Consider the following 72,089-nt stretch of genomic DNA (forward strand, 5'->3'; position numbering starts at 1 on the left):
GCTGGACAAGGTCTGCCTGTGTGTGAAAATATAGGGGTCCTCCTCTGGCTTTTCTGCTCTCTGGCAAGAAACAAGGGATGAAAGAAAAAGGCCATGGAATTGTTATATTTACTCGGTTCAGCTCTTCTAGTTCTTGCCATAATACCCATCGCCAAAATGATTATCCTAACACTGCTTTTGATGAGGGAGCAGGAGGCTGGCTGAAGACAAAGCAAAAGCTGGTGCCTTGCACCCCCCTCTCCACCCACTCCCCTCCGTAATATGTGTAGCATTCCTCAGGCGCCCCTGACTGCCATGAACAATAAACAAATAGTTAACTTGCAGAGATCACAATTCTGCAAGACAGGAATCTCCCTTGCTCTACAAATGTCCTAGAGATCTACAAAGAAAGAAGTTACCTTATCAATAGCACAAATTTCCAGAGGCAAATAACTCTCAGTTCCTCAAGCCCTAATGTCTCCCTCCCCATCATAAAGGAAACTGGAGGAGGCTGAGGTAGAAGGGAAGGTAAATGATAGCAGGATCATAACACCCCACCAAGAATCTCCCAACTATCTTGATGTTAATGGCTGGCCTAAAGAGGACATTGATCAAGCCACAAGGGCAAGGCCTCCTCCAGGCACATTGTAGGCCCTCTTTAACATATGAAAACTCCTTGAAACCTCCCTTCCCCTCACCTTCCCCCAACCACAAGGTATATAACCTGCCATCCCTCACAATCTGAGGCCATCCCTCACAATCTGAGGCAGCAGCTCTTCCTGTCCATGGGTCCTGTCCCTGTGCTTTAATAAATCACTATTTTGCACCAAAGATGTCTCAAGAATTCTTTCTTGGTCATCGGCTCTGGGCCTCAGCCCACCGAACCTCACCAAGGTTCTAGAACTTCATCACTTTCATTTTATATTCTATTTCACAACTTAGGAACTGTTTTTGTGTTTATCAGTATGGCACACATAACGGGAGGCTGGTAATTATTATCCCCATTCCACAGGTAAAAAAATTATGGTCAGAGAATAAGAGAATTGTGCAAGGTACAGGGTGAGTAAATAATTGAACTGAGCTTATTGGTAGATCATACGTCTTCCCAAGAGATGTTCGGCTCTGTGTGCTCACTCACATTATTAGAGGTGCCTTGGCATCTCCCTGGCACCCAGTGACCACTGGAGAAATAATGGGGTGACAGGGAGAAAAGTATAACTCCTGTGCAAACTTTCAAAGGCCCAAGAACCAATTTGGATTGAATAGTAAGGATAGGTCCTAGATTGATTTTTAGAAATAAAGAGATATCAAATGTAGCCAAAGGGAAATCACACTTACCTAGACGAGGACACTGTGTACTTTTCAGATGCACTTCTCACAGTTCAAAATTTAGATTTAATTGTGTGTGATCACTTAATTAAGTCTGTCCCTCACTAGGTTGAAACTTCCATTAAAGCCATGATTTTATTTGTTCTTCTGGTCACCATTTCATCCCACGTCTAGCACAGTGTCTGGCACTCAATAAGTATTAATTGAATGGTTGAATGAATGGGCTAATTAGAGGACCAAGACCCCAAAGAAGGATTAAAAAAAAAAAAAAAAAACTTCATGACTTTCAATGTGAAATAAGGAATCTCATTTTAAACACAAATGGGGCTGTCCGAGCCATACGCCCCACTTTTTTGATTCTTTGTTTGGGGATAGAATTGTATCAGTGTAGACTTAATTTCAGCTACTGGTAACTTATCATGGGAGATCCAGAAGGTCACGTCCAATGAGGGTAAAAGAGAAGGAAAGAATGAGAGTCAAGGGTTGTCTGGCTTAACAAAAATATAAAATTATTAGCATAGCAGGGTAACCACAATTAAGGAGAATGTTGCTTCTCAAAATAGCCATTATAATTATAATTTCTTCTAAAAGAGGTAACTCTAATTCCAACCCGACCATGGCATGCACTGAGTCTGATACTCGTTGGGGTTTCCTTTGATTTCCAACTGAATCCACTTAAAGATAGATAGCAAGCTTTGTTGGAAGAATCTGTAGTCTCCAGAATTTATAGAGATAGGTAAAATTGAGCAAGAGGGGTAGGGTTAAGCCTTATTTCTGACCTCCTCACTTAGAGTAAATATAACGAGATGGAGTGAAGTGGGTTTGGTTCTAAGGTCAGCTTCTGTCTCATTGTCCTCCTTGTTTCAGCCATCTTAACTAAAGTCTCAGAAAGGTCATTGGGAACTCAAGTTGACATAGGCAGCATCTCAAAATAGTATATGGCTTATAATGAGGATGCTAATTGTCATGCACCCAAAACCCACTGATTTCCTGTAAAACTAGGACATTCCTGAAGTCCTTAGATTTGTTGCTATTGAACACCAAATTTCTAATTTACTGCTCTTAAATCAGGTACAGTTTTTCCTTCAGTAAGAAACAAATTATTCATACCTAAGTTTACAATTTTGGTTTTAACTTTGCCTGACAGAGGTTGGGATGGGGGATCAATTTTCTCATCTTCTGTTAACTGGTAATGAAATAATTGTTTCATTAATATTTGTTTCCAGGTTTCTGGGTCTGTTAATATTAATAAGGAGAAGTAGTAGCATGTTAGTTAAACATTCCATTACATCTTAAAAACCAGGTCTTCTTCCTTCTCAATGGTCTATTTTCCTTACTGTGGCTCCCTGCCCTGCTGCTATTCTCCATACTCTACCCTCATTTCTCCCATCATATGGCTCATTGTCTCATGGCCTCAAAATGCTCAGCATAGGTTGACTCCACAGTAGGTGTTCCAAAGAAATTTGTTGAATAATTCAATTAAGAGTTATACTCTCAGAAGCCATTCAGAGTTATACTCCCACTGGGGAGATTTGCTGACATGAAAAAGTGTGCCACGAATTAAGACACCAGACACAACTTCACTCAAGAATTTAATAGAAGAAAAAAAAATACCCTTACTAGATTATTCCTAATACCACATTTATATCAAGAATGCCCAATTCGGGGAGGAGTCAAGATGGTGGAGAAGTAGCAGGCTGAGACTACTTCAGCTAGCAGGAGATCAGCTAGATAGCTTATCTAAAGATTGCAAACACCTGCAAATCCATCGGCAGATCGAAGAGAAGAACAGCAATTCTGGAAACAGAAACACAACCACTTTCTGAAAGGTAGGACTGGCAGAGAAGTGAATCCAAAGCGACGGGAAGATAGACCCTGGGGGGAGGGGCCGGCTCCCGGCAAGCGGCGGAGCAACGGAGCACAAAATCAGGACTTTTAAAAGTCTGTTTCGCTGAGGGACATCGCTCCAGAGGCTAAACCAGGGCTAAGCCCACGCGGGGTCAGCATGGCCTTAGGTCCGCAGGGTCACAGAAGGATCAGGGGTGTCTGAGTTTTGCAGAGCTTGTGGGTATTGGAACGGGAAAGCCGGCTACAGAGACAGAGCTGACAGTAAGATCACAGCTTGGGCTTACCTTGAAACGGTCGCAGGCTCGGTGAGCTCAGAGCACAGCCAGAGGTCAGGCAGACAGGAGTAACTGGGCGCTGTTCTCTGAGGACACACTGAGGAGTGGGGCCCCAGCCTCTCGGCTCCTCCGGGGCCAGAGACCATGAGGCCGCCATTTGTATTCCTGTCCTCCAGAACTGTATGGAAAGCACTCAGGGAACAAAAGCCCCTGAAAGCAAACCCGAGCGGAATACTCAGCCTTGCCCCTGGTAAGGGCGGGGCAATTCCACCTCAGTCAAAGACACTTGAGAATCACTACACAAGGCCCCTCCCCCAGAAGATCAACAAGAAATCCAGCCAAGACCAAGTTCACCTACCAAGGAGTGCGGTTTCAATACTAAGGAGAGCAGCAGAACTCCAGAGGAGGAGTAAGCAAAGCACAGAACTCATGGCTTTCTCCCTGTGATTTTTTTAGTCTTGCAGTTAATTTAATTTTTTTCTTTTTCATTTTTTTTTCTTCTTCTGCTAAAATTTTTTTTAACTTTTACCCTTTTCTTTTTTAATGTTTTTTTACTAGTTTATCTAATATATATATTTTTTTCTTTTTTATATTTTTCTTTATTCATTTTCTTTTTTTAAATTCTTTTCTTTTCTTTTTTTTTCTTTCTTTCTTTCTGAACCTCTTTTTATCCCCTTTCTCCCGCCTCACGATTTGGCATCTCTTCTGAATTGGTCAAAGCATATTTTCTTGGGGTTGTTGCCACCCTTTTAGTATTTTGCTTGCTCCTTCATATACTCTTATCTGGACAAAATGAAATGGAAAAATTCACCACAAAAAAAAAAAAAAAAAGAAAAAGAGGCAGTACCGAACGCTAGGGACCTAATCAATACAGACATTGGTAATATGTCAGATCTAGAGTTCAGAATGACGATTCTCAAGGTTCTAGCCAGGCTCAAAAAAGGCATGGAAGATATTAGAGAAACCCTCCGGGAGATATAAAATCCCTTTCTGGAGAAATAAAAGAACTAAAATCTAACCAAGTTGAAATTTAAAAAAGCTATTAATGAGGTGCAAGCAAAAATGGAGTCTCTCACTGCTAGGATAAATGAGGCAGAAGAAAGAATTAGGGATATAGAAGACCAAATGACAGAGAATAAAGAAGCTGAGCAAAAGAGGGACAAACAGCTACTGGACCACAAGGGGAGAATTTGAGAGATAAGTGACACCATAAGACGAAACAACATTAGAATAATTGGGATTCCAGAAGAAGAAGAAAGAGAGAGGGGAGCAGAAGGTATACTGGAAAGAATGTTTGGGGAGAATTTCCCCAATATGGCAAAGGGAATGAGCATCAAAATTCAGGAGGTTCAGAGAACGCCCCTCAAAATCAATAAGAATAGGCCAACACCCCATCACCTAATAGTAAAATTTACAAGTCTTAGTGAGAAAGAGAAAATCCTGAAAGCAGCCAGGGAAAAGAAGTCTATAACATACAATGGTAAAAATATTAGATTGGCAGCTGACTTTTCCACAGAGACCTGGCAGGCCAGAAAGAGCTGGCATGATATTTTCAGAGCACTCAATGAGGAAAACATGCAGCCAAGAATACTATATCCAGCTAGGCTATCATTGAAAATAGAAGGAGAGATTAAAAGCTTCTAGGAAAAACAATAACTGAAAGAATTTGCAAACACTAAACAAGCTCTACTGGAAATATTGAAAGGGGTCCTCTAAGCAAAGAGAGAGCCTACAAGTGGTAGATCAGAAAGGAACAGAGACAATATACAGTAATAGTCACCTTACAGGCAATACAATGGCACTAAATTCATATCTCTCAATAGTTACCCTGAATGTTAATGGGCTAAATGCCCCTGTCAAAAGACACAGGGTATCAGAATGGATAAAAAAACAAAACCCATCTATATGTTGCCTCCAAGAAACTCATTTTAAGCCTGAAGACACCTCCAGATTTAAAGCTAGAACTCAATCACAAGAGGACGTTTGGAAAGAACCCAAATACATGGAGACTAAACAGCATCCTTCTAAAGAATGAATGGGTCAACCAGGAAATTAAAGAAGAATTGAAAAAAATCATGGAAACAAATGATAATGAAAATACAACGGTTCAAAATCTGTGGGACACAACAAAGGCAGTCCTGAGAGGAAAATATATAGCAGTACAAGCCTTTCTCAAGAAACAAGAAAGGTCTCAGGTACACAACCTAACCCTACACCTAAAGGAGCTGGAGAAAGAACAAGAAAGAAACCCTAAGCCCAGCAGGAGAAGAGAAATCATAAAGATCAGAGCAGAAATCAATGAAATAGAAACCCCCAAAAAAAAAAAAAAACAATAGAGCAAATGAATGAAACTAGGGGCTGGTTCTTTGAAAGAATTAATAAAATTGATAAACCCCTTGCCAGACTTATAAAAAGGAAAAGAGAAAGGTCCCATATAAATGAAATCACTAATGAAAGAGGAGAGATCACAACTAACACCAAAGAAATACAAACTATTATAAGAACATACTATGAGCAACTCTATGCCAACAAATTGGACAATCTGGAAGAAATGGATGCATTCCTATAAACATATAAACTACCACAATTGAACCAGGAAGAAATAGAAAGCCTGTACAGACCCATAACCACTAAGGAGATTGAAACAGTCATTAAAAATTTTCAAACAAACAAAAGCCCAGGGCCAGACGGCTTCCCGGGAGAATTCTATCAAACATTTAAAGAAGAACTAATTCCTATTCTCCTGAAACTGTTCCAAAAAATAGAAATGGAAGGAAAACCTCCAAACTCATTTTATGAGACCAGCATTACCTTGATCCCCAAACCAGACAAGGATCCCATCAAAAAAGAGAGCTATAGACCAATATACTTGATGAACATATATGCAAAAATTCTCACCAAAATACTAGCCAATAGGATTCAACAGTGCATTAAAAGGATTATTCACCACGACCAAGTGGGATTTATTCCAGGGCTGCAAGGTTGGTTCAACATCTCCAAATCAGTCAGTGCGATACAACATATCAATAAAAGAAAGAACAAGAACCATATGATACTCTCAATAGATGCTGAAAAAGCATTTGACAAAGTACAGCATCCCTTCCTGATCAAAACTCTTCAAAGTGTAGGGACAGAGGTCACATACCTCAATATCATCAAAGCCATCTATGAAAAACCCACCGCAAATATCATTCTCAATGGAGAAAAACTAAAAGCTTTTTTGCTACGGTCAGGAACACGGCAGGGATGTCCATTATCACCACTGCTATTCAACATAATACCAAAAGTCCTAGCCTCAGCAATCAGACAACAAAAGGAAATTAAAGGCATCCAAATCAGCAGAGAAGAAGTCAAATTATCACTCTTCGCAGATGATATGATACTATATGTGGAAAACCCAAAAGACTCCACTCCCAAACTGCTAGATCTAGTACAGGAATTCAGTAAAGTGTCAGGATATAAAATCAATGCACAGAAATCAGTTGCATTTCTCTACACCAACAACAAGACAGAAGAAAGAGGAATTAAGGAGTCAATCCCATTTACAATTGCACCCCAAACCATAAGATACCTAGGAATAAACCTAACCAAAGAGGCACAGAATCTATACTCAGAAAACTATAAAGTACTCATGAAAGAAAATGAGGAAGACACAAAGAAATGGAAAAATGTTCCATGCTCCTGGATTGGAAGAATAAATATTGTGAAAATGTCTATGCTATCTAAAGCAATCTATACATTTAATGTAATTCCTATCAAAGTACCATCCATCTTTTTCAAAGAAATGGAAAAAATAATTCTAAAATTTATATGGAACCAGAAAAGACCTCGAATAGCCAAAGCGATATTGAAAAAGAAATCCAAAGTAGTTGGCATCACAATTCCGGACTTCAAGCTCTATTACAAAGCTGTCATCATTAAGACAGCATGGTACTGGCACAAAAACAGTCACATAGATCAATGGAACAAAATAGAGAGGCCAGAAATAGACCCTCAACTCTATGGTCAACTAATCTTTGACAAAGCAGGAAAGAATGTCCAATGGATAAAAGACAGCCTCTTCAATGAAGGGTGTTGGGAAAATTGGACAGCCACATGCAGAAAAATGAAATTGGACCATTTCCTTACACCACACACGAAAATAGACTCAAAATGGATGAAGGACCTTAATGAGAGAAAGGAATCCATCAAAATCCTTGAGGAGAACACAGGCAGCAACCTCTTCGACCTCAGCCACAGCAACATCTTCCTAGGAACATCGCCAGAGGTAAGGGAAGCAAGGGAAAAAATGAACTATTTGGATTTCATCAAGATCAAAAGCTTTTGCACACCAAAGGAAACAGTTAACAAAACCCAAAGACAACTGACAGAATGGGAGAAGATATTTGCAAACGACATATCAGAAAAGGACTAGTGTCCAAAATCTATAAAGAACTTAGCTAACTCAACACCCAAAGAACAAATTATCCAATCAAGAAATGGGCAGAGGACATGAACAGACATTTCTGCAAAGAAGACATCAGATGGCCAACAGACACATGAAAAAGTGCTCCATATCACTCGGCATCAGGGAAATACAAATCAAAACCACAATGAGATATCACCTCACACCAGTCAGAATGGCTAAAATCAACAAGTCAGGAAATGACAGATGCTGGCGAGGATGTGGAGAAAGGGGAACCCTCCTACACTGTTGGTGGGAATGCAAGCTGGTGCAACCTCTCTGGAAAACAGCATGGAGTTTCCTCAAAATGTTGAAAATAGAACTGCCCTATGACCCAGCAATTGCACTACTGGGTATTTACCCTAAAGATACAAATGTAGTGAACCAAAGGGGCATGTGCACCCGAATGTTTATAGCAGCAATGTCCACAATAGCCAAACTATGGAAAGAACCTAGATGTCCATCAACAGATGAATGGATAAAGAAGATATGTTATATATACACAATGGAATACTATGCAGCCATCAAAAGAAATGAAATCTTGCCATATGTGACAACGTGGATGGAACTAGAGCGTATTATGCTTAGCGAAATAAGTCGAGCAGAGAAAGACAACTATCCTATGATCTCCCTGATATGAGGAAGTGGTGATGCAACATGGGGGCTTACGTGGGTAGGAGAAGAATAAATGAAACAAGATGGGATTGGGAGGGAGACAAACCATAAGTGACTCTTAATCTCACAAAACAAACTGAGGTTTGCTGGGGGGAGGGGGGTTGGGAGAAGGGGGTTGGGATTATAGACATTGGGGAGGGTATGTGCTTTGGTGAGTGCTGTGAAGTGTGTAAACCTGGCAATTCACAGACCTGTACCCCTGGGGATAAAAATATATGTTTATAAAAAATTAAAAATTAAAAAAAGAGAGAAAAAAAAAGAATGCCCAATTCTCTTTATTCAGTCTCCTTCAAAGACAGGTTCTAAGACTTCATCAACGTTTATAAAACATTTTAAGATCTCTCTGAAATCATTAAGGGACAAAAGGTTAGTTATAATTCTAGCCCAGCTGGGAGTCAAGTTCATCAAATATCACTGGGAAGAATTCTCTGGCTAATTGGACTTTGCGTATTGTCAGACAACTGCCAGAATTTTTTCACACCTATAACTCCTTAACTACATTGTAATTTTTGGGATTTGGCTTTACCTTTCTTCCTAAACGTGCTCAGAAAACATCCTTGTATCAGCCCTTCGTGCTTAAAGCACCCCCTCCATGAAATATGATAGGTAAGACGTGAATGAAGATTTAGAGGGAGAGTTTTGAATTTGAGTCCTATAAGAGGTTTTTCTTTTTCATGTAATTTGTCTTGATAGAGCTGGAACTAGAACCCAGATCTGCTGTCTACTAAGTGATAGGAGGACATTTCCTGATTGGTGTCATTTTTCCCCTGTATATGCAGAACAGTCAAGAGGCAATATGAAGTTATGTGAGATTTCATGGTGCAAATGAACTCAGCCTGTTAATCAAAACAAGAATTAAAAAAAAAAAAACAACTCTTATTTTGCATGCTCAAGGCTATAGCTGATCTCTAGCCCTGTGGATACTAAAGCAAATTTTCTGATATCACCTGATGGTCACCCCTTGCCTCATTAAATGACTGTAGATCAATGAGCGTGCAGAATCAGGAGACAGTTCTATCCTAGGGAAGGCAAATTGCAGTCCAACTTCAAAGCAAAACACCTGACCTCATACAAAAGTGCTCTGGTTTATTACTTTGCACAACTCTGTGTTTCAATTTATTACACTGATGACTTACCTTGTACTACTCTATGTTCAATTATGTATTTCCTGCTCTCATTACAGACCTTCAAACGACTGCAAAAATATATTCATTTAATGCTTTTTCTGTTCTTTTAAAATTTTTATCACTCGGAAAGGAGGAAGAAAATGGTTTGAACATTAGCACTGAATATAAACTCAGATTGATTTTATGTGCTTAAATTACTCTGATAATTAGAGCAAAGAAACTCTTTCACCTGAAATCACTGAATAGTAGCTAGAAAAATATATCTGGGGTCCTAAGATATTTTGCATGTACTAACATACCCAATATGTAACTTCACACAAAAATAGCAGTATAATGTGAAAACGGTGGCAGAGGGCAAAAGAGCAAGTGGACCAGGGTGGGATTTTGGAAAAGATGGGGACAAGAATTTGAAACACCTACAGTTTACTTGAGTCTTTCACTTATTAAGTTCCTGATTTGGTGAAATCTTCTTTATGAGAATAGGTTATCTATGTAGTTTTTTCCCCAGTCTTAAATGATAAGGCTATTTTTTATATTAAAAGCTAGTATTAATCCAAACAAAAATAACTAATAAGATATATATGATGAAAGATGTTCTCTCTTCCTCCACAGAGAAAGAAGGACAATGAGGATGTTCTAGACATTGCCTTATATTAAAATAGTTTCCATCAGTGGGTTATGACTTAAGGAACAAAGGATGTGGTACTTGTACCACTATTACAACTCTTTTCTGATGTTTGAAATTTATGTATTAAGGACATCAATGAACTAAGGCTTAAATGCTAATACTTCTGAGAGAGGTAACCTTGTTAATTACATTTATCCTAAGAAGTAAATAAATGATTTCAATGTCTATCCTGAAAAATAATAAAAAGGAGAGAACAAAGGGACAGTGGGTTGTTGGGTAGGAGACAGTATGTGTCCTACAGGGGAAAAAGAAGGTGATGTTTACCAAATGGGAGACTAGAGACTTGAAGAAGAAAAAGTTCTTCACGGTTAGAATTTGAACCAAGCCAGATAGTAAGTAGAAGAATCAAAGGACCTTATCTTATTTTTATTGTCAAAAAATGTGATAGACCCATTTAATATTCATATTCCTAACTTAGCTTTGAAGTACCTAAGCACAAATGGTGTGAAGAACAAGTTAATTTGGAATAGTTAAATCTCGCAGTTGCTGGAACAGTGTCAGGTGAGAAGATAAAAAAGAATCAAATAACAGTACAACTGGTCCGAAGTAGATCAAAAACCCTGTCTAGTTAGCTATGTTCCTTCCTTTTCCTGTAAACAAGCAAGTGGAGAGCATCTGTGAATTTGGGGTTCTCTGTAATCTAGGGTGGGGAGCCATTGACTGAATCTATAGGAATACTAAACATTGTAGTCCATTCCTCCTTCCTGAAACTCTGCTGTTCCTCTGCCAACGATCACTGTCTGCTGTTCCCAAGGCTGGACAACCACTTCCCTTAGACATCTGTTCTTGGGCTACACACTGGTAGTTCTAGTCTCTCCACGCTTCAAGTATAACCATTTGTCTTTTGGAGTGTTGTTACATGTTCTCCAAAAACCTGATAATAAAATAATTTTTATCCTTCTTAATCCAAAAGCATGCCATTCAGCATTTTTGAGTTGAAAATAAATGGTATTGTCACAATGAGAACATCACAATATTATGATGTACCACTAGCTACATCCATTCAAACAACAGTTGGAATATAAGAAATATTACTTGTTCAACTTACACAATAGCCGGAAATATATTGGTTCTCCTGATTCCTTCTTTTTTACCAATGTGAATCAGTTTAGAAGTAGTAGATCTCATGGATGTTATGGTGTCTTATTATATCCTAAAATTCATTTGCTGCCATTCTCTTCCTTCACTACATTTACCCAGTAAACATTATGAATTCCTAAAACACTGCTAGATACTGTGCTAAGTGCTAGGAATACGGACATTAAAAAGGGAGCATCTCTGCTCATGTCTTCTGTAAGTGTAAGGCTTCTGAAGATTATAATCACCCCCTAACCCTCCCTTGCTCTTCTCTTCCTACAACACTGTGAGGATCCAGCTTGGCATTTCTGGATTCTTAAAAGTTTTCCAAGGTCACTGAAACATACACAACACCCCAATTGCCCAGGACATTCCCATTAAGCTATTTTGTATTTCTTCTGGCACCAAACTCAATTTCTAGTTCACCCTGAGTTTAAGTAACTATTTTTGATTTAAATAATTCTTATTCTGATACCCCCCTTTTTTTTTCAACATCACAAAGCTATGCATTAGCATCACCAGCTGTGTTTCTTCTTTGCCACCTTCTTGAGGTGAAGCCCTTTCACTGGTGTACAAATAAGGAAACCTCCTTGAAAGGAAAAGGCGCAATCTGGAGCTGCCTTCCCTGAGAAGCTTTCCTCATTATAAAGGCATCCGATAACCTATTTTGAAATATAAAACAGGCTTTTCAGGCTGCAGTTGAAAAACATGGTATTTTAAGGTTTGTCTTGAACACTTCCTTTCAAAGGCTGCTTAATGAATTCCTGAGTTTAGAGGGAGTCAGGGAAGAAAAGCATCCTCTTCACTTTTCCTTTGTTCCCTTAAGAAATTAATGCACATTATGATTTATGGAGGCCCCTCCTAAGCATGGGGGAGCTGGGATTCCATTCGCTAGGCACATCTTGCCCATGATTCATTCTTGTAGCTATCTTCAGGGATGAAGAGTGTACCAGACATTCCTCCACAAGGAACGAATGGCACAGTCAAATTAGGACAATTCAAGGAGAGTGTATTTATAAAAAGACAAACTAAAAAGGAGCAGATGGGTGTTAGAGAACCACAAGTGATGGTATGGGAATTCTGGGCTAGCAGAAGCAGGTGGGGCTCACCAGGGGCCTCAAGGGACCTGAGGAGGAAATGAATTACCAGAACCAGGAAGAAGAAAGAGTCCTGTGAGCAAACTTCCTAGAAGCATGGAATGATCTTGACTGGAGAGTCATAGCTAGTGTGAAACAACTTTAAAGGAAGGAGCCACTCTTTTCTTCCTTCTCTAGCTGGGGTTCCCCTTAGACAAAACTCACCTGGAAGCCATAAGATGCAAGAGTGCATTACAGATCTCCCTGTAGGTCAGGCTCTTAGGGCAGAGAATGGGGTGGAGATTTGGTAGAGAGAGACCCAGAGAGGCAACTGGAAAAATCTGTCACAAGCAGGGAGCAAGCCAGATTATGTCATTGACATGCTCAAAACTCTGCCATGACTTTCCACATCCTTCACAAACTTCTCAAAGATCCTCACCACGGCCTTTAAGGCTCTGACACCATCTTCTTCCACTCTCCCCTTGCTTCCTCTGCCCCAGCCACTCTGTCTTTCTTGCTTTCCTTCAGTAGCCCAATTGTACTGCCAGCTCAGTTCTTTGCACTTGCTACTATCTGTTGAGAAAAATCTTCTCCAAGACATCCTCCTAATTTGCGCTCTTGTTTCCTTTATATCTAATGGTGGGAAAACCGCCTATTGAAGAACTCTTCCTGAGCAATTCTTTCTAACTATATACCTTCCCACAGTCAAGCTTGTCCTCTTATCCTGCTTAATTGTTCTTGACACTTCATACCATCTGTCTGTTTATTTGTTTATTGTCTTCTTCTGCTAGAGAAGAATTTCCCTGAGAACAGAGATTTTTTTTTGGCAATTACTGTAATTATGGAGCTTAACAGAGTCCCTGGCATATAGTATATGTTCAATAAATATTCCTTCAACAAATGAAAAATAGATGAAGATTTTAGGTAGAGAGGATAAGAATTGGGCTTTAATCATTGGGTAACAGGAGAATTTAAGTAACATTACTCCAGCTTAAAAAAAAAAAAAAACCTGAATAATATGTGTGATATAAATTGTAAGACACAACACAAAACAAATGCTTAAGATTTTGTGTTTGGTTCATTTAAGCCTAAAAAGGTTAAGTGAATTAAATCAAAAGCACACACCAAACCATAGATGAATATAGTATTAAGATACAAAGGAAAAGGACCATGTTAAGAAAACAGCTAATGGTTGAAATGAGAGAAAGATTTGCTTTAGAAAAAATTCACATGGGAGTTGATTAGCATATTTGTATTGTCTCATGAACCCCGTCATCCAAGAAGATTCTTTTCCTTTTATCCAACCAACCAAAAGGTGGCAGACTATTACACAACATACTACCTGCCCTAACACTGAGAATAAAGCAGTATTAACTTTGTATTGTTCACATTTTCTTTGACAACCTAAGATATTTTATATATTCAATGAAAAGTTTGAAACTAAGGCTATAATTTATCTTATGACAAGATAGATAAAAAATCATTTTTGTATAATTATTATGATCCCAAGCTCTTGGTTGCCATTTCCTAGCTCTCAGTCTTAAATGAATCATAATCTGAATGGACCAAATACAACAAAACAAAACAGAACCAAAAAAAAAAAAAAAAGGAACAAAAAAAATTGACCAGAGAGAACCCTGGGTACTACCGAAACATCGTTAAGTATGGTTTTAAACATTTCTATGGATGAAAACTCTGAAGCTTAGTATAGTTACATAACTTGCCCGCAATTACTTAATACTTCTGTGCTTGATAGGACCAGAAGAGCTTTGACTCATATCTGTCTGTCTCCAGAAGAGTCCTGACCATTTCCTGAGACCATGCAGCATTTTCATTTCCAGACTTACGGAATTTAAAGGACATTTTATTGCTAGGGTTTAAGCCAAGTTCAAGTCCAAGCTCTACCAGCTCAAGGATCTAAAGCAATTTGAAAGAATCAGAGTTAACTCAATCGAATTTAGCACCAATTTGTTTCCATTCTCTTGAGGAAGAAAGGTGTCAGCTATAACCATTGCAACCATCAGACTTTATCACTTCCAAAGGGCCACAGCTTGCCCTGTCTTCAGTAAATTCTTGAATCCTTAGATTTTTATTTTGAGTCTCAAATGGGACCTCAAGATTTTGCTCTGAAAACACATAGGCAGGAATTTTCTCTTTATATTGGAAGCTTAGTTTGACTTTTCTAAAGTGACATTATAGAAAGACATTATATATATAAAGTGACATATAAAAAGACTCAACATCTCATTCTATTAAATGTAATAATTGTTAAAAAGGATTTTTGATCACTTGGGCCAAATCAACTTTAAGTTATGAGTTTCACATTTCCTTCACCAGCACGAAAAATATAATTTACCTTTATCAAATGAAAACAATATGTTTGTTTTTCAGGAACATACTAAGTCTAATAAGTATTTATTAGTGCCAAATACTCTATGCTCACTGGAGTACAGCAGGGAGAAGATGATATAATCTGTGAACTTTAGGGAATTTTAATTTCATTTTGGAGCCAGGAAATATACACACATAATGATAAATTCCTATTTTAAAAAATTCTGTTTGAATGCCCAAGTACCTATGGCAAATTAAGCTCTTTAAAAGTACAGAAGGAGATGTGTGGGCAAAAGATAGATGGGAACACCTGATGGAATTTGGGTAGATGATAAAAGAGAAGTAGAGTTTGATTTCAGGGTGTGGGGGACACTGCCATGAATACATGTTTGACTGAAGGAGTTTCCCTGAACAGAGACCTTCCTATGGTCACTGGCAAGGGCCCTGTATGCGACAGTTCATGATTTCAATACAGACAGGTCCAACAGCTTCCAACTTTGCACAGACTCAACCCTGTCATGAGTCCGTCCTAGAGCACAGTTCCCTCATGATGTTTGAAGTGTTTTCAACTGAGGTAAAAATTGTGGAAGATCACAGTTCGTGAACTTCCAATATGTGTTTTGGAGGCCTAAGAGCCGTAGCCTGCACTTCACTCACAGTATCCAACCTGCCCAGTGTCCATCCTTGTTCTATCTTCTTTTCTCCACTGGGAAGACACTGTCAGAAATGATAATCCGCCTGAAGGAGTTTCCCTGAAACAGAGCTTCCTATGGTCACAGGATGGACATCTGAGACTAGGGCCCTGTACACTCCTATACCTGTTTTCCACACAGTCAGTTCCAACAGCTTCCCTCCTTGACAGCTTCAACATTGCCATGAGTCCCTCCTAAAGCACACTTCCCTCACAATGTTTGAAGCATTTTCGACATAGAAAGACAATGTGGATGACCACAGGTCGTGAACATCCAATATGTTTTGGATGCCAAAGAGCCATAGTCTGCACTTCACTCACAGTATCCCACCTGGACAGAGTCCGTCCTTGTTCTACCTTCTTTCCTCCACTGGGAAGACACTGCTACAAAAACATGTTTGACTGAAGTAATTTTCCTGAACACAGATCTTCCTATGGTCACTGTTAAGGAAGTCCCAGATTAGGGTTCTGTATGTGACTCTTCATGTTTCACAATCAGTATGTTCCAACAATTTACAACATTCCAAAGCCTCAACCCTTTTGTGAATTCATCCAAAAGCTCATTTTTCTCATGAGATTTGAATCATTTTTGACATAGGTAGACAGTGTGGATGAGCACAGGTAGTGTTTTGCCAATCTACGTTTTGGACCCCTAGAGCCGAAGCCTGCACTTCACTCACAGTATCCAAACTGCCCAGAGTCTGCCCTTGTTCTATCTTCTTTCTTCCACAGAGAAGACCCTGCCATGGAGGGGTGCCTGCCTAAAGGAACTTCCCTGAACAGAGACCGTCCTATTGTCACTGCTAAGGGCCCTATATGCAACACTTCATGACTTCAAGAGAGACAGGTCCAACAGCTTCCTATGTTCCACAGACTCAACACTGTCATGAGTCCGTCCTAGAGCACAGTTACCTCACGACGTTTGAAGTGTTTTCACCTGATGTAGAAAGTGTGGAACATCACAAGTCGTGACCATCCAATATGTGTTTTGGAGGCCTAAGAGCCTTAGCCTGCCCTTGATTCACAGTACCCAATGTGCCCAAAGTCTGTCCTTGTATCTTCTTTCCTCATCTGAGAAGACACTGTCAGGAATGAGTATCTGCCTGAAGGACTTTCCCTGAACAGATACCTTCCTATGGTCACCGGCAAGGGCCCTGTATGCGACCCTTCATTATTTCAACACAGACAGGTCCACAGCTTCCAACTTTCCACAGACTCAGCCCTGTCGTGAGTCCTTCCTAGAGCACAGTTCCCTCAAGACATTTGAAGTGTTTTCAAATGAGGTAGACAGTGTGGAACATCAGAGGTCGTGACATACAATATGTGTTTTGGAGGCCTAAGAGCCGAAGCCTGCCCTGGACTCACTGCATCCAACCTGCCCAGTGTCTGTTCTTGTTCTATCTTCTTTACTCCACTGTGAAGTCACTGTCATAAATGAGAATCTGCCTGAAGGTGTTTCCCTGACCACAGAACTTCCTATGGTCACAGGGATGGACGTCTAACTAGGGCCCTGTATGCGCCTATTCCTGTTTTCCACACAGTCAGTTCCAACAGCTTCTGTCTTTGACAGACTCAACACTGCCACAAATACCTCCGAAAGCACACTTCCCTCAAAATGTTTGAAGCATTTTGACAGAGAAATAAGGTCGTGAACATCACAGGTCGTGAACATCCAATATTTGTTTCAGATGCCTAAGGGCCATAGCCGGCACTTCAAACACAGTACCTAAAGTGACCATAGTACGTCCTTGTTATATCTTCATTCATCAAAGGTGAAGACACTGTTTGAATGAGTATCCCACAGAAGTAGTTTCCCTGAACAGATACCTTCATATAAATCACCTGTAAGGGCCCTGTATGCGTCACTTCACAATTTCAGCACACACAGGTTCAACAGAAATCAATTTTCCACAGATTCAACCCTGTCGTGAGTACGTCCTATACCACAGTTCCCTCACGACATTTGAAGTGTTTTGAGCAGAGGTAGACACTGTGGAACATCACAGGTGGTGAACTTCCAGTATGTGTCTTAGAGGCCTAAGTGCCTTACACTGCCCTTCACTCCCAGTATGCAGCCTGCCCTCTGTAGGTCCTTGTTTTATCTTCTTTCCTCCACTGGAAAGACACTGTCAGAAACAAGAATCCGCCGGAAGGAGTTTCCCTGAAACACAACTTCCTATGGTCAAGGGGATGGACGTCTGAGACTAGAGGTCTATATGCGCCTATTCCAGTTTACCACACAGTCAGTCCCAACAGCTTCCTTCTTTGACAGACTCAACACTGCCACGAATCCCTCCTAACGCACACTTCTTTCACAATGTTTGAAGCGTTTTCGACACAGAAACAGAGTGTGGATGACCACAGATCATGAACATCCAAATTGTTTTGGATGCCTAAGCACATGCAAACTGCCCATTGTACGTCCTTGTTCTATCTTCTTTCCTCAGCGGAGAATATGCTGTCATAATTTACTGTCTACCTGAAGATGTTTCCCTGTGCAGAGAACTTCCTATGTTCACCGGCAAGGGCCCTCTATGGGACACTTCATGATTTCAACACAGTCGGGTCCCACAGCTTCCAACTTTCCACAGACTCATCCCTGTCATGAGTACGTCCTATGGCACAGTTCCTTCGAGACATTTGAAGTCTTTTGAGCAGAGGTAGACACTGTGGAACATCACAGGTGGTGAACTACCATATGTGTCGTAGAGGCCTTAGTGCCTTAGCCTGCCCTTCACTAGCAGTATGCAAACTGCCCTCTGTCTGTCGTTCTTTCTTCTTTCCTCCACTGGAAAGACACTGTCAGAAACAAGAAACCACCTGAAGGAGTTTCCCTGAAACAGAACGTCCTATGGTCAAGGGGATGGACGTCTGAGACTAGAGCTCTATATGCGCCTGTTCCAGTTTACCACATAGTCAGTCCCAACAGCTTCCTTCTTCGATAGACTCAACACTGCCATGAATCCCTCCAAAAGCACACTTCCTTCACAATGTTTGAAGCGTTTTCGACACATAAAGACAGTGTGGATGACCATAGGTCATGAACATCCATTATGTGTTTCGGATGCCCAATCCCCATAGTCTGCACTTCACTCACAGTATCTAAAGTGCCCATAGTCCGTCTTTGTTCTATCTTCATTCCTTAAAGGAGAAGACACTGTTATGAATGAGTATCACCCTGAAGTAGTTTCCCTGAACATATACCATCCTATGAATCACCTGTAAGGGCCCAGTATGCATCACTTCACGACTGCAACACAGACAGGTTCAACAGAATCCAACCTTCCACAGACTCAACTCTGTGGGGAGCACATCTATAGCACAGTCCCTCACGACATGTGAAGTGTTTTGAGCAGAGGTAGACACTGTGGAACATCACAGGGTGTGAACTTCCAGTATGTGACTTAGAGGCCTAAGTGCCTTACCCGGCACTTTACTCACAGTATGCAACCTTCCCTCTATCCATCCTTCTTCTATCTTCTTTGCTCCACTGGAAGACACTGTCAGAAATGAGAATCCGCCTGAAGGAGTTTCCCTGAAACACAACTTCCGATGGTCAAGGGGATGAACTTCTGAGACTAGAGCCCTACATGCGCCTATTCCAGTTTACCAAACAGTCAGTCCCAATAGCTTTCTTCTTTGACAGACTTACACTGCCATGAATCCCTCCTCAAGCAGACTTCTTTCACAATGTATGAAGCGTTTTCAACACATAAAGACAGTGTGGATGACCATAGGTCGTGAACATCCATTATGTGTTTCGGTTGCCTAATCGCCATAGCCTGCATTCACTCACAGTACCTAAAGTGCCCATAGTCCGTCTTTGTTCTATCTTCATTCCTCAAAGGAGAAGACACTGTTATGAATGAGTATCGCCCTGAAGTAGTTTCCCTGAACATATACCATCCTATGAATCACCTGTAAGGGCCCAGTATGCGTCACTTCATGATTGCAACACAGACAGGTTCAACAGAATCCAACCTTCCACAGACTCAACTCTGTGGGGAGCACATCTATAGCACAGTCCCTCACGACATGTGAAGTGTTTTGAGCAGAGGTAGACACTGTGGAACATCACAGGGTGTGAACTTCCAGTATGTGACTTAGAGGCCTAAGTGCCTTACCCGGCACTTTACTCACAGTATGCAACCTTCTCTCTATCCATCCTTCTTCTATCTTCTTTGCTCCACTGGAAGACACTGTCAGAAATGAGAATCCGCCTGAAGGAGTTTCTCTGAAACACAACTTCCGATGGTCAAGGGGATGGACTTCTGAGACTAGAGCCCTACATGCGCCTATTCCAGTTTATCATAGAGTCAGTCCCAACAGTTTCCTTCTTTGACAGACTCAAAACTTCCATGACTCCCGCCTAACGCACAGTTCTTTCACAATGTTTGTAGCGTTGTGGATGACCACCGATCATGAACATCCAAATGTGTTTTGGATGCCTAAGCACATGGCCTGCTTTTCACTCGCATTATGCTAACTGCCCATTATATGTCTTTGTTCTACCTTCTTTCCTCAGCGGAGAAGTTACTGTCATAATTTACTATCTACCTGAGGGAGCTTCCCTGAGTAGAGAACTTCCTATGTTCACCGGCAAGGGCCCTGTATGTGACACGTCATAATTTCAACACAGATGGGTCCCACAGATTCCAACGTTCCACAGATTCATCCCTGTCATGAGTACGTCCTATGGCACAGTTCCCTAGTGACATTTGAAGTGTTTCAGGCAGACGTAGACACTATGAAACATCACAAGTGGTGAACTACCAGTATGTGTCTTAGAGGCCTAAGTGCCTTACCCTGCCCTTCACTCATAATACGCAATTTGCCCTCTGTCCGTCCTTGTTCTATCTTCTTACCTCGACTGGAAAAATGCTGTCAAAACAAGCATCTGGCTGTAGGAGTTTCCTTGATACAGAACTTCCTATGGTCAAGGGGATGGACGCCTAGACTAGAGCCATATACGCCCCTATTCCAGTTTACCACACAGTCATCCCAATAGCTTCCTTCTTTGACAGACTCAACACTGCCACGAATCCCTCCTAAAGCACAATTCTTTCACAATGTTTAAAGCTTTTTCGACACATAAACAGAGTGCAGAATGTGGATGACCACAGGTAATGAACATTCAAATGTGTTTTGGATGCCTAAGCGCCATAGCCAGCACTTCCCTCACAGTATGCAAACTGCCCATTGTACGTCTCTGTTCTATCTTCTTTCCTCAGCAGAGAAGATACTGTCATAATATACTATCTTCCGGAACGTGTTTCCCTGTGCAGAGAACTTCCTATGTTCCCGGGCAAGGGTCCTCTATGGACACTTCTTGATTTCAACACAGACAGGTCCCACAGCTTCTAACTTTCCACAGACTCATCCCTGTCATGAGTACGTCCTATGGCACAGTTCCCTCGCGACATTTGAAGTGTTTTGAGCACAGGTAGACACTGTGGAACATCACAGGTGGTGACTTCCAGTATGTGCCTTAGAGGCCTAAGTGCCTTACACTGCCTTTCCCTCACAGTATGAAACCTGCCCTCTGTAGGTCCTTGTTCTATCTTCTTTCCTCCACTGGAAAGACACTGTTAGAAATGAGAACCTGTCTGAAGGAGTTTGCCTGAGCAGAACTTCTTATTGTCAAGGGGATGGACGTCTGAGACTGGAGCTGCATACACACCTATTCCTGTTCACCACACAGTCAGTCCCAATAGAGCCATATACGCGCCTATTCCTGTTTACCAGTCAGTCCAAATAACTTCCTTCATTGACAGACTGAGCACTGCAGGAATCCCTCCTAAAGCACACTTTCCTCACAAGGTTGAAGCGTTTCCGACACAGAAACAGAGTGTGGTTCACCACAGGTTGTGAAAATCCAACATGTGTTTGGGAGGCCTGAGCGCCATAGCTTGCACTTCACTCACAGTACCTAAAGTGTCCATAGTCCGTCCTTGTTCTATCTTCATTCCTCCAAGGAGAAGACACTGTTATGAATGAGTATCCACCTGAAGTAGTTTTCCTGGATAGATACATTCCTATGATAACCTGTAGGGCCTTGTATGCGATACTTCATGATTTTAACACAGACAATTCCAACAGCTTCCAGCTTTACTCAGACGCATCCCTGCTCTGAGTACGTCCCCTCACGATATTTGCAGTGTTTTGAGCAGAAGTAGACACTGTGGAACATCACAAGTGGTGAACTTCCAGTATGTGTCTTAGAAGCCCAAGTGCCTTACCCTGCCCTTCCCTCACAGTATGCAACCTGCCCTCTGTCCGTCCTTGTTCTATCTTCTTTTCTCCACTGGAAAGACACTGTTAGAAATGAGAATATGTCTGAAGGAATTTGCCTGAAACAGAACTTCTTATGGTCATGGGGATGGACGTCTGAGACTAGAGCCATATATGCGCCTATTCCAGTTTACCACACAGTTAGTCCCAACAACTTCCTTCGTTGACAGACTGAACACTGTCACGAATCGCTCCTAAAGCACACTTCCCTCACAAGGTTTGAAGGTTTTTCGACACAGAAACAGAGTATGGATGACCACAGAACATGAGCAATCCATAGTGATTGGGAGGCCTAAGCGCCATAGCCTGCACTTCACTCACTGTACCTAAAGTGTCCATAGTCCGTCCTTGTTCTATCTTCATTCCTCCAAGGAGAAGACACTGTTATGAATGAGTTTCCTGCTGATGTCCTTTCCCTGAACAGACACTTTCCTATGAACACGTGTAAGGGTTCTGTATCCAACACTTCATAATTTCAACACAGAGAGGTCCCACTGTTTCTAGCATTACTTAGACGCATCCCTGTCATGAGTACGTTCTATCGCGCAGTTGCCTCACGTGTTTTGAAATGTTTTGAGCAGAGGTATACACTGTGGAACATTACAGGTGGTGAACATGCAGTATGTGTCTTGGAGACCTAAGTCCCTTCCCCTACCCTTCCCTCACAGTATGCAACCTGCCCTCAGTCCGTCCTTGTTCTATCTTCTTTCCTCCACTGGAAAGACACTGTCAGAAATGAGAATCGGCCTGAAGGAGTTTGCTTGAAACAGAACATTTTATTGTCAAGGGGTTTGACGTCTGAGACTAGAGCCGTATACGCACCTATTCCTGTTCACCACACAGTCAGACCCAACAGCTTTCTTCTTTATAGACTGAGCAATGCACAAATCCCTCATAAAGCACACTTCCCTCACAAGGTTGAAGCGTTTTCAACACAGAAACAGAGTGTGGATCACAGGAGGTCATGAAAATCCAACATATGTTTGGGAGGACTGAGCACCATAGCTTGCAATTCACTCATAGTACCTAAAGTGTCCATAGTCCGTCCTTGTTCTATCTTCATTCCTCCAAGGAGAAGACACTGTTATGAATGAGAATCCACCTGAAGTAGTTTCCCTGAATAGATACATTCCAATGATAACCTGTATGCAACACTTCATGATTTCAACACAGACAGGTCCCAGAGTTTCCCGCATTACACAGACGCCTCCGTCATGAGTACGCTCTATAGCACAGTTGCCTCGTGACTTTTGAAGTGTTTTGAGTAGAGGTAGACGCTGTGGAACATCACAGGTGGTGAACTTCCAGTATGTGTTTAGAAGCCCAAGTGCCTTACCCTGCCCTTCCCTCGCAGTATGCAACCTGCCCTCTGTCCATCCTTGTTCTATCTTCTCTCCTCCACTGGAAAGACACTGTGAGAAATGAGAATTTGTCTGAAGGAGTTTGCCTGAAACAGAACTTCTTATGGACAAGGGGATGGACGTCTGAGACTAGAGCCATATATGCGCCTATTCCTGTTTACCACACAGTCAGTCCCAACAGCTTCCTTCGTTGACAGACTGAACACTGTCATGAATCCCTCCTACGGCACACATCCCTCACAAGGTTTGAAGCGTTTTTGACACAGAAACAGAGTGTGGATCACATCAGGTCATGAACATCCATATATGTTTGGGCGGCCTAAGCGCCATAGCCTGCACTTCACTCATAGTACCTAAATTGTCCATAGTCTGTCGTTGTTCTATCTTCATTCCTCAAAGGAGAGTAGACTGTTATGAATGAGTTTCCTGCTGATGTCGTTTCCCTGCATACATACTTTCCTATGCACACGTGTAAGGGCCCTGTTGGCTACACTTCATGATTCCAACACAGAGAGTTCCCACAGTTTCTAGCATTACTTAGACGCATCCCTGTCATGAGTACATTATATAGCACAGTTACCTCACTACTTTTGAAGTGTTTTGAGCAGAGGTAGACACCGAGGAACTTCACAGGTGGTGAACATGCAGTATGTGTCTTGGAGGCCTAAGTGTCTTACCCTGCCCTTCCCTCACAGTATGCAGCCGGCTCTATGTCTGTCCTTGGTCTATCTTCTTTCCCCCACTGAAAAGACACTGTCAGAAATGGGAATCGGTCTGAAGGAGTTTGCTTGAAACAGAACATCTTATGGGCAAGGGGATCGACGTCTGAGACTAGAGCAGTATACACGCCTATTCCTGTTTACCACACAGTGAGTCCCAACAGCTTCCTTCTTTATAGAGTGAGCACTGCATGAATCCCTCCTAAAGCACACTTTCCTCAAAAAGTGTAAGCGTTTTCGACACAGAAACAGAGTGTGGATCAAACAGGTCATGAAAATACAACATGTGTTTTGGAGGCCTGAGCGCCATAGCTTTCACTTCACTCACAGTCCCTAAAGTGTCCATATTCCGTCCTTGCTCTATCTTCATTCCTCCAAGGAGAAGACACTGTTATGAATGAGAATTCACCTGTGTAGTTTCCCTGAAGATACATTCCTCTGATAACCTGTAGGGCCCTTTATGCGACACGTCATGATTTCAACACAGACAGGTCCCACAGTTTCCAGCATTACTCAGATGCATCCCTGTCATGAGTACATTTTATAGCACAGTTTCCTCGGGACTTTTGAAGTGTTTTGAGCAGAGGTAGACACTGAGGAACTCACAGGTGGTGAACATGCAGTATGTGTCTTGGAGGCCTAAGTGCCTTACCCTGCCCTTCCCTCACAGTATGCAACCTGCTCTCTGTCTGTCCTTGTTCTCTCTTCTTTCCTCCACTGGAAAGACACTGTCAGAAATGAGAATACATGTGAAGGAATTTGCCTGATACAGAACTTCTTATGGTCAAGGAGATGGATGTCTGAGACTAGAGCCATATACACGCATATTCCTGTTTACCAAACAGTCAGTCCCAACAGCTTCCTTCGTTGACAGACTGAACACTGTCACGAATCCCTCCTAAAGCACACTTCCCTCACAAGGTTTGAAGCGTTTTCGACACAGACATATTGTTGATCACAAGAGGTCATGAACATCCAATTTGTGTTTGGGAGGCCTAAGCGCCATAGCCTGCACTTCATAGTCCATAGACCGTCCTTGTTCGATCTTCATTCCTCCAAGGAGAAGACACTGTTATGAATGAGTATCCACATGAAGTCGTTTTCCTGAAAAGATACATTCCTATGATAGCCTGTTGGGCCCTGTATGCAGCACGTCATGATTTCAACATGGACAGGTCCCACAGTTTCCAGAAATACTCAGACGCATCCCTGTCATGGGTACGTTCTATAGCACACTAGCTTCGCGACTTTTGAAGTGTTTTGAGCAGAGGTATACACTGTGGAACATCACTGGTGGTGAACAACCAGTATGTGTCTTGGAGGCCTAAGTCCCTTCCCTTGCCCTTCCCTTGCAGTATGCAACTTGCCCTCAGTCCATCCTTGTTCTATCTTCATTCCTCCACTGGAAAGACACTGTTAGAAATGAGAATCCGTCTAAAGGAGTTTGCCTGAAAAAGAACTTCTTATGGTCAATGGGATGGACGTCTGAGTCTAGAGCCATATACGAGCCTATTCCTGTTTACCAGTCAGTCCCAACAGCTTCCATCATTGACAGACTGATCACTGTCACAAATCCCTCCTAAAGCACACTTCCATCACAAGGTTTGAAGTGTTTTCGACACAGAAACAGAGGGTGGATCACAAGAGGTCATGAACATCCAATATGTGTTTGGGAAGCCTAAGCGCCATAGCCTGCACTTCACTCATAGTACCTAAATTGTCCATAGTCCATCCTTGTTCTATCTTCATTCCTTCAAGGAGAAGACACTGTTATGAATAAGTACCCACCTGAAGTAGTTTGCCTGAATAGATACTTTCCTATGAACACCTGTAAGGGCCCTATATGCGACACTTCATGAGTGTCATAAGGCTAAGTGCCTTAGCCTGCCCTTCCCTCACAGTATGCAACCTGCTCTCTGTCCGTCCTTGTTCTATCTTCTTTCCTCCACTGAAAAGACACAGTTAGAATTGAGAATCCATCTGAAGGAGTTTGCGTGAAACAGAACTTCTTATGGTCAAGGGGATGGACGTTGAGACTAGAGCCATATACGCGCCTATTCCTGTTTATGACACAGTCAGTCCCAACAGCTTCCTTCGTTGACAGACTAAACACTGTCATGAATCCCTCCTAAAGCACACTTCCATCACAAGTTTTGAAGCTTTTTCGTCACAGAAACAGAGTATGGATGACCACAGATCATGAGCATTCCATAGTGATTGGGAGGCCTAAGCTCCATAGCCTGCACTTCACTAACAGTACCTAAAGGGCCATAGTCCGTCCCTGGTCTATATTCATTCCTCCAAGGAGAAGACAGTGTTATGAATGAGTATCCACCTGAAGTAGTTTCCCTGAATAGATACTTTCCTATAAACACGTGTAAGGGCCCTGTATGCGACACTTCATGATTTCAACACTGACAGGTGCCACAGTTTCCAGGCTTACTCAGACGCATCCCTGCTATGTGTACGTCCCCTCGCAATATTTGAAGTGTTTTGAGCAGAGGTAGACACTGTGGAACATCACAAGTGGTGAACTTCCAGAATGTGCCTTATAAACCCAAGTGCCTTACACTTCCCTTCCCTCACAGTATGCAACCTGCCCTCTGTCCGTCCTTGTTATATCCTCTTTCCTCCACTGGAAAGACACTGTCCGAAATGAGAATCAGCCTGAAGGAGTTTGCTTGAAACAGATCATCTTATGGTCAAGCGGATGGACGTCTGAGACTAGAGCCGTATACACACCTATTCCTGTTCACAACACAGTCTGTCCCAAAAGTTTCCTTCGTTGACAGACTGAACACTGTCACGAATCCCTCCTAAATCACACTTCCCTCAGAAGGTTTGAAGCTTCTTTGATACAGAAACAGAGTATGGATGACCACAGATCATGAACATCCAATATGTGTTTGGGAGGCCTAAGCGCCATAGGCTGCACTTCACTCCCAGTACCTAAAGTGTCCATAGTCCGTCCTTGTTCTATCTTCATTCCTCAAAGGAGAAGAGACTGTTATGAATAAGTTTCCTGCTGATGTCCTTTCCCTGAATAGACACTTTCCTATGAACACGTGTAAGGGCGACCCTATTTGCGACACTTCATGATTTCAACACAGAGAGGTTGAGTTTTCAGAGTTTTCAGCATTGCTTAGATGCATCCTTGTCATGAGTACATTCTATAGCAGAGCTGCCTCGCGACTTTTGAAGTGTTTTGAGCAGAGGTAGACACATGTTGCAGGTGGTCAACATGGAGTATGTGTCTTGGAGGCCTAAGTGCCTTACCCTGCCCTTCCCTCACAGTATGCAATCTGCCCTCTATCCGTCCTTGTTTCTATTCTTCTTTCCTCCACTGGAAAGATACTGTCAGAATCGAGAATCGGCCTGAAAGAGTTTGCTTGAAACAGAACATCTTATGGTCAAGGGGATGGATGCCTGAGACTAGATCCATATACGCACCTATTTCTGTTCACCACACAGTCAGTCCCAACAGCTTCCTTCTTTATAGACTGAGCACTGCATAAATCCCTCCTAAAGCACACTTCCCTCACAAGGTTTGAAGCGTTTTCGACACAGAAACAGAGTATGGATCACAACAGGTCATGAAAATCCAACATGTGTTTGGGAGGCCTAAGCGCCAGAGCTTGCACTTCACTCACAGTACCTAAGTGTCCATAGTATGTCCTTGTTCTATCTTCATTCCTCCAAGGAGAAGACACTGTTATGAATGAGTATCCACCTGAAGTAGTTTCCCTGAATAGATACTTTCTTATGAACACCTGTAAGGGCTGTGGATGCGACACTTCATGATTTCAATACAGACAGGTCCCACAGCTTCCAGCTTTACTCAGATGCATCCGTGTCATGAGTACTTTCTACAGCATAGTTGCCTCGCGACTTTTGAAGTGTTTTGAGCAGAGGTAGACATTGAGGAATATCACAGGTGGTGAACAACCAGTATGTGTCTTGGAGGCCGAAGTGCCTTTCCCTGCCCTTCCCTCACAGTATGCAACCCGCCCTCTGTCCATCCTTGTTCTATCTCTTTCCTCCACTGAAAAGACACTGTCAGAAATGGGAATCGGCCTGAAGGAGTTTGCTTGAAACAGAACATCTTATGAGCAAGGGGATGGACATCTGAGACTAGAGCCGTATACGCACCTATTCCTGTTCACCACACAGTGAGTCCCAACAGCTTCCTTCTTTATAGACTGAGCACTGCACAAATCCCTCCTAAAGCACACTTCCCTCACAAGGTTGAAGCGTTTTCGACACAGAAAGCGAGTATGTATGACCACAGGTCATGAACATCCAATATGTGTTTGGGAGGCCTTAGCGCCATAGCCTGCACTTCACTAACAGTACCTAAAGTGTCCATAGTCCGTCCTTGTTCTATCTTCATTCCTCCACGGAGAAGACACTGTTATGAATGAGTATCTACCTGAAGTAGTTTCCCTGAATAGATACTTTCCTATGAACACCTGTAAGGGCCCTGTATACGACACTTCATGATTTCAACACAGAGAGGTCCCACAGCTTCCAGCATTACTCAGACGCATCCCTGTCATGTGTACATTCTATATCACAATTGCCTCGCGACTTTTGAAGTGTTTTGAGCAGAGGTAGACACTATGGAACATCACAGGCGGTTAACTTCCAGTATGTGTCTTAGAGGCCTAAGTGCCTTACCTTGCCCTTCCCTCACAGTGTGCAACCTGCCCTCTGTCCGTCCTCATTCTATCTTCTTTCCTCCACTGGAAAGACACTGTCATTAATGAGAATTGGCCTGAAGGAGTGTGCTTGAAACAGAACATCTTATGGTCAAGCGGAGGGACGTCTGAGACCAGAGCTATATACACACCTATTCCTGTTTAGCACAGAGTCCGTCGCAACAGCTTCCTTCTTTCACAGTCTCAACACTGCCACGAATCCCTCCTAAAGCACACTTCCCTCACAAGGGAAGTTTGAAGCTTTTTCGTCACAGAAACAGAGTATGGATGACCACAGATCATTAACATCCCATCGTGTTTGGGAGGCCTAAGCGCCATAGCCTGCACTTTACTCACAGTACCTAAAATGCCTATAGTCCATTCTTGTTCTATCTTCATTTCTCAAAGGAGAAGGCACTGTTATGAATGAGTATCCCCTTGAGGTAGTTTCCCTGAACAGATACTTTCCTATGGTCACCTGTAATGGCCCTGTATGTGACACTTCATCATGTCAAAAAGGTCAGGTCCAACAGTTTCCAACTTTGCACACCCTCCATCCTGTCATGAGTACGTCCTATAGAACAGCTCCCTCACGACGTTTGGAGTATTTTCAACAGAGGTAGACAGTGTGGAACATCACAGGTGGTACTTCCAATATATGTCTTCAAAGCCTAAGAGCAGTAGCCTGCACTTCACTCACAGAATCCAACCTGCCCAGAGTCTGTCCTTGTTCTATCTTCTTTCCTCAATGGAGAGGACGCTGTTATGAATGAGTTTACACCTGAAGGAGTTTTCCAGAGCAGATACCTTCCTATGGTCATGGGTAAGGGCCCTGTATGCACCACTTCCTGATTTCTACTCAGAAAGGTCCAAGAGCTTCCAACTTTACACAGCCTCAACCCTGTCCTGAGTACGTCCTATAGCACAGTTCCCTCATGCAGTCTGAAGTGTTTTTGACTGAGGTAGGCCGCGTGGAACATCACAGGTCGTCAACTTCCAATATGTGTCTGGAAGGCTTGAGAACCAACGTCTGCACTTCACTCACAGTGACCTGCCTAGTGTCCGTCCTCGTTCTATCTTCTTTCCTCCACTGGAAGACACTGTCAGAAATGAGAATCCACATGAAGGTGTTTCCCTGAAAAAGAAGTTCCTGTGGTCACAGGAATGGATGTCTGAGACTAGGGCCCTGTAAGCACCTATTCCTGTTGACCACACAGACAGTTCCAAAAGCTTCCTTGTTTGACAGACTCCACAGTTCCATGAGTCCCTCCTCAAGCACACTTCCCTCACAATGTTTGAGTGTTTTCGACACAGAAAGACAATATGGATGACCACAGGCCATGAACATCCAATATGTGTTTTGGAGGCCTAAGCGCCATAGCAAGCACTTCTGTACAGTATCCAACCTGCCCAGAGTTCGTTCTTGTTCTATCTTCTTTCTTCAACGTTGATAACTCTGTCATTTATGAGTATATGCTTGAAGTAGTTTCCCTGAACAGATACCTTACTATGGTCACCGGTAGGGTGCTGTATGAGACATTTCATGATTTCATACAGACAGTTCTAAAAGCTTCCAACTTTGCACAGAGTCATCCCTGTCATGAGTATGTCCTGTAGCACAGTTCCCTCACAACGTTTGAAGTGTTTTCAACCGAGATAGACAGTGTGGAACATCACAGGTCGTGAACTTCCAATACGTGTTTTGGAGACCTAGGTGATGTAGCCTGCTCTTCACTCACAGTATCCAACCTGCCAGAGTCCGTCCTTATTCTATCTTCTTTCCTCCACTGGGAAGACACTTCCAGACATGAGAATCGACCTGAAGGAGTTTCCCTGAAACAGAAGTTCCTGTGGTCACAGGGATGGACATCTGAGTCTAGGGCCCTGTATGCGCCAATTCCTGTTCACCACACAGGCAGTTCCAAGAGCTTCCTTTTTTCACAGACTCCATAGTTCTATGTGTCCCTCCTAAAGTGCACTTCCCTCACAATGTTTGTAGTGTTTTCGACACAGAAAGACAGTGTGGATGACCACAGCTCGTGAACATCCCATATCTGTTTTGGAGGCCTAAACACATTAACTCTGCCCTCAGTGTCCTGCCTGCACAGAATCTGTCCTTGTTCTATCTTCTTTCCTCAATGGAGAAGACACTGTCATGAATGAGTATCCGCCTGAAGGAGTTTAACTGAAGAGATACCTTCCTATGGTCACCTGACAGGGCCCTGTATGGGACACTTCCTGATTTCAACACAGACAGGTTCAACAGCTTCCAACTTTGCACAGACTCAACCCTGTCAAAGTACGTCCTATAGCACAGTTCCCTCAAGACGTTTGAAGTGTTTTCAACTGAGGTAGACCGTGTGGAACATCACAGATTGTGTGTTCCAATATGTGTCTTGGAGGCCTAAGAGCCATAGCCTGCACCTCACTCCCAGTATCCAACCTGCATAGAGTCTGTCCTTGTTCTATCTTCTTTCCTCAATGGAGACGACACTGTCATTAATGAGTATCAGCTTGAAGTACTTTCCCTGAACCGATACCTTCCTATGGTCACTGGTAGGGCGCTGTATGCGGCATTTCATAATTTCAATATCGACAGGTCCAACAGCTTCCAACTTTGCACAGTGTCAACCCTGTCTTGAGTATGTCTGATAGCACAGTTCCCTCATGACATTTGAAGTATTTTCAACAGAGTAGACAGTGTGGCACATCACAGGTCATGAAATTCCCATATGTATCTTGGAGACCTAAATGCCATAGCCTGCGACTCCTACACAGTTCCAATCTGCCCTTCCTATGGTCACCTGACAGGGCCCTGTATGGGACACTTCCTGATTTCAACACAGACAGGTTCAACAGCTTCAGACTGCACAGACTCAACCCTGTCAAAGTACGTCCTATAGCACAGTCCCTGACGTGCCTATTCCTCTTTACCACACAGGCTGTTCCAACAGCTTCCTTCTTTGACAGACTCTGCAGGTCTATGATCCTTCCTTAAGCACACTTCCCTCACAATGTGCGAGGAGTTTTCGACACAGAAAGACAGTGTGGATGACCACAGTCATGAACATCCAATATCTGTTTTGGAGGTCTAAGTCCATTAGCCTGCTCTTCCCTCACAGTGTCCAACCTTCCCAGAGTCCATCCTTGTTCTATCTTCTTTCCTCAATGGAGAAGACACTGTCATGAATGAGTATCCGCCTGAAGGAGTTTAACTGAAGAGATACCTTCCTATGGTCACCTGAAAGGGCCCTGTATGCAACACTTCATGATTTCAACACACACAGGTCCAACAGCTTCCAACTTTGCACAGACTCAACTCTGTCAGATTATGTCCTATAGCACAGTTCCCTCAAGAGTTGGAGCCTGCACTTCCCACTCTGTATCCAACTAGCCCAGGCCCGTCCTTGTTCTATGTTCATTCCTCCACTGAGAAGACACAGTCAGAAATGAGAATCTGACTGAAGGAGTTGTCCTGATACAGAACTTCCTATGGTCATGGGGATGGACGTCTGAGACTAGGGCCTTGTACGTGCCTATTCCTGTTGACCACACAGGCAGTTCCAACATCTTCCTTCTTTGACAGACTCCACAGTTCTATGAGTCCCTTTTAAAGCACAGTTCCCTCCCAATGTTTGAAGTGCTTTTGACTCAGAAATACAGTGTGTATGACCACATGTGGTGACCATCCAATATGTGTTTTGGAGGCCTATCGCCATAACCTGCTCTTTCCTCACAGTGTCCAACCTGCCCAGAGTCTGTCCTTGTTCTATCTTCTTTCCTCAATGGAGAAGACACTGTCATGAATGAGTATCCACATAAAGTGGATTCACTGAACATATACCTTCCTATAGTCATATACAAGGGCCCTGTATGCGACACTTCATGATTTCAACACAAAGAGGTCCAACAGCTTCCGACTTTGTCCAGCCTCAACTCTGTGATGAGTACGTCCTATAGCACAGTTCCATCGTGACATTTGAAGTGTTTTCAACTGAGGTAGACAGTGTGGAACATCACAGATCGTGAACTTCCAATATGTGCATTGGACACCTAAGCGCCTTAGCCTACTACTCCTTCACAGTATCCAACCTGCCCAGAGTCCATCCTTTTTCTATTTTCTTTCCTCAATGGAGAAGACACTGTCATGAATGAGTATCCGCCTGAAGGCATTTAACTAAAGAGATACCTTCCTATGATCACCTGCAAGAGCCCTGTATGTGACACTTCATGATTTCAATACAGACAGGTCCAACAGCATCCAGATTTGCACAACCTCAACCCAGTTATGAGTACGTCCTATAGCACAGTTCCCTCATGCCTTTTGAAGTATTTTCAACTGAGGTAGACAGTGTGGAACATCACAGTTCGTGAGTTCCAATATGTGTCTTGGAGACCTTGGAGCCGCAGTCTGCACTTCACTCACAGTATCCAACCAGCCCAGTGTCTGTCCTTGTTCTATCTTCTTTCCTCCACTGCTAAGACACTGTCAGGAATGAGTTTCCGCCTGGAGGAGTTTCCCTAAACAGAGACCTTCCTATGCCTTAACAGAGACCTTCCTATGGTCACTGGCAAGGTCCCTTTGTGCGACACTTCATGATTGCAACACAGACAGGTCCAACAGCTTCCAACTTTCCACAGACTCAACACTTTTGTGAATCCGTCTAATAGCACAGTTCCCTCATGACATTTGAAGTGTTTTCTACTGAGGTAGACAGTGTGGAACATCACAGGTCGTGAACTTCCAATGTGTTTTGTAGGCTTAAGAGCCATAGCCTCCAGTTGACTCACAGTATCCAACCTGCCCAGTGTCAGTCCTTGTTCTATCTTCTTTCCTCCACTGGGAAGACACTGTCATAAATGAGAATCCACCTGAAGGAGTTTCCCTGAACACAGAACTTCCTATGGTCACGGGGATGCACCTGAGACTAGGGTGGTGATCAAGAATGTCTTGGAAGCATCCCTAGCTTTTGGTTCTTACTGTATGGCTTTCGTATGGGCTTTTCTTATCTGTCACCTACACCCTTGCTACTCCAAACTTGAGCACATTTTAGAAATGGAAAATACTGGGTCCTACCCATAATGCCTAAATCAGAAGTGCATTTTAACAATATCCTTGGGTAATCCAAATACACATTAAAGTTGGAGAATCTTTGATCTTGATTATACAATAACCCTACCAATGTTCGAGCTTGTGTACTTGCCACAAAGCCTGTAGAACAATCTTTTGGAAATCCATTCCTGGTCTAATCATTCCCCAATTTTAAGCTCTGCAAAAGCCCTCTTGTTTGCAGTGTTAAGTCCAGACTCCTAGCATGGATATCCCCTTATGATCACCCTACATTTCTAAGTTCACCTATCTCTCCTGTGACCCACCACCACCTTCCATTCCTCTTCCCAGACCCTGAGCAAGTGCTCAAATACATTTACATATTCACAGTCTTGTTCTTAGTCAAATCCTCTCATCCGATTGAAAAAAGCTTCTTTCTCTTTTCAGCATTCCAGATTCCTATTAATCTTCCAAGGTCCTAGTCCAATACCAGCCTCTCTCTCTCTGAATATTTCTGAGGTTTCTTCACTCTGAAATGATAGTCCCCACTTCCATGGTCCCAAGACCCTTTGTTCATAACTCAGTTGTTCCACTTACCTCAAGGCTTTGTCCCCAGTGGGATACAGATTTAAACATGATGGATGGTTTTAGTTTATGCATCTGGACAGATAGCAGGTGTCATGATGTATTTGATTGTTAGTTGCATTCTAGCATGACAGCTGGGTTTGCGCCCGCAAAACAAGTGTGAATTTTAAAGCAATTCCCCAATATTATTTAACCCTTTTCCCAGCATGATGCAATGGGAGTTCTAAGACTTCCTATCTTTGTCACTTCCTAGTTGCATGATCTTGGATAATTAACATCTATGAGCAAGTTTCCTCATTTAAAAACTATGAATAATAATCAGCACTGTTTCCTAAGATAATTGTGGGAATTATAAGAGATAACTGATGTGAAAGCATTTATCTAACTAGAAAGTACTGCATACATAATACTTAATATTTTATATATGTTTATTCCCCTGATACACCTTGAGTGCTTTTTTTTTTTTCCTGAAAATTGTGCTAGATTTAAGAGTCATTGAGATTTTTCAGAAAAGGTAACAATATCAGAGGAGGCAGACACAAAGAAAAACCAGGAGAAAATGAATATGTTGGCACTCAAGCACTATGCAAACTATTGAAGCATAAGAAATTTGGGGAAAGACTTCACAGGGGAGTTGACATTATATTGACATATAAGGATAAAATTATAGAAGTCCTAAACCAGAGAGACTTAATAATTATCAGCTCTTTGACTAGACAGATGCAGCTACAAAGTCCATGGAGTTCTTGAGCCTTCATGTTTTTAGACCTTTAGGTGGCCGAACTTTACTTCCTCTCACCCAGACATCGGTGGGGCCCCTACTAAGTGTCCCCTCTTTCCTTCCCCTACCACAGACACTTCTCTTCACTCCTGCTCAGAGCATCACATACTGTTTTCTAGCTCTGCTTTACCTGACTCTTATTCCAAGTCTGTTCTAACAACTCCTTAGGTCTATAACGTCCTGGGGTTTCAACAGTGAAGAGTTCAAAGTCATTGTCACATCAAGTCGCTTTAAGCTCTGACATCCTCCAGCCATCAGGGGCTCGCTACGGTTCTTGGCTACAACGCCCAGCAGGTCACCAAACCATGTACACAGCACTGTTCCCCCAATGGTGTATCTAGGCTGCAAACCATGAAGGGTGGTGTCTTGCTGTCACTCCAACCCGAATTCTTCCATTTCTCACTCAGAGACCTTGAACTAGACATCTGTCCATCCCTCTTTAGCACTTATTCCCCCTGTTTCCTCATCAGTAAAAGAAAGGTGTTCAAAGCTAAGATTGGACCAGTTTGCCTACAACTGGGACAATCTGAGGCTCTTCTCATGACGACTTATCCCTCATCTTTATAAGGCTCGTTCTGGTGCAAAACTGAGCACATTTCCAATCAAAATTCATGTGCACCCCAGCCCCGCCTCTGTCCTAATAGTCTGGGAGAATAATGCTGTCTCTTTTGCAGACCCTGTCACTGTTCTACCATATAACATCCTATTATTCTTCTGAAATGGAAGATTAAGCTTCCCAGTGTGTCTGACTGAAGGCTCAATATCACCAACCATTTGCCTGCAATTCCCCTGGGAAAGGTTATTAACAACAACTTAGTCCCTGATAAATGACTATGTCTCTAAGGTAGCGGTTTATATCAAGGTTCCTAAATACACATCATTTAAATTTACCCAGACACCCATGTGTCAAATAAACAGCAATTGATTATTAAAAACACACTCATTCTTAGGCAAGTTGACTGGTCTGCAACTCTGGATGTGCTGAAACGTTGATTTGCCTTCAACACACAAGTGCATTTATTAATGGATGCCCACTCCCCATTACCTTAATAAAGAATGCTGTAAGCATTGTTTACTCACTGATTGGAGAGGAAGAGCGGCTGACTGGTTGCCATGTGTGATCTGGAAACACACTTTGGCGACATGGGGGTAAGCATTCTAAAGCTTCATAGAATGTCAGGGTGAGAAAGAAGCAGAAGGCCTTCTTCTAGGAAAAGTCCATGTTCAATGACCAAGTGCCTTCTACTAACTAAAATCCTCACCAAAATAATCATGTGGCTGCTTGCGTATCAGGGCAACAGAAACCACCTCAAGGAGGGGAGACATTTCTTGAATTTTTTTTTAAGTGTTTTTGTTAACCTGATCACTTTATGTGTCAACTTGACTGACTCAGAGTGCCAAATGAAGACTGATTTCTTTGGGGAGGGTGTGTGTCTGTGAGAGAGTATGTCTGGATGAGATCAACATTTAAATTATCTCCCCAGGGTGGGTGGGCATCATGGCATCCATTAAGGACAGGACATGTGTAGAACAAAAGGCCAAGAAAGGAAGAATTTGCCTCTTTTCATCTGCGTCACTCCTGAACAGGGACATCACATCTCATTCTCTCCCGCTCTTGGACCGAGATTAACATGGCCCACTCCCCTGGTCTCAGGTATTTGAACTCAGATAGAATCGCATCACTGGCTTTCCTGGGTCTCTAGCCTGTAGGTGGTAGGGGGTTGGACATCTCAGTTTCTCTAAGCATAGTCCTTGTGTTGCTTCTAATTCTTTTTATTCCTTATCATTTCTTGAACTCCTCCATAAGCATATTCTAATTCCTTGTATTGTGTGTGTGTGTGTGTGTGTGTGTGTGTATTCACACACTATCGATTCTGTCTCTCTGGAGAACTTTACTCTCACTGTAAAAGGAAGAAGGCAAAGGAGGAAGACAAGAGTTTGTCTATTTATGGAGCATTACTGTAGTTTTTCACATCATATACATTATCTTAATAATTTGTGAATCACTGTAACAGTATGGTTAAGAACTTGTCATTTGAAATCACGCAGACCTAGGTTTAAAGTCTGGATCTCCACCATAACAGTTTCTGACTCTTTGTAAGTTATGTACTTTAAAAGCCTCAGTTTTACCACCTGTGAAATGGATTATATTTATCTCACTGGATTATTGCAAAGATTACCCAACATGACGTACAGTGCTCAATGTAAAGCAAATGCTCAGTGCAACATGGAACCACATAATAAAGCATAAAATAGTTACGGTTCTTCTGTTTCATGAAGGCAGTTATAATACCTAATCAGAACCCTCTCTTCCCTGGGTTTAACACCGTCAGTCAACCTCCGTTCAGTCCTTCATGTGGAACATCCCCTTTACTTCACTTCCCTGGGCCGGGTCCTTGGAACCAAGTACGGTCCTTGTACTGAGTGATGTACTCACTGGACCCAGCTCACTGGAAGGGATTAACAAGCATTGACTGGAAGAGTGTATACCAGACACAAGAGTTACAAGCTCCCTCTACCTGTACATCAGCACAAGTTCTCTAAAGTTCAGTAAAAGTCCTCTAACACTGGTAGATACCAAGTAGATAACAAAGGTAAAAGAGTGAATATGTGTGTGAATGAAGGGAAGGAATGGATGAACCAGCAGATGAATCAGTGAGTGGCCAAGCTAAGGAAGACAGACAAGAAGAACAAGAGAAGGGTGCCTGGGTGGCTCAGTGGGTTAAGCCTCTGCCTTCGGCTCAGGTCATGATCCCAGGGTCCTGGGATGGAGCCACACATCGGGCTCTCTGCTCAAGAAGGAGCCTGCTCCACCCTCCCCCTCTGCCTGCCTCCCTGCCTCCTTGTGATCTCTCTTTGTCAAATAAATAAATAAAATCTTAAATAAAGTACAAAAGAAGAAATGATTTGAGTTTTCTCAAAAGCCTAAGTGGAGAGGGGTTAGGTAGAAGCTGTCTGGTTTTCACCTGTGCCAAAAGGAAGGCATTCTGTTACCTGGTGTTCCGGATACTTGACCTTGAAGTCAGGAATTTTAGGGGCTTACTTGGCTCCTCATGCTGGGGTTAATGTATGTGATTTGGGAAAGTGAACCGTCTTCCTATTTCCATTTTTTGCTTCCTACTTTCCATTGTATCAAACCCCACTCTTCTATTCTTCCCCCTTCTTCTTGATGACTCCTCTTTTATCCATGTAGTGAATGAAGCATTCCATCACAGGTGCTTCCCATGAGCCCCTGCTCTCACTGCCTTCTGCCTTAAAGGTAGTCTTGGTGTCTAGAATGGCCTCAGGCCTCCATGGGACTATCCCTTTGACCATGCTTCCAAGCTAGGGTCAGAGCTTTCCAGGTTTTATTCTGAACCCAGAAACAGTTTTCAAGACCCAAGGAGAAAAATTTAAATGATTTTGCTAACCAAGTCAGTTTTACTTAAAGAATTGAGAGATGTCAGTGTGACTTCCTTGGCCATAACATTTTCTCTGGGTAACCCTCTCCTCTCTGACCCCCTCCCCCATTAGCACTCAGTGTTTACTCTGCAGATCTTCTGTGACAGTTCTGTACCACAGGGCAGCCCTCCCTGAGGCTGGGTGACAGGAAGCGGTGCTGGAAGAATCAGCCTCTGTTGTTGCTCTCTGTGGTGGGAGCTGATTCATTCCATGATTGTAAATGGATCATTATAAACTCAGCATAATGAAGCAGTAATTACTTAAGAGGTGATGCATTTGGGGAGATTTTCTAGGCTAAATGATTTGCAATGTATAGTATTGCAGCAATTAAGCTAAAGTGATCACAGAAATGTTGCACTTGACTGGTACAGGTTTTCTCTCTCCCTTCCCTCTTTTCACCTTCTCTCCCTCCATCCTTCCTTTCTTCATTTCTCCCTCCCTTCCCTCCTCCCTCCACTCCTCCCTCCCCTCCTTTCCTTTTCCTACTTCCATCATATGTTCCATTGGAGATTCAAATTGTTTGATATTTTAAATTCTTTGGTAAGGATTCTGATACTCAATGATGTCCTTAGAACTGGATAAAACACACACATGCACATGTATCTCACAATGGTGCTTAGCTTTTAAGGTTGCACCTTCTAAAAGAAGTTTGTAGCATTGTGTCCCCTTTTACCCTTCTGGAATATTCATGAAAGCACACTCAGTGGTATTAGTTAGGTAGAGGAGACCGGGTTTACAGTTTTCAAGAGTCTCCATGGGTCACAGTATAGCCTAGATACTCTCTGCTCAGCCCCGATCTATAAAATGCACTTCATCCTTCAAGACCAGAGACAGGGCAATTAGAACAGATCCTTTGGTCCAGAAACCACTGCTTGGATTTAATCTGTCATTAAACATGTAGAAAGCTCTAATAACCGGACAACAGTTACAACTCCATCAGGTGCCATTGGGTACCAGGGAGTGGTTTGGAACATGCGTTTGACTCCCAACCCAAACAGCTTTTGAAAATGTCTTATTCTGTGAAGAAACTTTCTATCCCATTGAGAGAAACTAAGGCAATAGATGAAGTAAGAGAGGCAAACCCAGGAGTATGAATGTTTGATTCTAAGCATGACTGTGTTCTAGACTTGTGATCGCATTCCCCACCCTTCAGTTCCTTCCTACCACTCCTCTGTCTTCACTCTCACCTTGGACTATGGCTCCATCTTGTCTCACATCTGTTCTCAGATGGAATAGGCTCCTCATGCATTTGCCAAAACCTTTTCCTTCTGTTACTCATAGATCTTACTCCAAGGCCCTGTTGACATTCATGCCAATCCAGTCAAGCCAACCTCCCCCAGAAAGCACATCTACTTTCCCTCATGATCAACAAGTAGATGGGTAGATCAGTAGGTAGATAGATGATAGATAGATAAATACATAGACAGATAGATGGGTGGGCAGAGAGATAGACAGACCAGCAGGTCCGGATTATATTAAATTGCAGGTAGGAGCATGTAGGCATGCAATCTGGGACACTGTTGTTTGCAAGTGATAGAAATCAAATTCAAAGCAGCCTAAGTCAAAAGAAAACATTCTTGGCTTTCTTAACCCTGTGAAGGGGAGTGTCTTAGATGGGCATCTAGACAACCTGGACGGAGGGACTCAAATATTGAAGGATCTTCTCTACTCCCAGTCCTCTCTCTGCACATCAGCCTCATCCTTCTGCATCGATTTTCTCCATGCGGCAGGAAACAGTCATTTTGTCACTTAGTCTTTCAAAATATGTCGGCTGTTGTATTATCCACGGGGAACACAGAAGTGAATAAAACAAAGATCACTTCCCCTGGAGCTCATATTCTGATGGTCATCAACAGCTGCCAAGTCTACTATTTTTGGGTCGGCATGGACACCCACACTCATGGCTGAGAAGCACACTTTCTGGCCAGATGTTCAAAACCCCTGGAGAATGTCTGTGATTGGTCAAGTATCTATCTGATATCAGATCCATTCCATAAATATAAAAGGATCACTGAGCCAAGGCCATGTTCCTAGAAGGGGGAGGGAAAAGGGGCAATTTGGGAGCTATCTGGGTATTAGCAGGCCTGCCCAGCTACCCCCTTAGAAATAATTTCCCAAAAGGCAGGCTATAATTTCTCCACACTTTGGAAAGACCTTGTAGTTTCCATTACTTTGTCCCACACCCAGGAGGTGAACATTACAGGTAATGCCACTGTCCTCTCCCATGGCAGAATGTCAACCAGAGAGGAGAAGGCTCTGCCTTCTTTGTGTGGATTCTTGAACGCTGCTTGATTGTAAACATGATGTCATACTCTGTTCGCTCTGGGAAAATAGCTATTTTGGTATGTGATGTTAACCTGAAATGTGCAGAAGGAAAAAAAAAATCTCTAAAGATGTTGAACAATGGAACAAAGAAATGAAAGTGGGAGTCAGTGACCAAGAAGATAAATTAATGGACGGACAAGGAAAATCCTGCAGCTGGAACTACATGAGGGCTTGGCTAGCTGCACAGAGCAGAGAATATTGAGCATCTGTCACGGCTGCCCTAGATCCAGTGTCTAAGGGTGTTAAGGAGGCTCCATATTGAACAGTTAAAGGGGATGGGTTTCCAGAGATGGAGCTACATGTTGGGGAAACACTAGACTTCAGCAGGTCCAGAGGGACACTGAAGAATTACAGCGAGTGCCTGTCTTAGAGGCAAGGCACCAGATCATAAGAACAGGAGTCACAGGGCACCTGCATGGCTCAGTTGGTTAAGTGTCTGCCTTCAGCTCAGGCCACAAGCCCAGGATCCTGGGATCGAGTCCCACGTCAGCCTCCCTGCTCTGTGGAAGCCTGCTTCTCTGTCTCCCACTCCCCCTGTTTGTGTTCCCTCTCTTGCTTTCTTTCTCTCTGTGTCAAATAAATAAATAAATAAAAATTTTAAAAACAAACAAAAAACAGCATCCAAAGTCAGTCAACCTAAGGTTAAGTTCTGCCATTTGTCCCCTGAAGGACAAATCTGTTGTCCTATGAACTTGTATGTTCTGTAGTTTCCAGAAGTGTAAAATAAGGATAGCCATAGACCCACTCCCTCCACCTCACAGGATTGCTAGGCTTTTCCTGTAAGGAGAAAAGACTTCTCACCAAAGATGGTCACATCTGAATATTGTACCTACCCTCTGCCTATCCCTGAACCTCATATGAAGAAGAGGGTTTTGAAAAGGTACATAAAAGTTGGGGGCAAACCTACAGTCCCCAGAGAGAAACCAAGAATCCTCCACAGGCAGCAGCATAAATTATTTTAAAGGTACAACCGGCATATGGAAAGTGACAACAAAATCTTGGGCCAGTAGCCATTCCAGGAACGTCTTCCTGTGACACACAGCTTTGGGGATAGCACAATACTTGATTTGGACTCTACCTGTCTCCTCACATACACCCTTATAGAGATAGCTGCATGTCATGGGCATGCAAAGTGATTTCCCCACATGCTGTACACAGCTCATAAAATACTTTGGGATTCTGCTAGAGGAAAGGCACTAAAAAAAGATATTATTACTCCACATAAATTTAAAAAAATCTTCTTGACAAGGTAACAGTATTTGATCCATTTTCAATTTCTTGGCATCCTCAACACCCCCAGGGGTTTCAGTTTTCCCATTATACACTGTAGTAGACAGGTTAGCTCCCACACAAGGGGCAGCACTAGAGGCCTGCCTCCTGTAGAGAACAAGGAGTGATGTCACCATAGCAGAGGGAAAGGCTGCAGTTCGAGCAAAGCTCATTACCTCTTAGTATGCAGTGTCAATCCTCAGGGTTAAAAATAGTCCATTCTGATGCCTTTTAATGGAAGAGAGCTTCACCCAAGCAATAATGGAAAACAAATTGTGTGGGATTCTAATACAATCAAGTGGTTGCAGTGTGCACCTGCCCTTTCATGGAGAGTCTGTGGTTTGATTGGATTTGATAACTATCAGACAATAATGCCAAACGCAGGCTCCTTGTGGTTGCTGTGATTGACAGTTGTCAAATACGGTGACGGATCAGGCTGTCTTTCAGGAGAAACATGATTCATAGACCTCATTACAGGTGGAAGGATGGTGCATACAGACTGGAGTTGGGTCTCTGGGCATCCATTCTCTGAAATGCCAATGGGGAGCAGGCATTTGTATACATGGCCAGGTCAATTCTTCTATCTGGTGTATCCAATTACCTCTTCTCTACCTCCGGAACTCCTGTCTAACTAACAGCTGGGCCTCCATGTCCAACCAACTTGGGCTGCTGCATATATAGTGAGGCTTCACATCAATGTTCGTATTTATTGCATGTCTGCCTTCTTATTTGTGCTATTTATCTCTCAACTCACTCTATCTGCCTATCGATTTTTTCGTGTTGTTGTTCTTAGGCTGCTGCAATGAGTCAGAATTTAGAAATGACATACAATTAGATTTCTCTTGCCCAGAAGGATTCCTGGGTGTCCTGGGTTCTCATTCAATTTGAATTATTCTCTTTCCCTCTAGGCCAGGCATCTGACCAAGTGCTCAAGGAGCTTTATCATAGATCATAGATCAAAACTCAGCAAAAGTAGGAGGAGCGTGAGGAGCAGAAGGAAAAAGTCAAAGAACAGAAGAAAATGCATATGTTCACTCTTTCTGGTTTGGAGACTTTGAAGATGACATATGCTTAATTAGAGAATATTTGTAATTTAAAGGGTAAATATGCAAATCATCTTTGTTTTAAAGTCTGTGTAATTTCTTTGCTGTGTAGGCTGCTGGGTGCTAAAAGCGGACTGCTTACTAGTCTCTCTGGGAAGATTGCCTCCCAGGATGATTGTCAAGCAATCTCAGGGGAGTGGAGCTATCCGCTAAGTTCCCAGATCTGTCCATCTCTAGCAACAAACTGACATTAAAAATTAGGAGAAAAATCGGTAAGGCAATAGCATGAATCTCTGCTTTGGCAGATATGTTAAATCTTGAAAAGATCTATACTGTTTTGTTTCTTTTCTTTCTTTCTTTTTTTTTTTTTTAAACATGCTAGGAATTTGACTTCTTGGAACTCTAATGAATGTACCTCTAAGAACACATGAAGAGCGTACATTTTTACAATTCAGTAATGGTTAAAAATAAGTCAATTAGATTTCATTTCAGATTTCTTAAAAGCTTAGTGGTTTCATTAATTGAAATCAGGGTCAGCCTTATTTCTGACCCAAACATATTTTCTGTGGCTCTTCTGGGAAGATTTCCAACCAGACTGCCCTCTTTTTAAACAAACTACTTTGCAGTAATATCATAAATATTCTTCACTTTTATTAGTAGGATCTCTAATAATAATATACACATTTAGTGCCTTTTTATTCCTCATTGCCTCCTCTTATATTTTATTTCAGTTTAATCTACTAACAATCTAGGAGATGGAGAATCTATGATTACTCGATTTGCAGAGAAGAGAAAACTTGGTGCAAAGTTATTAGGTGACACTTAATGACAACCAACTAGTTCACACCAAAGATGAGGTTTGAACACTCCTTTCTTCACTCCCAATATACATTTTTTCATTGTATAGAAGGACCCATAAAATACTGACATAGGGAGAGAGAGAGAGAGTATCTCAACACCATGGAAGTATGCACACAATTTTGTGTACGTGCATAATGTGTTTTATCTTCCCCATGGGGAGATGATAAGCACCAATGAACTAGATAGTGATGCTATTCTTTTCCTGTCAGCAGGGAAAAATACATTCCTAGTGACAGAAAGTCTGGGTACCAGAAAGCTGTCAGACCTTATTCAGTTCGGTTGCAACTACCTTTCTACAATGAGTTGACAAATAGAATCAATTTTTTAGAAAACTGAGATCAAAACTAGGACAGTGTGTATGTATCAACATTTATTTAACAACTATTTTGGAACAATTACTTGGACTCCACAACATAGTGCACCCTATGGGACATTGACAGTAAACAACAACAAAAACAGAAAGAGAAAAAGACAGATCCTACATCTGAGGCACTTGCAATCTAAACACGGAACAGGGAAATCAGAAAGAATGAATGAATTAACCATGTTTACACTTTTATTTCTTTAGCTATAAAACAGGACTAAGAGAAGAAGCAAGGGGAAGCTAATATATTCCAAATAAGAAGCAGGTGTTCAATCATATCTATGCAAAGTTTTTCAGCAGGTTGGGGCAATCTGTAGGAGTTTCCACTGGAAGCTCCTCTTGACATTCACCCTGGTCTTCACAACATGGTTAGACAAAATCACACCATTCTTTAGGAGACACCATAAAAAAAGTCATATCCCTGGCATAATACTTGAATCTCCCAATTGGTATTACTGGCTTTCTTTTCTCTCTCCTTTTTGCTCCTGTTATAATTTCCTTGTTAGTAGAAACCATACCTTGTACATGGCAAGTGAACAATAAAACTTTGTTGAATGAATGAATGAAAGGATGAATGAATGAATCCCATGTGTCCTCCATGACTATTATAGGCCTTCAAACTATCTTGGTGTCTGAATGAATATGCCAAGTCTTGAAAGTAAAAATGAACATTAATTAGTAAAAAGGCACTCTAGGGGAGTGAAAATCATCTACAAAGAAAGGAAGGGACATCCATATAGGAGAAACAAGAAAACGTCAATTTTCCTGCACTTGAATATCTTTATTTCTTCTCTTTTTGCATTGGCCATGTGATTTCTCAGAACCATAGTCTATGATATCCAAAACACTATGCTGTGCCAATGAGGAAGAAAGACTCCAGTCCTATAGCTATCATCTAATCTGAAGTTAGTCTCCAATTAAATTGCTAATAAAATGATATTTCCATGACTTTGGTTCTTGTGAATTTCAGAAGCAGTGTTCTGGAGCAGTTAGGAAATAAACCCACAAATTAACTGATTAAAAAAAAAGACTGGATTCTGGAATATCCGATAATCTATCTACATGAGTTATCCTGATAGTGTTTCAGCCTCCTGCATCCTTCTATCTGTATAGACACTGTTTAAGTAATTATTTGGAATTATCAAAGTCTGTCACTGCTCAGCTTCTGAAACCACATCACAGCCTCTCAAAGCTGACTCCTGTAAGCAAATGCTTCAAAATGACTCTTGAGATTCCAGATTCCAAAACAGCCAAGTCCCTAAAGTGAGAGAATAAAGTCAATGCCCCTGCTGTAATTTTATTCTTTTTCTCTTTAAAAGAAAGTTAATAATGAGCCTTCTCTCTCCAGGATCAACTTCAATTCTGTAGCCAATAGTCAATTTAAATAGCTATTTTCACCCATCTAATAATAATTTTAGACTCAAGTGGAAAAAAAATTGTGTGATGAGACAGAGCTTGATCCATTAGGTGGGAAGTCTAAGAGTTATGATGAAGGGAAATGAGCTAGAACAAGACTGTGTCTCTATCTGAAGAGTGAGATCTTGCCAAGAAGGCATGGCAAAGCATACTGCTTCCATAATGGTTTCTGAAGAACCCCAAACTATCAGCCTTTCACCAAGCTTTCCTGGCTTGCAATTGAGGTTTTCTGGGTGTGAACTGTCTGAAGAAACAAGGATTAGTTTGATCAGCCATGAGACACCCTTAATGAATCAAGTTAACACAAAACTCCAAAAGTTCCTCCACAGATGATGCCAAGTAATCAGCTAGGATCCTTTCTACATGGTGTATGTCCTTCTAGCAATAATCTGCTCTCACTTCTGTTCATTTAAATCCTTTCAGCTAAAGGACCAGTCCAACTATATCTTCTCCAATGCCCTCCCTGAAGCCCTCAGTCCATGGTAACCACTTTTTCCCCCCACTTGATGTCACTTATTTGTTCAACCAACTATTCTGATACCTACTATGCATACAGGACTGTGTTCAACCACAGGCATGCAAAGATAAATATGACAGGTTCATCTTTTCAAGGATCTTACTGCCAGTTGCCGGTTCATATTTCCACTCATAAAACAGTGTTTACAACACAGGATACTGAGGGCTATGATAGAGAGAGGCACAAGGTTCTACACTCATCCAGTTCCAGCCACAGAATACTGAGCAAGCACTGTTAAAGCTGAATTTACAGGATGATTAGGAATTCAAATGACAAAGAAGGGCAAGAAAAGCCAATCCAAGCCAAGGAAATAGCTTGTGGAAAGGTATGAGTTGAGAAAGCATAAGTAATTCAGGGTGGCTGCAGAGTCAGAGTAACTGGGAGAAGGGAGAAAAGTGTAACTGAGTAGGCAGGCAGAAGCCAAATCAGAAAGAACCACAGAAGCCATTCAAAGGAGCTCAGGTTTTATCCCATAGGCAAGGAGGAGCTATTGAAGAAGTCTAGATGTGAGGCAACAGACCTATATCTGCATATTTTATAAAGATAAATGTTCTGCTAAATGTGTGGAAGGCAGTTTAGAGTGGAGTATGGAAGCAAGCAGATACGTTTGGAGGTCCACTTAAGATATAAGAGTCCAGATAAGAGAGAAAAAGTACATCTACAAAAGAGACGAATGACAATAGCAATAGAGAAGAGGAGACTGATTCCAGAAACATGTTTAGACCTTTATTGTATCCTAGCATTTATCCGGTTTGGCCTTTCATTGGGAGGACTTAAGTCCTTGAAATGGTAATAGTTGGTCTTGTTTAGACCTAGTAAAGTCCTTGATGGTAATAGTTGGTCTTGTTTAGCATTCTGTTCCCAGAGGCTTACCATGGTCTGTTGAAAGTGGTTGAAACTCATCATATTATATATCGAATTCTATCAGATGGCTCTGCATTGTACATTAAGTCCAGTTGTAGACTTGGATTGTACTACAGTTTGATGTCTGTCAGTGACCATGGATAAGCATATTAATTAAGGAAGCACATGCTCTCATCTCATTTCTTAGAAATAAGGACTATAATCAGCTATGAAGCCAAAAATCAATAATCTGACTTTGTCTGATATGAATTATCTTTTATGATAGTAGAATACACAAGATAGCTAACTCTAAGTTAACTCTCTATCTTGGTACATTTTCCCATGTGAACTGTAGATTGAAGTCTGTGTTCTCAAGGGAATGATGTTCAGAGCCTTCGAATTGGGTCACTTCCCCTCACCATCATTAAGCAGGAATGAGTGAGGCCTCACTGGGAATTCAATGAAAACTATAGTCTCAAAATTGAAATAAGACTGTGTGCAGTCTGTCCTAGGGGAGACAGCATCCTAAATTGGACAGGTTGTGTCTCTAGGGTTGCTTGAGGGACATGCAAACAGTGTTACTCTTATGAAAATGCAATGTAATTAATCCATCTTAACAGCTGGTTATCAGCAACCATTGAATATTAGTGGATGGAATATATTTATATGAATTATAAACATGATAAAAATAATCAAGGCTTACAGATATGTGTACTTCCACTGGGCACAAATACTGTAGTATCAGGGGTCCTATTCTGCTGGTGCCTCATTGAACAGAAGTGGAAATTCTCCAGAAATTAGTTACAATTTCCTGGCTAAACAGGAGATCATTAACAAATCACAAAGCAATGCATTGGACAAATTCTTTGGAACTTACACACTCAGATGGGTGTTATCTTCCAAGGTCATCAAATTTTGAAGTTATATGAGTATTCAAAGGCACTGATAGCCCCTAACTTGAAAACAGGATAAGAGCCATGTTAAAAAAAAAAAAAAAAAAATCAACTTCATTACTGCTGGGTTAGTTACATTTTATAGAAGTTCATGTTCTAGTTTTACTCTCCAGGCCAGAAATCTGATGCTTAATCAAGCAGATAAGAGCCACCTGTATACCTTATGCAAATGTAAACATAGACCATATGTAGAAAACCACATGCTGTCATTGAATGCATGAGAGCAAGAGATCAAAACTCTTAGAAATAATAATATGACAAATATGCCCAAGCCTTGGCCTAGGTGCATCCAATACCATAGACTGGAACTATGTTTGTAATGTTTAGAGTTCTATCCCTAGCATCTAGCAGATTCTCAGTCATAATAGGTGTATAGTTCATAATTAGTAGGTACACAGTTCAAAAAATTATTATTGCATGGTTATTTTTCCTAGGTTGTTGCTTTCTTTTTGTCATTTATGCCTTTCTGGGACAAAAGTATTCCTAGCTACTTTCTGTCCCTACTTGCCTCCACTATACCCTATGGTAAGAGATGCTTCTTCCAAATCCCAAAGTGCCTTAAATAGATACACAGGGATGGGGGGTGCACTTACTTACACATAGTGAAATTTTGTAAGACATAATGTAGTGTGCACTATACAATTGCCTAGCTGGAAATCTAATGGAGGTATAAATGGGATTCTGTAATAAGATATTCATAAATAATCTATGAAATTGAATCTTAAAAATGGAAAGATTCTGATGATTTACATGTGCTTTATAAATATATCAAATATTATGATTCAAGAAATTGGAATGAGGTTTCAGTAATGTATCTTATTCAGCTTCATTTCGTCATCCAAATTACTTATCAAGTCTCCACTGACGACTGCCTTCTCAAGCAATCCAGCCCTGAATTGGATGGTTGGGGATTTCTCCTTAAATAAATGCAATGTTTAGTTAGGCCAAAATATCTGATCTTTATTCAGTCTGTCCTGACATACTATTAACTTGCAAATAGCTGAGATAGAAGACCATTGTCCATATAATCAACCAGATATTTAAATAGGATCCAGGTGTGAAATCTCATTATTTCTTTGGGGGGCAAGAAAGGAAAGAATGAGTGCCGGAGTAAAAAAAAGTCAATAGGCATAACTATTCCAGGGTTTTTCATTGATGTAATTTCACTGGTAATAAAGCCTAAGACAATTTATCCCATGAGCTCTGTTTCAGTAATGTGATAACAAAAAAATAGACAAAAATGAGTGGCTTGAGATAGGTGTAAGTAGGTCATCTTCCCAAAGGAAACAACTCTAGTCTTCTCACCCTAGCTGATGGTAATTAGTACTATTCAAAATGATGGTTCAAATCCAAAAATAACTGAAGTTTAGAATTTCTTGAGAACACAGGGAAGGCTCAGAGGTCCAGAGCTCAAGGGGAACCTGAAGTCTATCTTCCTCGGTTGTTCAGTCAAGCCTGTTGGTTTGCAAAATTTACTCATTTACAGAAATCCAAAGTTCTTGAGTAATAATAATAGCTAATACACAGTGAATTGTTACTATGTAGCTGAAATCTAGATGCATTATTACATTTAATTCTCAAAACAATTATTTGAGGTTTGTGAATTTTAGTCTCTGTTTTTACAGAAACTGAGACTCAGAGGAGTAATCACCCAAAGCCATTATATAGAATAAGATGCAGAGCTAAGAATTGAAAACTATATCCTCCTGATAACAAAGTCCATGTTCTGTACTCCCAGGGGAAATGGCTCTACTCACATGCCTTTAATATAGTGGAATCATTATCCATCATGATCTTGGAGAAGGAAAGCCTAGGTAGAATAGTACTATTATTTTCATATATGCTACTTATGATGTAATAGATGATGGCTTGGTAAACTAGATTACACATGCTTTTTGCCCCTTTTAAGCTGCCATAGTGTCACCATGTACACAAAGTCTATCTCCTTGGGAAGATTTCTGCTTGCATTTTACAAAAACAATTACACCAGGCATCAAATTTCCTTGTGGCATGAAAATTTCATGCCCCTGAATTCTTCACCCCTCCTAATGCCTGCTGATATTCTTAGAGTATGTGAAAAGTCTAAGTGTCCAAGCGATACACAGAACTCTAATGGTTGCTATCAAGAATTTCACTAAACACCATTAAGGTCAAACAGAAGTATTTCCTTATAGGAAGGATCAGCACTAAGGGAAGAATTGCAGGAAAAGTATGACAGAAGAGTTGAAGAAAATTCACATAATTCTATAAGCCTAATCTTCAGACATTTTGGGTTTTGGTCTCTTGGCCACCAATTTCAGTTGAATTCAAGAAGAAGGAGGAGGGAGAGGCGGAGGAGGGGGAGGGGAAGGAAGGGATGGGAGAGAAGGAAGGGGAGGAGGCGGAAAAGGAGAAGAAAAAGAAGGTCTCACAGGTACATATGATCAGTTTCATAGACTTTTGGCCATATTCTGTTTTGGGATTACCTGCTTGTCTTAGGCCAAATATCAATGTGGTTTTCCTATAGTAATTTCTTTCAAGATCTTACAGACTCGAAAGTGTTGACTACCCCTTCTGAGAGGACTTACTCACTAGTTGCTGCAGATGCTGTGATGAGCTACCCAGATCACTCACCAGGAATCATTGGTTCCCCTTTCTGCTAGGAATGCCCTCACCTATCATCAGCCCCCTTTTGTGATTGCCTTACCTTGACTAAAGAAAAACTGCCTTGTCTAAAGTCACACCTCCTTCCAGACATCCCAAGCCCAATGACTAATTAACATAAAGCTCTACCCTCCTTTGTTTCCACAAAGCATCCAAGATCCAAGAACTACTGATAGGGTCACTGGAGAACTTCCCTGGGGCTGCATCACTGCTCAGTTTTTCTCTCCACCCAAATCCTATGTTCTGGCCTACTTTCCGCAGGTGTTATCTCAAGAGTACTTCTTGGTTAAAGACCTTCATGCTAATCTCTGCTTTACACTCTGCTTCCCAGAAACCAATCTGTTGTACATATACTCATGAAATTTACTTAACACTCTTTTCTAAAATTCTCACATGTTCTTAAGAGGAACCTGTAAGAAAGGAATATGAAAGGGAACCCATAGGGAAATGTAAAGACAGACAGCCCATGTAGGAATCAGGAAAACTTTTACACCTTTGAGTTGCCCAAATGCACTAGCATTCAAAAACCTTTTTGTCATTGGGGTTCCTGGGAGGCTCAGTTGTTTAAGCCTTTGGCTCAGGTCATGATCTCAGGGTCTTGGGATCAAGCCCCCTGTCCGGCTCTCTGCTCAGCAGGGAGTCTATGTTAATTAGGAGTCCCTCTGCCCCCGCTCCTACTTGTTTTTTTTCTCTCTCTCTCCCAAATAAATAATAAAATCTTAAAAAAAAAATTGTTGCCACAAGCATACCATTACTAAGAATTAATTTGTAGCTAAATTACTCATGATATGCCTTGGGCCATACCAGGCGATGAAAAATCTATAAGGGAAAGTTAGTGCTTGTGGCAACAGAGGGAAGGTACAGGGTAAAACAGCTGTCAGCTCTGTTCCTGGGGCATGACTGGGAAGCACGGTCACCAAGAGTCTAGAATGCAGCCTCCATTCCCCACCACCCAGTTTTCTGACTTCCATTCCAGTTCCTGGTCTCCAAAGATAATCAGCAGGAAAACGATGGGCTTAGCAGCTTTATAACAATAATGGATCCTATCATGCTTTGCAACACCTTCTTACTATTTGTATGTGTTTGCTTCTGTTGTAGGAACAAAGGTCTGAGAAGCAGAAATAGTAAACATCAGAGAGTAGGCATATAAAAAGGCCAGAGACATCCTAAGGGTAGGTAACACTCCTTGTTGCTCGATCAAATTCATTCTTTTCTCTAGCTCTGTTTTCCTTATACCAGTTGCAAAAAAGGTTTCATATCTGCGGCCATTGTTGATTTGAAAAAACACGTATCAAGTTATTTCCTACACAGAGAACAGTGTTCTTTCCGTAAGGTAACATCGGTTAAACTCGAAGCAATGCCCAGTATGGCCAGCATTTTATGTGGTCTACTCATAATGTGCTATGTAAACTCCAGCATGCTGGTAAAGGTCAAAGCCTCTGCATCTCCATTGAGGAAGGGGAAGATTATTAAGCTTTGGGGGCCTTTGGAGACAGAGAGGAGGAAACTAATTCATAGCAATTGAGAGTCATGGAATTTTCTAAATCATAGAGTTAATCTATCTGCCTTCCAGTCAGCCATGCTGGGGTGGGTCACAGTGCTAAAGAATTCAAGCTGTTTCACAGAAATATATTACATGGATTGGTTTCTCCGGGCTTCCTAATGGATCCCTGATGAAATTTTTTAAAGTGAGTAGATCCAGAGCCACCCCATTCCATCTTCTGTGTTTCCACTTCTTTTCACACCCACTTTCTGAACTTCCCTAAATCTGGCTGATTCCAAGTCTATATTAAGAAGAAATCATGACTAGACCTTGGCTTGATGGTTTGCTGTTCATTCCAATGAGCGACTGCTGGAAATTGAAGCCTGCCAAAGGATCCCAGCTTGCAGGGCCCACCCCCAGAGTTTTGATTTGGTAGGTATGGGATAGGCCTGAAAATCTGCATTTTTAATAAGTTCCCAGTAGTTGCTGATGCTGCTTTTCTGAGGACCAAACAAACCATTTCTGCAAAGAAAAAGAGGGTAAAATCCTTCCATAGACCAGGTAAAGAGATGGCAGCATGGGAGTGCAAGGGTTAGGAGACGATTCTCTTTTTTTGACCCCCAAGAAAAGTACAAGGTGGGGAAAAAAAAAACAAAACCCTGAAAAACAAAGAGCCCTGTACCCTTCCAGGGGTGAAGAACCCCTTAACTGAGGTTACACTATAGTAGTGCATAAAGTATAATGGCTAGTGTCCAGAAGGTTCTCATTAAATGGGGATGGGAGAGAAGAAGTAGCCAGATCTTGTCGGTTGGTTCTTTTTGATTCTTCTTAGAAAAAGTTATAGAACATTCTGTTTAGATTTTGCAATGAAAACGAAATTAAGAAAATGTGCTTGCTCTCTAAAGAGAATGTGTGGGTGTAGTTGCAAATGTACCAGGGCAGAAAACAAATATGAGAAACTTGGTAAGTAAAGTAACAGAAATCAAAGGAAAACCTGACCCCTCGTTTCCTCTGGTCTCATGCTACAAATTGAAATGGAGAAAGTACGCTTACAAGAATAAATGGTACAAAGTAATTTAGCTGCTTTGCAAAGTTAAGTTTTAATAACAGCAGAAAGATCCCTTTTTAAAATATGAATTTCATCTCGCCTATGTGCCTTTAAGGGAGCATAACTTATTCATACTTTTCTCCTTTCTTCTAATTTACTGACTCTTTCCATCTCTCGTGCTCTCCCTTTCAACTAGAACAATGGGGTTTTGAAGATGTAGTAACAGCAGCATCTTCAGTCCCTCTACGACTCCTCATTATAAGGTTATTTTCTTGTGTTTTGAAATAGAAATGCTGCCTTTGATGCTACCGTTTAAATTTCTTTTTTTTTTCCTTTTTCTAAAGGAAGTGTCCCCTACTTATTATCTAGCCTTGTCATCTCGACACAATGTGGTAAATAGCATTCTAAATAAATATTTTCTAATACGCCTTCAAGTACAACTTTCCTTTTGAGTGCAAATAGGATAATTGGGCAGAGGAGAAGAAAGCCACATTGAATGCACAGCTTTAAAGGGGGGCGGGGGTGGGCCAGTGGTTTTTTGTTTGGGGGGCTCTGATGAAGGGCTCATCAGCAATTGCCAAGAGAGCCTGGGGAATTGAGGAACAACACTTCAGTGATTGAGCTGCCAGCATTTGGATCTCAGCAGGGGTAGAGATTTGAGGCACTCTTCTGTCTAGGGAGAGTAATTCTCTTTGTAAGTCTTATCCTTCCTGGGCTTTTCTGGAGCATTCTCTGCTCCACGCTCGTGACTTATTTCCATTGGCCTCTCCATACACTGTACTTCCTAGAATTCTTTTCATTCTTCCTCTCTCCTCAACTCTCAGGGTTGCATTTTTGGGGGTTTTGTTTTGTTTTGTTTTTGTTTTTTGGCCAGGGGGTGGGGGGTGTTTGTTTGTTTCCCTACCTCTGTTCCCTTGTCTTTCAATGCTTCTTCCTGTCTTTCTCTCTCATGTTTCTACTGACATATGGATCTGCTCAACTCACTACCCAGGAGTCGCTTTTGGTCTCCTGACAACACAGGTTCTGCCATCCTGACAGGCAGCAAAAGGCAGGCAAGAGGCAGGCGTATGTTAATTTAAGGGAGGTGTGGGGAACAGATAAGCTGTTGCCAGTTTCAGGCGCAAGTTACTTAATTAAAAGCCAAAAACTCTTAGCTCCGGTTGTCACTTTCCTCCTTTGAGAGCACAGTCATCCCTTTGGTGTCCCGGCTTTTGAGAAGCACCTGTATGGGTTCCTCTCAGCTCTGCGAACTTGAGACTAGTGTCTCCAGTTGACAGGTAACAGGCAAAAGAGGGAAAATGAAAAAGGAGCCTGGAAAATGGAAACAGGGAAACAGCTATTTGCACAGCATCAAAGCACAAGCCAGAAAGCAAAATATTGGACTTAATGCTGTCCCCAAACATCTGTCCTATGCCTCCCACATGCCTGCCACTCTCCCTGACCCCGAGGAAGATCAGAGCAGTAAGACACCCTCTGAGTTCTTATGGAGATTAAGTCATATTTGAGGACCCAGAGGTATGAATACCTAGAGGCTTTACCATCCCCTATAGAGTCTGGAAGCCTGAGCCCCATGTATCCTGTCTTCAACCTCAGCTCAAACCAAACTCACCTCCTCACTGGTCCTCTGTTCCCCTATCCCATCCGTGTCTCTTCCCACAAAGTATGAGTATGTGTACTTCCCGCTTGACCAGCTATCCTTCTTCCCTACTCTCTGAATCTTAACTTAAGCATTCCTCCTTTGAGTCAGAGTGACACACTCATATCTGTTTGGGATGTTCTTACTTTTAGTTGCGGGAGTTGAGTTCTAAGAACAGTCCCATTCCATGCAAAAGAGGGTGGATGCTCGTCTCAGCCAAATCTCTTGATGATCTGCTTTAAAAAACGACAGCTTTATTGAGATATAACTCACAGACTGTTAAATTCACCCTTTAAAAATATGCTAGTCAGGGTTTAGTAAATACACAGTGTGGCACAACCATCATCCTGGTCTCTTTCATCCATCTCAGAAGGAACACCTTCCCACGAGGAGTCACCTCCCATCATCTCCCATCATCAGTCCTTGGCAACCATGGATCTACTTTTCGTCTCTATGAATTTGACTATTCTACCCATTTCAGATAAGTGGAATCATACCACACATGGTTGTTGTGACAGACTCTTTTCACTTGGGATGATGTTATCCAGGTTCATCTCCATGCTTTTTAATGGCAAAATAATATTCCATTGTATGGATAAGCCACATGTTCTTATCCATTCATAAGTTGAATATCCATTCATAGATACTGAGCTACTTTCACTTTTTGAGTACTCTGAGTAACGCTGCTGGGAATATCCATGTATAAGTTCTTGATGGCATACGTTTTTATTTTTCTTGGGAACATATTTTAGAGTGGAATTGCTGGGTCATGGGATAATGCTGTGTTTGACCTTTTGAGGAACTACCACAGTGGTTTCCAAAGTGGCTGTGTTATTTTATAATTCTGCTGATAATGTATGGGGGTTCTAATTTCTCCACATTGTCAGTATTTATTTTCTGGCTTTGTTTTGTTTTGTTTTAATTTTAGCCATCCTAGTGGATATGAAGAGGTATCTCATGTGGTTTTGAGTTGCATTTTCCTAATGACTAATAACACTGAGCATTTTTATTGCGCTTGTTAAACATCAGTATGTATATTGTTGAGAAATGTTTATTTAGAGTCTTCAAAAAATTTGTATATATATTTATTTGTAAATAAATACATTTAAGTACATATGTAATCTCTTAGCAGTTTTTAATTTGCCGATAGAAGATCAGATGCAGCAAAAACGAATTGTATTTCTACGCAGTAATGAAATTAAAAATGAAATTTAAAAAACTTCACTTACAATAGCATAAAAAATCAAATACTTAAGAATAAATGTAAGAAAAGGATCGCAAAACTTGCACTTGAAAGCTATAAAACTATTAACATAGTTTAATGTTTTAGTTCAAATATTTTCTCCCTTTCTGTGTGTTGTCTTTTTACTTTCTTGATGTCATTTGAAGCACCTTGTTAATTTTGATCAAGTCCAATGTATTTATTTATTTTTTTGGTTACTGGTGATTTGGTGTGATATCTAAGAATGTCTATTCCATTAGTCACAAATATTAATTTTACATTTAATTTTAAGGAATTCATAGTTTTGGTTCTTATATTTAGTTCTAGATACATTTTTTAGTGAATTTTTATACTCGGTATGATGTACTGGTCCAGGTTCATTCTTTTGCATGTGATATCCAGCACCATTTGTTGAAAAGACTATTCATTCTTCACTGAATAAGCTTGGCATCCTTGTCCAAAGTAAGTTGACTATACGTGTAAGGGTTTATTTCTGGACTCTCCATTATATTCCATTGATCTCTATGTCCATCTTTATGCCTGTTCTCACCACATTGTCTTGATTACTTCAGCTTTGCAGCACCTTTTGAAATTAGAAAGTATATGTCCCTAACTTTGTTTTTCTTTTATAAGATTGCTTTGGTGTCTCTGGGTTATTGCTTTTTTTGTTTGTTTGTTTTTAAAGAGAGAGATATGGGCACCTGGGTGACTCCGTTGTTAAGCATCTGCCTTCGGCTCAGGTCATGATCCCAGAGTCCTGGGATGAAGGCCCACATCAGGCTCCCTACTTGGCGGGAAGCCTGCTTCTCCCTCTTCCACTCCCCCTGCTTGTGCTCCCTCTCTCTCGTTGAATAAATAAATTAGAAAACAAAACCTTTAAAATAAATAAATAGAGAGAGAGATACATAAAGTACGTGCATGTGCACACACTAGCAGATGGGGGATAGGGACAGAGGGAGAGAAAAAGAGAGTATCCAAGGAATGTTCCATACCCATGGCAGAACCCACTGGAGAGCTCGACCTCATGACCCTGAGATTATGACCTGAGCTGAAATCAAGAATCAGGTGCTCCACCAACTGAGCCAATGAGGCATCCTGGGCTATTGCATTTTCATATGAATATTTCACCTTTTGCAAAAATGCAGGTGAAATTTTATTGAGGATTGTGTTGAATCAGTAAATAAGTTTAAGAAACACTGTCATTTTAACAATACTAAATTGTCCAATCCATGAGTATAGTATGGTTTCCAATTATTACATGTTCTTTAACTTATTTCAATAGTTTTGTAGCATTCAGGTACAAGCCTTGCAATCCTTTCCTTATATTTATCCCTATTTGATTTTTTATGCTATCATAAGTGAAGTGTTTTTAATTTCATTTTGAATTTCATTACTGTGTAGAAATACAATTGGTTTTTGTATATTGACCTTTTATCTGTAATTATTTTGAACTTGCTTGTTATCTTTAATAATTTTTTATGAATTCCTTATTATTTTCTATGTAAAATATCATGTCATTTGTATACAGATAAAGCTTTATTTCTTCCTTTCCACTCTGAATGTCATTTTTTCTTTTTTTTCTTTTTTTTTGTCTAATTGTCCTGTGCAGCATCTCCAATATGATATTAAATATAATATGAGAGCAGACAATCTTGAATATTGTTCTGGTTCGTAGAGGGAAACTGCTAGTATTCGCTATTAAGTTTGATGACATCCGTGGGTTTTTCACAAGTGTTCTTTATCAGGATGAATAAATTCCCTTTTAATCCTAGCTTGTTCAATGTTTTATCATTAAGAGGTGTTAGATTTTATCAAATGTTTTTTATGTATCTATTGAGATGATCATGTAGCTTTACTCTTTTATTCTATTTATACAGCATAATACAGTTATTGATTTTTTTTTCTTGGTATAATAAGTCAATCTTGCATTCCTGGAGTAAATTCCTCTTGGTCATGGTGTATAATCCTTTTACTATACTATTGGATTCAGGTTGCTAGTATTTTGTGGAGGATTTTTGTGTTTATGTTCATAATGCATGATAGTCTATTCCTTTACTTGGGATGCTTTGTTTTGTTTGGGAATCAAGGAAATACTGGTATTGTAAAATGAATTGGGAAATGTTCACATCTCTTCTAACTTTTAGAAAAGTTTATAAACTATTGACATTATTTCATCTTTCAAACTTTAGTGGAATTTACCAGTGAAGCCATCTGGGTCTGGACAGCCCTTTGTGGAGAGATCTTAGTTATTAATTCAATTTCTTTACTCATTATTGATCTATGGAGATCACCATTTCTTATTGAGTAATTTGCAGTAGCTTGTGTGATTCTGCACATGTCTTTTGCACATAGATACCCACATTATCTAATTTGTTGGCATACGATTGTTCATATCATTTTCTTATTTTTTAATTTCTGTAAAATTGGTAAACAGGCTTCCATCTCAGCAAAATTCCTGATTTTAGTAATTTGAGCTCTCTGTCTCTTTTCTTAGTCCAAAGTATTGTCAATTCTGTTGATATTTTCAAAGGAATATTTTTCATTTATTTTTCTGTTTTTTTTCTGATTCTCTATTTTACTTAAACTTACTCAAACCTTTCTTACTCCCATTCTTCAGTGCACTTGGGTTGAATTTGTTTTTCTTTCTCTATAGTCTTCTTTTTTAATACAGACATTGACCACTATAAATTCCCATCTAAACACGGGCTTTCATTGCATCTCACAAGTTGATTGTACGCTGTTTTCATTTTTGCTTATCTCAAAGTATTTTCTAATTTTCCTTTGATGTCTCTAACCCATTGGTCATGTAGCAAAGTGTGTTTCATTTCTCTATACTTGTGAATCTCCTTAATTTTTTGGTATTCCGTTTCTAAGCTTGATCCATTATAGTCAGAGCACATACTTTGTACAATTTAATCCTTTTAAATTTATTAAGGTTTGTTTTTACAGATCGTCTATCCTGAAGAATGCTCCATGTGCACTTGAGAAAATTGTGTATTATGCTAATGTTAAGTGGAATGTCCTACAGGTGTCTGTTGTTTCTAGTTTTATTATAGTATTTATCAAGTGTCCTATTTCTCTGCTGATCTTCTTCCCAATTGTCCTATTCTTTAAAAATGGGATATTGACATCTCTAGATATTATTATTAAACTGTGTATTTCTCCCTGAATATAACAAATATATAATAAACAATACCTATATAAATGTATAAAATTGTTATGTTTTCCTGATAGGTTGACCCTTTATTATTACAAAATGTTCTTTTTTATCTTTACAAACAATTTTTGTCCTAAAGTCTACTTTGTTTGGTATCAATATAACCACTCCAGCTTTCTTTTGGTTACTGTTTGATTGATATTTACTCTTCTATTCTTTTATTTCAACCCATTTTTATCTTTGATAATAAAGCTTGTCTCTTATGGAACCTATACAGTTGAAATTTTTTTCTATATTCTGCTAGCTTTTTTTTTTTTTTAAAGATTTTACTTCTTTAATCTGAGAGAGAGAAAGAAAATGAGAACACAAGCAGGGAAGAGGGGCAGAAAAAGGAGAAGCAGATTCCCTGGATTCCCTGCTGAGCCTGATGCAGGGCTCCTTCCTAGGATCTTGGGATCATGACCTGAGCCAAAGGCAGATGCTCAACAGACTGAGTCACCCAGGTGCCCTAATCTTTGTCTTTTGATTAGAATGTTTAGTCACTACATTGAATATGTTTACTGATAAGGTAAGATTTATAAATCCACTATTTTACTATTTGTTTCCTACATGTTGCATGTCCCTTTTTATTCCTCAATTCTTCTACTACTATCTTCTTTTTGGTGAAATATCATTTCCCAGTATACATCATTAATCCTCTTGTCATCTTTTAAGTAATACATTTTTCATTATTTTCTTAGTGATTGCCCTGGGAATTGCAATTAATGATGTTAGCTCAAAACAATCTAGTTCAAATTAGAACTAGTTCTCTCAAATTAGAACTAGTTCAATCTACTTCAAATTAATATCAACTTTAGTTCAATAGCATATAAACATTTTGTTACAATGTTGTTCTGTCACTTCACCTCTCCTTTTGGCTATTTTCATACAAATTATATCTTTTTCAACATAAACCCATAAATACAATTTTCTAAACTATTGTTTATGTGGTTCTCTTTTAAATCAAGTAGATAATGCAAATACACAAATATACCTTAATATTGTCCTTCATTATTACATATGCAGTTAGCTTTACTAGTGCTTTTTATTTCATGTAGATTTCTGTTACTGTCTAGTTTCATTTCAGACTCAAGAACACTTAGTATCCCTTGTAGGGCATGTCTATTAGCAATGAACTGTCCATGTTTATCTGGGAATGCCTTAAGTTTTCCTTTATCTTTTGAAGGATAGTTTTGCTGGATATATAATTAGTTCTTTAAAGTTTTTATTTAAATTCCAGTTAGTTCCCATACAGTGTAATATTAGTTTCAGGTGTGCAGGATCGTGATTCAATACTTACATACATCACCCAGTGCTCATCAGGAGGGCATTCCTTAATCTCATCAACTATTTGACCTGTCCTTCCACTCACCACCCTTCTGGTAAACATCAGTTTATTTTCTTTAGTTAAGAGTCTGCTTCTTTTTTTTTTTTTTTTTTTTTAAAGATTGTATTTATTTATTTGACAGAGATCACAAGTAGGCAGGCAGAAAGGCAGGCAGAGAGAGAGAGGAGGAAGCAGGCTCTCCACTGAGCAGAGAGCCTGATGCGGGGCTCGATCCCAGGACTCTGGGATCATGACCTGAGCCGAAGACAGAGGCTTTAAGCCACTGAGCCACCCAGGCACCCCAAGAGTCTGCTTCTTGGTTTGCCTCTCTCTCTATTTTTTTTCCCCACTTTGCTAATATTTTTGTCTCTTAAATTCCACATACTAGTGAATGAGATGGAATATGTCTTTCTCGGACTTTCTCTTAGCTTAATACTCTGTAGCTCTATCCATGTGCTTAGAAATGGCTAGATCGCATTCCTTTTTATGCCTGAGTAATTTTGTAATATTCATATACATATTCATATTCATCTAATATTCATATATATGTATGCATGCTGCATCTGCTTTATCAATTCATCATTTTATGGACATTTGGGCTGTTTCAGTAATAAACATCAGGGTGTATGTACCCCCTCAAATTAGTATTTTTGTATTTCTTTGTTAAATACCTTGTAGTGCAATTGCTAGATTTTAGGATAGTTCTATTTTTTACTTTTTGAGAAACCTACATACTGTTTTTCAGAGTGACTACCCCAGTTTCCATTCCCAACAGTGCACAAGCACTCCGCTTTCTCCACATCCTCAACAACCCCTGTTGCTCCTTGTGTTGTTTATTTTAACCCTTCTGATAGAGGGAAGGTGATATCTCATTGTGGTTTTAATTTGCATTTCCCTGATGAATGGTGATATTGAGTATCTTCTAATGTGTTTGTTGGCCATCTGTATGTCTTCTTTGGAGAAATGTCTATTCATCTCTTGGGTGTTGTATTTGATAAGTTCTTCATATATTTTGAATAGTAACCCTTTATCAGACACGTCATTTGAAAATACCTTCAGTTCCATAGGTTCCCCTTTAGTTTTGTTGATTGTTTCTTTCACGTGCAGAAGCTTTTTATTTTGGTGTGATCCCAGTAGTTTATTTTTGCTTTTGTTTCCCTTGCCTCAGGAGATGTATCTAGAAAGAAGTTACTGTGGCTGATGTCAAAGATGTTACTGCCTGTGTTCTCTTCTAGGATTTTGATGGTTTCCTATTTCACATTTAGGTCTTTCATCCATTTTGAATTTATTTTTGTGTGTGGTGTAAGAAAGTGGTCCAGTTTCATACTTTTGCATGTTACTGTCCAGTTTTCCCATATACCATTTGCTGAAGATACATACTTTTTCTTATTGGATATTCTTCCTCGCTTTGTCAAAGATTAGTTGACTATATAATTGTGGGCTTATTACTGGGTTTTTTATTCTATTCCATTGATCTCTGTGTCCAGTTTTGTACTAATACTATACTCTTTTGATCACTCCAGCTTTGTAACATAGCTTGAAGTCCAGAATTGTGATGCCCCCAGAGTTGTTTTTCTTTTTCAAGGTTGTTTCAGGTATTTGGGGTCTTTTGAGATTCCATACAAATTTTAGGATTGTTTCTTCTGTTCTGAGAAAAATACTGTTGGTATTTTGATAGAGATTGCATTAAAAGTGTAGATTGCTTTGGGTAGTATAGATATTTTAACAATATTTGTTCTTCCAATCCATGAGTATGGAATGACTTTTTATTTGTGTTATCTTCAATTTCTTTCATCAGTGCTTTCTAGTTTTCAGAGTATAGGCCTTTCACCTCTTTGATTAGGTTTATTTATAGGTATCTTACTGTTTTTGGTGCAATTGTTAATAGAATTGATTCCTGAATTTCTCTTTCTGCCGCTTCATTATTGGTGTATAGAGGAAATGTAACAGATTTCTGTACATCGATTTTGTATCCTGTGACTTTACTGAATTTGAATATTAATTCCAATAGTTTTTTTTTTTTTTGGAGTCTTTGGCTTTTCTATATAAATATCATGTCATCTGCAAATAATGAAAGTTTTCCTCTTCCTTACCAATCTGGATACCTTTATATTTCTCTTTGGGGTCTGATTATTGTGGCTAGGAGTTCCAGTACCACTTCCCCTTTTGGGATGATATTAGCCATGGTTTTTCATATATGGCCTTTACTATGTTGAGGTATGTTCCCTCTAAGCCTATTTTGTTGAGAGTTTTTATCGTGAATGGACATTGTACTTTGTCAAATGTTTTTTCTGCATCTACTGAAATAATCATATGGTTCTTATCTTTTTATTAATGTGATGTATCACATTGATTGTTTTGCTAATATTGAACCACACTTGACTGAGGAGTAAATCCCACTTGGTCATTTTGAATGATTTTTTTTAATGAATTGTTGAATCAATTTCCTAATATTTTATTGAGAACTTTTGCATTTATGTTCATCAGGGATATTGGCTTATAGGTCTCTTTTTTAGTGGAATCTTTATCTGGTTTTTGTATCAGGGCAAGCCTGGCCTCTTAGAATGAGTTTGGAAGTTGTTTTTTTTTCCCTCTCTCTCTCTTATAATTATTGGAACAGTTGAAGAAGGTTATGCATTAATTCTTCCTTCCAGGATGTTTGGTAGAATTAGCCTGTGAAGCCATCTAGTCATGGACTTTTGTTTGTTGGGAATATTTTGATTAGTGATTCAATTTATTTGCTGGTTATTGGTCTGTTCAAGTTTTCTGTTTCTTCCTATTTCAATTTTGGCAATTTATATTTTTAGGAATTTATCCATTTCTTTTAGGTTGTCCAATTTGTTGGCATATAGTTTTTCATAATATTCTCTTATAATTGTTTTTATTTCTATGTTGTTGGTTGTTATTTCTCTTTACTCATTTGTGATTTCATTTGGGTCCTTTCTCTTTTCTTTTCAATATGTTTGGCTACAAGTTTATCAATTTTATGAATTTTTTTTTTCGAAGAACTTGCTCCTGCTTACATTAATCTGTTTTATTGTGTGGTGTTTGTGTTGTTGTTTATTTCTGTATCATTTATTTTTTCTTCTTATAAATCGTTTAAGTGTAAGGTTAGGTTGTTTATTTTAGATTATTTTTTTTTCCTTCTTGAAGTAGGCCTGCATTGCTAGATACAGAATTCTTGATTAACCAGGTTCTTTGTTTGTTTGTATTTTATATCCTCTGTCTACATCAATTTATGTCCTTCTGATCTCCATGGTTTTAGATTTAAAGTTGACTGTTTTAGTGGAAAACTGGACTCTCAAACAGTATAATGTGGTAACTCTGTAGAGAAGATTCCCTTCCCACCCCCAAGGTTTAGTGTCATTGCTGCTGATTGTTGTTTCTGCTGTTTGTTTAGTGACTTTTCTGTAATAATTTTATAAAATTTCTATCCTTCTCATGTATAGCCCCTGAAGTCTCTGCTAGGTTTGCTGAGAGCCTTGTTAATATAAGACAGAAATTTTTATAGGCTCCTTGAAGTAATGAGTAGTCCTGCCCTTGTTGTGGGGCTCTGTGAGCATTGGAAACAGTGTCAATGTCAATATTCAGTAGGCATTTTACAGCTCATCCATAACCTTGATTACCTACTTATTCAGAGTTTCAAGATAAACTGGAAGAGAAGGGTTAAGTTTTTTTTTTCCTTTTCAGAACTTTTCTGGGCATGTGCACACCTCTGTACATGCTTATCACCTTCTGGATTTCCAGGAATATATTAGAGCTTTTCAAAGACTCCAATTGACATCTTATCCTCCAGGTTTCTTGTCTTTTAAGATTTTGTTCAGTCTTTTGTTATCCCTGACTTGTATTGTATCCTCAGGCAGCTGCAGTGGTAAATAATTGTTACTGATTATTCTTGACAAATTATTTATGGTAAGGCTATTCACCCAGGGTGCACATTGTGTCAGGTTAAAAAAAAGAAGTTACCGTGAATGGAACTTTTCATGGGGCCTCCAGACAGGTCAAGTCAAATACTGATAATTCTCCAAAGACAGCTTTTAGACAGTTACAAATACATTCCGCCCCCCTGTGGCAGCTAGGCTGCTGGTTTCCACAGATGCAGTGGTCATAAGCTGTTTATTTTCAAGGCTACTGCTGAACTGAAGAGAGGAGGTTGGAATCAGACATGTTAAAACACCAGGATGCCCATTGTTTCTACTGAGAGTCCCCCGTTTTTTTCTCGAATAAACACTGTATTGTTGCAGACCTTTGAGTATTTTTCAGTTCTGAAAAAGTTGAGTTTGATAATTTCTGTCAGTTAATTAGTTGCTTGTATGGTGGAGAGAATTTTTCAGAGATCCCTAGTCTACCATTATGGAAGTGTTTCTCCTGGTCATAAATGCTTATAGTCCATTGTATAATTCTCTCTCTCTCTCGCTAACAAAAATATTTTTAAAACGTGGTGTAGGGACTCTTGTGTGGGTCAGTCTGTTGAGCATCTGCTTTCAACTCAGGTCACTGTCCCAGAGTCCTGGAATCGAGTCCTGCATCAGGCTCCTTGCTTGGCAGGGAGCTTGCTTCTCCCTCTGCCTCTGCCCATTGCTCCCCTTGTTCATGCTCCCTCTCTCTCTGGCAAATAAATAAGTAAAATCTTTTTTTTTTTTTTCAAGTACCATGTAAAGCTCTTTTAATAAGCATGGGTCCCTGTTATAATTTTACATACAATTTCATTACTGTCTTTTACCCTAATTAAATTTAAGTTCTGTGAGGATAGGATATGTATACTTTGGTAACCATGATATCCTCAGCATTTTGCACAGTAGCTGACAGGTAGCGGAAGCTCCATAATATTTGCCAATTGAAAGAATAAATACAAAAATCTCATGAGAACACACAAGATGGATCTGATGGCAAAAATACTGGAAAGCACAGAACTCACATAAGACCTACTGCAATATGGTGAAGTATATTTGACAGAAAGGTCCAGAGTGTTTCTCTTGGGAACTGTAAAATGTCCAGAAGAGGACTGTAGACATTTGCTTTCCAGTAGCCTCCCAAATACCCCAAGCAGAGATGAAATGCAACTCAATTCCTTGACCTCCTACTCCTAAAGCTCCATGGAGATCTTTATGACAGCAGCTAGAAATGGTGACAGCTGCTAATTTGCCTAAATGATTTGTTCCTGATACCAACTTCTTTTCTCAGGTGAGAGGGATGATCATCTGCAGCAAGGCTATTGTGCGAGCAACTATTTCCCTGTAAAATCATGGCTTTGAAGACACTTGATTCAACGTTGTCATGCAGTGTCCTTGGGAATCTCAGAGGGTGGCAGCATCACAGCCTGACAGCACTCCCCATGTACTTGCTCTTGCTCATTCTGTTTGCCTACCCTCTGTCCCCTCATGTTTCCCACCATGGCTAACCACAGCAGATGAGATCTTAAAGGGCTGATTAAGAAGACTACTGAAGGAAATTTTGGTATACAATGTCTTATAGACTTGCTTTCCTTGTCAATCTGGAAGTAGAAGATGGGCCTGGGCAATCATCTGAGTTGTCAGACTCCCAGGATAATAGACAAGATGGCTTGGTAGAAGCAACCTAACATTGAACCATTGTGCAAAATGTATACCGGATGACACTGTAACTAGGAAAAAAACAAGTCACGATACGGAATGACTAGAATTGTGATTGGTTTTGGCAAGGATTCACAAGGAAATGCAATCATTTGGCGGAACCTGATCCCTGAATGCCTCACAGTGAGCCTCCCGAGGAAAGGAGGTTCAGGCTACAGGAAGACACGAGGTCTTTGTTTCTATTGCAAGTAGTCATTGCAACAGAGGCATAGCAATGTCATCCATTTTGCAAGTCGTGAAACACATCTGGGTTGAACAGGATTTTTTTTTCTAGGTAACTTTTCATATTTTCATTGCATAGAACTATTGCACACTCAGCTTTGCAGAAAAGAAGGCACGTGCTTGTCAAGGTGCAGCTCTGAATGGATGGAAAGTGAAAGGACCCCAGAAATGACAGCGACTGTTCAAGTGTTCTTAAAATACTTGCATACCCACTTCTCCATTCGTGGAGAGAAAGAAGGCAAGCCCAGCAGCATATCAGGCAGCATCAGAGTTCCCTCATCCAGCCAGATTTCTCTCAAGAGGAAAGAAGGAAGCATGCTGACTGTATTTCCCCCTTGTATCTGAGTTCTACCAACAAGTCCAAGGTAGTGCTTATGAAATAAAAGTCTGAATTCCCACTGGTATGAAATAAGTAGTATATAATGTTATACTATACTTCTAAAAACCATTAAAACACTGTTTATTGCAACTGATTTATTTTTTTAAGTATATATCAGACCTGATTTAAGAATATTTTTATGATTATGTCAATTTCATCCATGTGTCAGCATAGAAAGATGACTTGGATTTCAAGGAAATATTTTATTTCTCTCTTCAAACAATTTTGTGTTCTATTTAGATACATTTTAATTCTATGTACTTAACTCTGACTTGTAAGGCCATGATATTGTACTTGATTTCACCATCTGTCTTTAATTATATCTAAAGCCAGACTGAGGTTATATTTGATGAATCCAACAGGCGGGATTAAACATAAAAGGCAAAAATCTCGAGGGCTTCAAGTTACCCTATTAAAGGCCACCAAGAATAGTTCTATAGGTATATTTTTAAATAATTCAAACCATTTCTCAAAATGTTTATAATGGATAAGAAATGTATTTCCTTTAAACAAGAGTTCATGTCAACATCTAATTTGGAGTGAGACAAAGCATATAATTTGTTCAAGAGTGATCTTTCATTGGTCCCTTCAAAGTAATTTTATTTACAGAGCTTTTGGGGAAGGGGAATAAGTGATGCGGTTGCCAAGGGAGACCCTATCCTGATTGGAAGAAAGGTCATCACAGGTTTTTATTAAAAAAAGAAGAAGAATGGCTTTATTTTCTAAGATCTTTTTTTTTTTTCTTACAGCAAAAGAAAAAAAAAGTAGTAGAAACAAAAATTGCCTTTCCTGCTCCTCATTCTTTCTGTGAATTCACAGAAAATCTCATGGTAATGAGCCCCCAAGAGTGGCCAAGCCCTATGACAACTTTTCTTAGCATTGTTTTATTACTTGAATGTGATACTGTTTACCTCTATGTTTATTTGTCCTGCCCAACCAGAATGTATATTGCTTATTGTTAAGGGCTACATTTTACATTTATGCTACCCAAGTGCCTTGTGCATAGTTAAGCACTCAAAAAAGGAATTAATATTAATTTTATTATCTCTTTATCTATCACATTTTTTAATACAGAAATGATAATTTTGAATGGAAATATGAGACATTCCTGCGTCTCTCCATTAACTACTTAGAAGGCTTAACATAAGTTAGATCTATACACTCATAAATAGGTACGACCATAACACAAGCTTCCAGAGGGCAGGATCTGTGTTGTTCTTACTCACCTATGCCTGTATCCACAGCTCAGATAACTGTATCTGGCATGTGCCAGATAAATGCCTAATAAATAACTGTTAAATTAATACAACCCTTTTTTTTTTTCCTACTTACAACTGACAGCGGGACACATACAGGGTCAAGATGAAAATAAGCTTCTCTACCCAGGCAGTCTTAAAAATTAAAGCAAAAAATAAAATCAAAAAAAGTTAACTACCAAAAGCTCCTTTAAAAATACAGAGAATTTTGGAAAGGACTCAGCAATATAACAGATCTCAAAAATGAGAACAAAAATACATAGGTGAAAACAATTCACATGTAATCATATAGCATCTGAATACCTAAGAGGAGTCTATTAGGAGAATATCACTTTAAAAAGCGATACCTCTTTTAAAGATTCAAAATGATGGACTTACCTGAAAACTTGTCTCCATGTTATGGTGACAGTTTCTTTTATCTCTCAACTAACTGCTTTGGGGAATATTTCACATCAAGCTGCTCTTTAGCTTTGAAGATAATGCCTTGATTACACCTTTCTAAAATATAGCTTTTCAGCAGTCATACCCAGAAAGGGAGTCATCCAGGGGACGAACTTATTAAAGAAATTTCACCCACTACATGGAAGATCCAATTCCACGTCCCAGCCCCAACAATACAGCATCAATTAATGAGGACATCACCTGACTACAGGCAATTGATGGAATAACATTGTTATTCTTTAGTACTTACTGGGTTCCATGGATTATGTAAATGTTGTATGCAAGTTATTACTAACCTTTGTGATAAAATTATGAGGTAGACAGCAGTGTTACCATTGTAGAGACGGGGAAATTAAAGATCAGAGATTGGAAGTAACTTAGCTAGTGAAGATTTGAACTGGCCAAGTAGAGAGTGAAATTCAGGTCTGTCTGGCAATGAAATCCAAATCCCAAATTCTTCCCATTGTACCCTCCAGCCTTACATAACCCCAGGTGCCTCACCTCATAAAGCCAGGTGTTTAAACATCTGTGACCCAGCACACACTTGTGTCCTGCCCTTGAATTTGGTCAACTTCAGCCACTTACTCATTCAACTTCAGATTGCTTAAGACCCACTCTTTCCAACTGTTCAATCCCTAACCACCCAGAAAATAATTTGTAGGAAAGATTAGCTAAGGCTTAATTTTTGTCCCTGAATGTGTATGTAGGGATGGGGTATGAGGGGAGGCGGAGGCAAACTAGGGAGTATAGTAAGCAAAAGCTTGCCATTTGGGTCTCCTAGCTAGGCAGAATTGCATTTAAAGCTCAACTCTCTCATTCCACAGTACCCTTAGTTAAGTGACTTCACATCTTTGAGCCTGATTTCCTTATTTGTAAAATTACATCTCCACTTAAAGACCCACTGCCATTGCTTGTTGAAATCAAAGCTGAAATATGGCAGCCAACACAGGAGCTCAGAGCTCCATCTGGCATTCCTGCATCCCAGAATGGGAACTGAGAGACTGGTAGCACGTGCATATAGCTGCCTGTTTTATTATGGCCTGAGAGCTGGGGTCTGTTGCTACATTATTAAGTGGTCACATTTTGTATGCTTATATACGTACACAATAGCCTCATTTATCTCTTGGCCTGCAAACCCTAAAATATGTATTACTTGATCCTTCAAGGAAAAGTTTGTCAACCACTGTGCCATTTTTTTTCATCCCTCTATTGCAGATCAGAAAACCAAGGCAGTCAGTTCTTCTGTTTCCAACGAGCCCAATGGGGTTCTGAACTCCAGCACTATCATTCTAGAATGTGTGCTCTTCACTGCTCACTTATACCACTCCTGAGAGATGAGGAACATCTATCTTTGACTATGGTTCTGGGGAAAAAGTCCATTTAAAAGTCAGTGGGTAGGAGAAGAATAAATGAAACAAGATGGGATTGGGAGGGAGACAAACCATAAGTGACTCTTAATCTCACAAAACAAACTGAGGGTTGCTGGGGGGGAGGGGGTTTGGGAGAAGGGGGTGGGGTTATGGACATTGGGGAGGGTATGTGCTTTGGTGAGTGCTGTGAAGTGTGTAAACCTGGTGATTCACAGACCTGTACCCCTGGGGATAAAAATATATGTTTATAAAAAAATAAAAAATTAAATAAATAAATAAATAAAGTCATGCTAACTGGCTAAACACTCCTAGGCACTAAATAATTTAATTTCAGAGACTGATTTAGGACTGGGTAGAAAAACGGAGCTCTGTCACAGGGAAAAACCAACTTTAACAAAAAGCCAAAAATTGACCCTTGTGAAACCTTGAAAGCAAGGACAGTGGGGCTAAAGCCAGGTAGAACTCCCATGGGATACATAGCTAGACAGGGACAAAGGAAAGGAAATCTGGTCAACTTGCATTTCACCAAGTCTCAAGGGCTCAGAAATTCCATTTTTTTGTCCCCCTCCAGGAGCTGAAGATCAGAATATTATGGTGGTCCAATGAAGCTCCATGGAGAGGCCAAAGAAGAATGGTTTGGGTCTCACCAACCCTCAGACCAGTGCCAGCGAATGATCCCCTAACATAGCCATAGAATAGCTACGTTGAGCTTCCAGACCAGTTCTGAAACCAGCATACAGGGACATCGTTTCTTCCTTTGTACCCGTATCCTTCATGCATAAGTATGTCCTCTCTTGTGTTTTTTCTTAGCCTCTTAGTTAATGTGCTATTGCAATGCTTCAGGAGATACTAAATTTGTGAAATAGAAGAAGCCAGTACTCCGGTGCTTCTTTAAGTGGAGAGAGAAAACCTCAGCAGATCAGTAGTTCTGGAGACTGTGACTCTGGTGAGCAGTAAGCAACTGTGTTTGGTCGAGGTAGCCAACGCACAGAGAGGTGGAGAGAATCTGAGGACAGATTTGTGGCTGCCCACCAACCAGGCAAGCCTGCTTACCTGTGCTTTCCAGCAGGAAAACAGAGTCCTGGATTTTCCAGCCCTTAGTTCCAGCTCACCTACTCCTGAAGCTAATCTCAGGAGCACCTCTGAAGTAAAAGCAGAACCTAAAGGTGAGGAGGAGGAAGTGGAAGGAGGGCAGAGGGTCTCAAAAAGAGAGATACAGAACCAGGGCACAGGGAGCCTGGATTTTCCTAACCTATGAACTTCAGTGACATCACTGGTAACAGGGACACAAGGTTCTCTACCTAGAGGGATTTTGTTGCATTAGAAAAAGTGAAATAGGAGTTGGGGGAAATTGGAAGGGGAGGTGAATCATGAGAGACTATGGACTCTGAAAAACAATCTGAGGGGATTGAAGTGGCGGGGGTGTGGGAGGTTGGGGTACCAGGTGGTGGGTATTATAGAGGGCACAGATTGCATGGAGCACTGGGTGTGGTGAAAAAATAATGAATACTGTTTTTCTGAAAATAAATAAATTGGGAAAAAAAAGAAAAAGTGAAATATTGTTAGTCCTTTTTTTCTTCCCTTTTGTATGTAGAAGTCTTCATAAATGCTAAATCCATTATACCAAAATTCTCTCCGGCATCCCATTCTTCTATTAAACGTCTCCAAGGAGGATCACACAATCCTCCTTAATAAGGCACTAATTGCATCCTAACGTCTTCAAGAAGTTCTGGTGTGTGTCTGAGCATTACACAGTACAAAAAATAGGAAAGAGGCCAGGTTAAAATTCCCTTCTGCCTCAGTGTGTTCTGAAGTTAACAAAGCCCTGGTCTCCTTTGTAATGAAAGCCTGTTCTCTGGACCCAACAGTCAGATGCCGGCTTTTGCCAACAAGGTAAGGAGACACTTTGATTTGCACCATCACTAACTGCTTTGGCAGGAAAGTTTTTGTTTGAACTATACGTTAGGAAGGAAAAAAAAAAAAAAAAAAAAGACCAGTAAAGAAAAATCACAATTTCCCCTTTTTAACCCATTTCCTCTGTTTTTTTTTTCTTTAGACAAATAAAATTTTAAAAAGAGAAAAGGAGATCAATAAAATGCTGTAAGCTCAAAGTTATTGATCCTTCTCCAACACTCTGCTTGGCATCAAAAGAAATTTATGAGAGAGTAAAAAATAAAAAAATAAAAAGTGAAATTCCT

Source organism: Mustela putorius, unplaced genomic scaffold, assembly GCF_011764305.1.
Source record: "Mustela putorius furo isolate JIRA1106 unplaced genomic scaffold, ASM1176430v1.1 tig00000460_pilon_pilon_pilon, whole genome shotgun sequence".
Lineage (NCBI taxonomy): Eukaryota > Metazoa > Chordata > Mammalia > Carnivora > Mustelidae > Mustela > Mustela putorius.